The sequence below is a fragment of the Gorilla gorilla genome, chromosome 23, assembly GCF_029281585.2.
Source record: "Gorilla gorilla gorilla isolate KB3781 chromosome 23, NHGRI_mGorGor1-v2.1_pri, whole genome shotgun sequence".
NCBI classification, from domain to species: Eukaryota; Metazoa; Chordata; class Mammalia; order Primates; family Hominidae; genus Gorilla; species Gorilla gorilla.
In genome coordinates, this window is record NC_086018.1 from 19724580 (window position 1) to 19795925 (window position 71346).

Genomic DNA, 71346 nt, shown 5'->3' on the forward strand with positions numbered 1-71346 from the left:
CCCCGTCTCTACTAAAAATACAAAAAGAAAAAAAAAAAAAATTAGCCAGGCGTGGTGGCGGGCGCCTGTAGTCCCAGCTACTCAGGAGGCTGAGGCAGGAGAATGGCATGAACCTGGGAGGCGGAGCTTGCAGTGAGCTGAGATCGCACCATTGCACTCTAGCCTGGGCGACTGAGTGAGACTCCGTCTCAAAAAAAAAAAAAGGAAATGTTTTCTGAATTGCTGGATGTTAAATCTATCACTGAGGTGATTCCTGAAACAGTCCCCTTCTATGTCATTGCCTTGAACAACCCCTTCATGCCACTCAAGTCAGCACAACTTTTTCAGCATCTGTGGTGGCGCCATAGTGCTGTATGCAGGTCATTTAGCTTTTTCTAGAATGTACTCTTGGGGCACTGGCACCTTAAAAAGTTACAAAATTTTTAAACAGTTACAAACGAACATATTTGCTCCTCTCATAGATCAAGACTCCTTATGGGAGTGAGATACTGGCTAGGCATCTAGTAGACCACGTCATCATCACAGGATATAGGATTCAGGGCACAGATGTGTATACAGAGGAATAGTGTCCTGGTGAGCTGCAGAGATCAGCTGGGCTCTCTGGTCTCTGAGCCATGGGGAGGTGAGTGTCCTGCTATCAGCAGGCTGCACTGTGGGACTTGCCTGTGGTGTCTGCACAGCTGCTCTTTAAGAACCATTCATTCCAAGGAGCCTAGGTCTAGGGGCTGGGCCTTGTGCTCATTGATGGGGACTCGGCAGCTGTCTTCTCTGGTCTGGCAGAGTCTGCTGAACAGGGACCTGTGTATGGTCTCAGCAGGTGATATCTCCTAGGGCCCTTCCAAGGAGGGAAAGCAAATCATCTTCCTGAGTCTGCAGTGTGAGCGGAGCTCCAGCCCCAGGGCTCAGGAAGGGACTGGGCAGTCCCTGAATAGAAACACATTTGCATGAGCAGCCCCTCCTCTGCTGGGGGTTGGGAAGAAAAGGAGGCCTGGGGCAGCTCAGGCTCACTGTGGTGGTCAGGGGCTGTGTCCACCATGGCCAGAACTTCTCTCCTCCTCATGATCCTATTTCACTGCTGGCCTGAACTTCTCTTCTCCTTATGCTCCTCTCTCACTGCACAGGTAAGGACAGGCCTCAGAGATCAGGACTCAGTTTTCAGTCTGCATCAGTCCCTCAGGCTCAGGAACCCATGACAAATTTCATCCTCATCTTAACCCTGTCTCTTATTTGTGTCTGTGTTTACAAATTCCCTCTCCCAGCTAGTGCTGACTCAGCTGTGTCCTCCCCCCTACTTCCTGCATCTCTGGGAGCATCTTCCAGACTCACCTGTACCCTGAGCAGTGGCTGCAGTGTTGACATTTATCTCATATCCCGCTGTCAGCAAAAGCCAGTGAGCCCTTCCCAGTATCTCCTGATCTACCTCTCAAAAGTCAAGTAAAACTAGGGCTCTGGAGTCTCCAGCTGCTTCTCTAAATCCAAAGATGCCTTGGCCAGTGCAGGCAATTTGCTCATCTCTGGGGTCCAGCCAGAGGACAAGACTATCTATTCTATCTATTACTGTCAGACCTGGGATATTGATACTTCAGTTACACAGGCAGATGAGAAAGTGAGACGAAACTCAGCTTGCTAAGAATGGAACTATGGCTCTTTTTCCAATTGTCAAATAATTTTCACATACACAAACTATTTTGGAAGTAGCTACTGATTCACAATGGTTCTCTCAATGTCCCATTCAATGTTTCTGAGTCCTCAGGCAAACTAACAACAAAACAACGATAAAACATATGATAACACTGACTCCCTGCTGAGCCACATGTAATAAAACCAGAGGAGCTGGTTTAATAAAACCTGAGGAGCTGACTTTTCTTTTAAAAGAAAAGATGACCGTCTTTTGGAGTCTTTTTCTTGGTCAAAATTTCCTAGACCATCCCAGCAGGTGGACAATCCCCTACAGAAGACATGATCCTGGGAGGAATCCCAGGTACAGAGCTGGCCTGCTTCACTTGTGGGTACCTGCCCCTTCAGTTGTGAAATCAGGGAGGGGAGAGTAAGCATAGGGGGTAGGTGAGGATCAGGAAAGGGGCAAGGCCACTACATTTCATTAACCACCTTTGGACTCCAGTGCAAGATAGAGGCTGATGATCCCATCACACAGGTGACTACGACCTCCTTGTCATCAACAGCTCCTGCCCATGGGGAAGCGAAATGAAAATCTATCCCCATCCCTCTCTTCTTACATATCCCTGTCCTGCCCCTGCCAGTGACCAACACCAACTCTGGTTGAATTTTGTTTTGTCACTTGTGCTATTAAAGAAAATAACTCCTTCTCTTACTGGTCTCCTAGTTCAGACAGAATCAGTTTGTTTCCAGAAATAGAAAAAGCTGCTCCCACATGTGAGTGTAAAGTAAGGATGACAAAAAGAAAAAATTCAGGCTATGTGGCCCAGAGACCCAAGTGCCCTCTGATTGGCCTCATAGATGTCCCCTCCTCCTGGCCCAGGTTTGCTTGTCATTCCTTAAGCTCTGGAACCTTGGACTACATGGGTTCTGTCTTCATAGATACAGAAGAAAACCCTCCCCAAGAAGGAGATGGTTCCCAGAACCAGCACATGCTCACTTTTCTCTGTTTAATTCCACACATCTGACTTATTTTTGCTTCCATGAGCCTTTGTTGAAGATATCACTGAATACCTCTCATTTCTGTTAGGTCTACAGCCTATGGACCTATCTCCATTATATTTGTGCTTATTTTTCTAACCTTTATGACTGATTATCATTTAAGGTTAATATGAGATATGCATCTGTATTAAAGATATATAAATATGTCATCAATGGTCAATATTATTAAAGTTATAAGTAGTAATGCAAAATTGTAGCTATTACATCATTTCACTTGTTCACTAACATTAATATGTGAAGTGAGAAGATCACTTTATTAATCACACACTCTTGGTCATGTGTGCGGATGAGTAAGCTCAGGGGGGATGCTGCCGTGGTCCATGGGAAGCCTCAAGAACAGCAGACCTGGCACATCAGGCACAACATGGGACACAGGGAGTGAGACACGTCAGCAGAAAGCAGAATAGACTGAGGCATCAGAAACAACCCATTGCCAAACTCTCCACTGCCTTCCTGCATGGGTCAGACCAGAGCTGCTCAAACATAACGTGCACACAGATCATCTGGGCTCCTGGAAAATGTGGACTCAGGGGTCTAGGATGAGGACTGAGATTCTACACTTCTGAAGATCCCTTTTCCTACAAATCCACATATGTGTTTCTGTATCACAAAATTAGTAAGAATGGGGGAAAATAAGAAGGAAAGCCATTTGTAGACAGGAAGCAAAGAAACATCTTTTGCAGAGAGAACTACAGAATTTTCATGAAGAAAGACTTCCAGTTGAGGCAGGCAGACAACCAGAGAGGACAGCCGAGAAGACTGAGAAGGCTCCTCTTTCTTCAAGAAACAAACAAATGAAAGCAAAAAGACACCAAGCCTCCCCCTTACCTGCCCTGCCCTCTGGCTCCTGTCCAATCTCCCCACCAGCTTCTCCTTCAGCCTCTTCTAAATTGTGGACCCTCCTCACCTTCCCTTCAGGAGATGCCCTGAGTCCACTGCTTCTCTTTCCCAACCCCACTAGCACCTTCTGCTACTTCCTGGGTTTCTCCTCAGCTACCAGAGAACGCAGTGAACCATCCAATCCAAATAAATTATCCTGTTAAACATTGACCACTCCGTCTCCTTTGTGCGGATCTGAGGAATCAAGCAGGGAGAAAGAACCTGGCTTTGTGAGCTGCCTGAGAAATGAGTTCATGGCTGTAAGTGTCCCTTTTCTCAGCTAACATGTTTTATTTCATGCACAGGGTGTATACAGAGACAATCTTCCCCTGAGGACTCCATAAAAGATGGGGAGAATTGTGTGTCCAGTTCCCACTGAGGAGACACACACAGAAAACTAAAGGCTGAGGTGAGGTAGGAGGCTGCCCTGGGGAGGGGCCTTGCCCTGCCCTTGGTCAGGGAGTGAGCAGTGTTCAAGACCCTGGTGGGGACAGGAGGCTCTGTCAGGACCCCGGCATCTGGTCAGAGACACGGTGGACCTGGACTTGAGCAGCAGGGGATACTGTGGTCCTGCTGCTGAGCCCTCTGTGGGGCTGTCAGCTGGGAGACCAGAACCCTGTGTGGTCTGTGCTCAGGGATCACTGGGCCAAGTAGCCGGATCCCCTGTGGGCTCCTGGGGAGCCTCAGGCCAGGCCCAAGTTAGGCCGACCCCTCCCAGAAATGACACAGCCATTGCCTCTGCACACAGCCCCAGGGGGGGTACGGTTGGGCAGAAGAGAGACAAGTTTGCATGAAGGGCCCCTCTCTCTCTTCTGGGACTACCGGATGGATAAGAGGGACCTGCATCATGTCAGCCTCAGCAGAGCTCTTGGGTGTTTGCACCATGGCCTGGACCCCACTCCTCCTCCTCCTCACCCTCCTCCTCCACCACTGCAGAGGTCAGGACGGCCCTCAGCACCCTGATCCTGCAGCTCACTCACACTGCCTCACAAACTCATACCAGGAATGTCCTTCCCTCTTATCCTTACTTCAGGCCATAATGGGCGTCTATGTTTTCAGGGTCCCTCTCCCAGCCTGTGCTGACTCAATCACCCACTGCATCTGCCTCCCTGGGGGAGCCTCGGTCAAGCTTACCTCCACTCTGAGCAGCAAATACAGCACCTACATTATTGAGTGGCATCAGCAGTAGCCAGGGAAGGTCCCTTGGTACTTGATGTATGTTACCAGTGATGGAAGCCACAAAAAGGGGATCCCCATAACTGGGGATCCCCAGTTACAGTTCTCAGGATCCAGCTATGGGGCTGATCGGTAGCTCACCATCTCCAACATCCAGTTTGAGGATGAAGCTGATTATATCTGTGGTGCAGATCATAGCATTGGTGTGACATATGGGTAAGGCAAAGTGACCCCAGTGAATGAGGAAGCAGGACAAAAACTGTTTTCTCTGCTCCACTATGAAGGCTGCCATGTGGCCCTGAGAAACAGTGCCTGTTTTCCTTACTACTCAAGAAAGATAGATAGATAGATAGGCAGATAGGCAGATAGCTAGATAGCAAGCTAGCTAGACAGATAGATAGGCAGATAGCTAGCTAGCTAGCTAGCTAGATGCTAGATAGACAGGCAGATAGCTAGATAGCTAGATAGATTTTTTGCTTTGGGTTCCTTAGGAACGAGTTTGCTAGGCCAAGCTCCTAAGGAGTACACAAGTCTGTATTAATGTGGCCAATATTAAGGCAGATCCTGTCACCCCCTGCATGTCGATACATTGTCACCACATGGGAACTGCAAGGACATTTTTCCCTGTGGATTTAAACACTGGAACTCTGCTGCATGGCACACCCCTGCCACATCAAGTTTCATTTTAACAATCACCCATAAGATATAACTTCTTAAGAAAATTTTGAATTCTAACAACATGCTAGAAATCACACTGTTTATACACAGCGATGGAAATAATGAAAATTTATAGATAGTGAAATAAAAAGATTTAAAATTTTTGGTGGTTTATAAAGGTTTTCTCAGTTGTTCAGTGCGTGGGTTTTGGGATTAGGAGAAAATGAGGAGAAACTGCCTCCACCACATTGAAGATGACAACTGATTTGCAATAATCTAACAAAGAAAAAGGATATAAATAATCATTAATGTCATCCTGACAGCCCTGATCCTAAATGTCAGAATTTTATTTCTTAACTTTTTTCTCCAAAAAAAAAAATGTAGCTTCAGAAAACTTCTGGAATGGTGGCATGAGGCCATCAGAAAACCTGATTCACCATACAAGCAATGAGAACAGCGGTAAAAATGATATAAATCTGCTTTTCAGAACTCTGTACGTTACCAAAAGCTTACAAAATTCTGGGAATCATAAAAAATAGTAATAACAGCCAGACATGGTGGCTCATGCCTATAATCCCAACACATTGGGAGCTGAAGCAGAGCGATTGCTTTATCACTCCTGGGATTTTGTGATCAGACTGGGCAACAGAGTGAGGCCTCTTCTCTAAAAAACATTTTAAAAAAGTAGCTATATGTGGTGGTGTGTGGGTGTAGTTGCAGCTACTGGGGAGGCTGAAGGTGGAGGATCACTTGAGTCTGGGAGGTGGAGGCTGCAGTGGGCTGTGATTGTGCCACTCTACTTCAGCCTGAGTCATAAAGCAATACCCTGTCTGAATCAATCAACCAATCAATTAAAATAATGTGGAATCTCTGTAAGAATCTGAAGCTTTGTGGTGATTTTATTTCTTTTGCTCTCTCCCAAGTTCCACAGTAGCCTTAAAAACCAACAGCCTCAAATCCCCTGGATCTAGGGAAACTAGAAAAATAGCATTCACTGAAGCAGCCAAATACCAGATCTGGAATTTTCTCAAAAGCCCCATTCCCGTGTGACTGTCATTATTTGAGCTTTCCAAAGCTCAGAAAAACTTCACGCTCTGTACTTTTCTAAACGTGAATTGTCTCAGAGCTCGCTTGGTTTAAACAGCTTCATCCTCAATACATTTATCAAAACAATCAGTGAGATCTGTTAACATTGCAAGGTCCTGAGTCAGTGATACAAGATGGGGTCAATAAAAGGCTGACCAAAAATCTCGAGTGAAAAAAACTGGGTGTCAGAATCTGTAGAAGATTTTGATGAGCTCTGCCATATTCCTGGAAAGACAGAAGATCACTCTCATGCTCAGAGTTATGTGCATGGCCAGGTAAAAATTAGGAAAGTCCTTAATTTTCGACACTGGCTGAAATCAACAAGGAAGGCCAAAATAGAGTTGTAAAGTGGCGGGGTTTTGCAGTCATGACCCAACCCCTGCACAGAGCATTCGGCAAATGCTGAGGAATGTGTTGTTCAAGGCGTTTAAGAACATGTCTGTCCAATAATAAGCTAATGACTGATGCAATTGAGCAGAGACTGCAGTGGCTGCACAAGCAAAGAATACAGACTTAGAGAATTATTCCAGTACCGTGAAACAATAAATCATCATCAACAATAACAACTACAACAAAACCAGAAGCAATTATGACAAATATTTTAAGGAAAGAATCTGATTTCCAGAATCGTCACATTGTGTGACTGAGAAGCTCCATTTGGCAAAGTGAAATTTTGAGGCAGGGACCCAGCAAAGTACTGTCCATACACAGGGATAAAAAGGAAAGCAAAGCAAAACAAAACATAAAAACAAACGAACATTAAAAATAAGTTGACAAAATGATGTCCAGAGATGCATTTGGTGGTTACTACATAAAAACTTCAAATTAGCTATTGTAAATGTGGTCAAAGAAATAAATAAAACAACATTAACAATTGTTAAGGAAAGTACGGGAAGAATGCCTCATTACAGAGAGAACATTGGCGGGGTGCAGTGCCTCACACCTGCAATCACAGAACTTTGTGAGGCCAAGGCAGACAGATCTCTTGAGCCCAGGAGTTTGAGGCTAGTCTGGGTAACATGGCCAAACCATGTCTCTACAGGAAATACAAAAAAGCTAGCTGGGCATGGTGGTGCATGCCAGTAGTACCAGCTACTCAGGAGGCTGAGGTGGGAGGTTTTCTTGAGCTTGGGAGGCAGAAGTTGCAAGAGCAAAGATCATGTCAATGCAGTCCATCCTGGGGGACAGAGCAAGAGTCTGTCTCTAATAATAATATAATAATAATAACAATAGAGAATACTAATAAAGAGGTATAGAAGAAAGGATCATTGAATTAAAGACAGATAAATTGATAATTATTCTGTTCCAAGAATAGAAAAAAATGACAATGAAAACAGTCTGCACAACCTGAGAGACCCATGTGACACCAATCAAATGTTCCAATACACACATAATAAGTTTCAGTCCTTCCACCATGTGAGCTCGCAGTGAGAAGACGGCAGTCTATGAACCAGTAAGCACATCCTCACCAAACACCGAAGTATCTGCTTGTACTTTGATTTTGGACCTTCCAGCTTCCAGAACTAAACTCTGACCTATTTTTTGTTGGACATTTGCATAGTGTGGGCCTCAGAAGGAGGCTGGCTGGAATTTGACATCACAGCCACTAGTAGTCTGTGGGTTGTAACCCCACAGCATAACATGGGGCTTCAGCTGAGCATAGTGACAGAGGATGGAGTCCACATCCACCCTCTAGCTGCAGACCTGGTGGGCAGAGACAGCACTTAGGCTATGCAGCCATTCATGGTGGCTTTCTTCAAAGTCATTGTGGTCCATGTGTGCATCACCAGGTCAGCCTCTGGCCGGCGTTGACAGCAGAGTTGTACTCACTTTACCCAGTCCCACTACGTGGCTCAAGTCTCCAGTACTTCAGATTACATCAGCAGTGAATTAAAAACAGCCTGCGGGAAGCATGAGCTATATGTGAGCTTCCAAGACCTGGATGGCAGGACTGGTTCATCGCACCCAAGGGCTATGCTGCTAATTACTGTGATGTAGAATGCTCCTTCCCAATCAATGGACATGTGAATGCAATCAACCACGTGATCATTCAGACCTTGGTTCACCTTATAGATCCTGAATATGTCCCAAAGCTGTGCTGTGTGCCAACTAAACTAAATGCCATTTTGGTTCTTTACCTCAATGACAATTCCAAAATCACCTTGAAAAAATACAGAATATGGTTGTAAGAGCTTGTGGATATTGCTAACTTGAAACCAGATGCTGGGGACACACATTCTGCCTTGGATTCCTTGGTCATATCTGCCTTAAAAAACATACAGAAGCACAGTGGAGGTGGAGGGATAAGACTTTGAAACCATCTCATGCTGATGCCTTACTGCCCGAGAAAGATTTTAATGGACCTTGCTAATAATTTGCTCACTTGGTAAGTAACATGAGTAGTTGGTCTGTACTAAGCTGAGTTTGGTTGTCTGTAGTATAATGTCTGGTAACTACAGAAACTTAAAAGGTACCCCCCAAGCCCACCAAATTTAATTTTAGCTGTAGTTCAAGCTATTTGGGGTATTAGTGAGTAAATAGTGAAAATAATCTCAATGGAGTTAAATGTATTCTTGGGTAAAGTATCAGCTGGTTTATTAGTGTCTATCAAAGGTACATTTTACAGATAGTGAAAGTTGGGGAAGTAGGAATAACTCCTCTATTCACAGATTTCATTCCCAGGAAGGCAAATTTTATACTGGATCCACAGTCCAGGCCATAGCCGGGGCTCAATGGGGATGCCTCTGTCTCAGTCTTTGCTATTATGCGTTTGTGCTGGAGTTCTGTTGGTGTGAAAATATACTTATTTCAGTCAAAACAAACCATATCATTTTCACATCTCAGTCCTCCATTTGCTGTATTCTTTGCTAGTACCCAAAGTAGACTGATTAAACTTTGAAGTGAGGCTTAGAGGAGTGGAAAGCATTTGTGACAGGCCCCATGGTAACTGTGTAACATGTGAAAGCAATGCTGCACCTCTTCTTTATTGGAATGACTTTTTGACCAGCACATTAACTTGAGGACTGCCAACTCTAATATCTATTTCAGGAAAGCGGTGCTTTGTCTTTTTACTACAGAGCATACCACGTGATTGGGTTAGAACCAACAAAGGAAATAAAATGGGAAAGGGTGCCCCACCTTTAAGAATGGCTTTAGGGGGATGAGTGTGCCATTTATGAATGGAAATTATGATTTTCTCTTGTAGAAAGGAAGGCTCAGATTAAATTTTAGAATATTTTTAAAATATCCTTTTCACAAACATGTACTGGGAAAGCAATTTCATACTAAACTGATTAAATGAGTTTTATAATCTATAACTGCAGTAATGGTTTTTTTGTAAATATGAAGTATAATTTATTTTATATCTGTTTTGCTGTAACATTGAAGGAAATACCAGACATTTTCTTAAAGTGTTTATTTAGAAAGTACCAGGAGGTGGTTCCAAGATGGCCAAATAGGAACAGCTCCAGTCTACAGCTCCCAGCGTGAGTGACGCAGAAGACGGGTGATTTCTGCATTTCCAACTGAGGTACCAGGTTCATCTCACTGGGGCTTGTCGGACAGTGGGTGCAGGACAGTGGGTGCAGTGCACTGAGTGTGAGCGGAAGCAGGGTGAGGCATCGCCTCACCTGGGAAGTGCAAGGGGTCAGGGAATTCCCTTTCCTAGCCAAGGGAAGTGGTGACAGATGGCACCTGGAAAATTGGGTCACTCCCACCCTAATACTGCACTTTTCCAATGGTCTTAGCAAACGGCACACCAGGAGATTATATCCCCCACATGGCTCAGAGGGTCCCACGCCTATGGAGCCTCACTCATTGCTAGCACAGCAGTCTGAGATCAAACTACAAGGTGGCAGTGAGGCTGGGGGAGGGGCATCCACCATTGCTGAGGCTTGAGTAGGTAAACAGAGTGGCCAGGAAGCTCGAACTGGGTGGAGCCCACCACAGCTCAAGAAGGCCTGCCTGCCTCTGTAGACTCCACCTCTGGGGGCAGGGCATAGCCAAACAAAAGGCAGCAGAAACCTCTGCAGACTTAAATGTCCGTGTCTGACAGCTTTGAGGAGAGTAGTGATTCTCCCAGCATGCAGCTTGAGATCTGAGAATGGACAGACTGCCTCCTCAAGTGGGTCCCTAACCCCTGAGTAGCCTAACTGGGAGGCATCCCCCAGTAGGGGCAGACTGACACCTCACATGGCCAGATACCCCTCTGAGATGAAACTTCCAGAGGAATGATCAGACAGCAACATTTGCTGTTCAGCAATATTCGCTGTTCTGCAGCCTCTGCTGCTGATACCCAGGCAAACAGAGTCCGGAGTGGACCTCCAGCAAACTCCAACAGACCTGCAGCTGAAGGTCCTGACTGTTAGAAGGAAAACTAACAAACAGAAAGGACATCCACACCAAAAACCCATCTGTATGTCACCATCATCAAAGACCAAAGGTAGATAAAACCACAAAGATGGGGAAAAAACAGGGCAGGAAAATTGAAAATTCTAAAAATCAGAGTGCCTCTCCTCCTCCAAAGGAATGCAGCTCCTCACTAGCAATGGAACTAAGCTGGACAGAGAATGACTTTGAGGAGTTGAGAGAAGAAGGCTTCAGACGATCAAACTTCTCTGAGCTAAAGGAGGAAGTTCGAACCCATCACAAAGAAGTTAAAAAATCTTGAAAAAATATTAGACAAATGGCTAACTAGAATAACCAATGTAGAGAAGTCCTTAAAGGACCTGAAGGAGCTGAAAACTATGGCACGAGAACTACGTGATGAATGCACAAGCTTCTGTAGCCGATTCGATCGGCTGAAGAAAGGGTATCAGTGATTGAAGATCAAATGAATGAAATGAAGAGAGAAGAGAAGTTTAGAGAAAAAATAATAAAAAGAAATGAACAAAGCCTCCAAGAAATATGGAACTATGTGAAAAGAGCAAATCTACATCTGATTGGTGTACCTGAAAGTGACAGGGAGAATGGAACCAAGTTGGAAAACACTCTGCATGATATTATCCAGGAGAACTTCCCCAACCTAGCAAGGCAGGCCAACATTCAAATTCAGGAAATACAGAGAATGCCACAAAGATACTCCTCGAGAAGAGCAACTCCAAGACACATAATTTTCAAATTCACCAGAGTTGAAATGAAGGAAAAAATGTTAAGGGCAGCCAGAGAGAAAGGTTGGGTTACCCACAAAGGGGAGCCCATCAGACTAACAGCTGATAGCTCAGCAGAAACTCTGCAAGCCAGAAGAGAGTGGGGGCCAAAATTCAATATTCTTAAAGAAAAGAATTTTCAACCCAGAATTTCATATCCAGCCAAACTAAGCTTCATAAGTGAAGGAGAAATAAAATCCTTTACAGACAAACAAATGCTGAGAGATTTTGTAAGCACCAGGCCTGCCCTAGAAGAGCTCCTGAAGGAAGCACTAAACATAGAAAGGAACAACCGGTACCAGCCACTGCAAAAACATGCCAAATTGTAAAGACCATCGAGGCTAGGAAGAAACTACATCAACTAACGAGCAAAATAACAAGCTAACATCATGACAGGATCACATTCACACATAAGAATATTAACCTTAAATGTAAATGGGCTAAATTCTCCAATTAAAAGACACAGACTGGCAAATTGGATAAAGAGTCAAGACCCATCAGTGTGCTATATTCAGGAAACCCATCTCACGTGCAGAGACATACATAGGCTCAAAATAAAGGGATGGAGGAAGATCTACCAAGCAAATGGAAAGCAAAAAAAGGCAGGGGTTGCAATCCTAGTCTTTGATAAAACAGTCTTTAAACCAACAAAGATCAAAAGAGACAAGGCCGTTACATAATGGTAAAGGGAGCAATTCAACAAGAAGAGCTAACTATCCTAAATATATATGCACCCAATACAGAAGCACCCAGATTCATAAAGCAAGTTCTGAGTGACCTACTAAGAGACTTAGACTCCCACACAATAATAATGGAAGGCTTTAACACCCCACTGTCAACATTAGACAGATCAACAAGACAGAAAGTTAGCAAGGATATCCAGGAATTGAACTCAGCTCTGCACCAAGCAGACCTAATAGACATCTACAGAACTCTCCAACCTAAATCAACAGAATATACGTTATCAGCACCACATCACACTTATTCTCAAATTGACCACATAGTTGGAAGTAGAGCACTCCTCAGCAAATGTAAAAGAACAGAAATTATAACAAACTGTCTCTCAGACCACAGTGCAATCAAACTAGAACTCAGGATTAAGAAACTCACTCAAAACTGCTCAACTACATGGAAACTGAACAACCTGCTCCTGAATGACTACTGGGTACATAAAGAAATGAAGGTAGAAATAAAGATGTTCTTTGAAACCAATGAGAACAAAGACACAACATACCAAAATCTCTGGGACACATTTAAAGCAGTGTGTAGAGGGAAATTTATAGCACTAAATGCCCACAAGAGAAAGCAGGAAAGATCTAAAATTAATACCCTTATATCACAATTAAAAGAACTAGAGAAGCAAGAGCAAACACATTCAAAAGCTAGCAGAAGGCAAGAAGTGACTAAGATCAGAGCAGAACTGAAGGAGATAGAGACATAAAAAACCCTTCGAAAAATCAATGAATCCAGGAGCCGGTTTTTTGAAATGATCAACAAAATTGATAGACTGCTAGCAAGACTAATAAAGAAGACAAGAGAGAAGAATCAAATAGACACAATAAAAAATGATAAAGGGGAGATCACCACTGATCCCACAGAAATACAGACTACCGTCAGAGAATACTATAAACACCTCTATGCAAATAAACTAGAAAATCTGGAAGAAATGGATAAATTCCTCGACACATACACCCTCCCAAGACTAAACCAGGAAGAAGTTGAATCTCTGAATAGACCAATAACAGGCTCTGAAATTGAGACAATAATTAATAGCTTACCAACCAAAAAAAGTCCGGGACCAGATGGATTCACAGCCAAATTCTACCAGAGGTAGAAGGAGGAGCTGGTACCATTCCTTCTGAAACTATTCCAATCAATAGAAAAAGAGGGAATCCTCCCTAACTCATTTTATGAGGCCAGCATCATCCTTATACCAAAGCCTGGCAGAGACACAACATAAAAAGAGAATTTTAGACCAATATCCCTGATGAACATCTATGCAAAAATCCTCAATAAAATACTGGCAAACTGAATCCAGCAGCACATCAAAAAGCTTACCCACCATGATCAAGTGGGCTTCATCCCTGGGACGCAAGGCTGGTTCAACATATGCAAATCAATAAACGTAATCCAGCATATAAACAGAACCAAAGACAAAAACCACATGATTATCTCAATAGATGCAGAAAAGGCCTTTGACAAAATTCAACAGCCCTTCATGCTAAAAACTCTCAATAAATTAGGTATTGATGGGACGTATCTCAAAATAATAAGAGCTATTTATGACAAACCCACAGCCAAAGTATCATACTGAATAGGCAAAAACTGGAAGCATTCCCTTTGAAAACTGGCACAAGACAGGGATGCCCTCTCTCACCACCCCTGTTTAACATAGTGTTGGAAGTTCTGGCCAGGGCAATCAGGCAGGAGAAAGAAATAAAGAGTATTCAATTAGGAAAAGAAGAAGTCACATTGTCCCTGTTTGCAGATGACATGATTGTATATTTAGAAAACCCCATCATCTCAGCCCAGAATCTCCTTAAGGTGATAAACAACTTCAGCAAAGTCTCAGGATACAAAATCAATGTTCAAAAATCACAGGCATTCCTATACACCAATAACAGACAAACAGAGAGCCAAATCATGAGTGAACTCCCATTCACAATTGCTTCAAAGAGAATAAAATACCTAGGAATCCAACTTACAAGGGATGTGAAGGACCTCTTCAAGGAGAACTACAAACCACTGCTCAACAAAATAAAAGAGGATACAAACAAATGGGAGAACATTCCATGCGCATGGATAGGAAGAATCAATATCGTGAAAATGGCCATACTCCCCAAGGTAATTTATAGATTCAATGCCATCTCCATCAAGCTACCAATGGCTTTCTTCACAGAATTGGAAAAAACTGCTTTAAAGTTTATATGGAACCAAAAAAGAGCCTGCATTGCCAAGTCAATCCTAAGCCAAAAGAACAAAGCTAGAGGCATCATGCTACCTGACTTCAAATTATACTACAAGGCTATAGTAACCAAAACAGCATGGTACTGGTACCAAAACAGCATGGTACTGGTACCAAAACAGAGATATAAACCAATGGAACAGAACAGAGCCCTCAGAAATAATACCACGCATCTACAACTATCTGACCTTTGACAAACCTGACAAAAACAAGAAATGGGGAAAGGATTCCATATTTAACAAATGGTGCTGGGAAAACTGGCTAGCCACATGTAGAAAGCTGAAACTGGATCCCTTCTTTACACCTTATACAAAAATTAATTCAAGATGGATTAATGACTTAAACATTAGACCTAAAACCATAAAAACTCTACAAGAAAACCTAGGCAATACCATTCAGGACATAGGCATGGGCAAGGACTTCATGTCTAAAACACCAAAAGCAATGGCAACAAAAGCCAAAATTGACAAATGGGATCTAATTAAACTAAAGAGCTTCTGCACAGCAAAAGAAACTACCATCAGAGTGAACAGGCAACCTACAGAATGGGAGAAAATGTTTGCAATCTATTCATCTGTCAAAGGGCTAATATCCAGAATCTACAAAGAACTCAAACAAATTTACAAGAAAAAAACAACCCCATCAACAAGTGGGCGAAGGATATGAACAGACACTTCTCAAAAGAAGACATTTGTATAGCCAAAAAACACATGAAAAAATGCTCATCATCACTGGCCATCAGAGAAATGCAAATCAAAACCACAATGAGATACCATCTCACACCAGTTAGAATGGCGATCATTAAAAAGTCAGGAAACAACAGGTGCTGGAGAGGATGTGGAGAAATAGGAACACTTTTACACTGTTGGTGGGACTGTAAACTAGTTCAAGCATTGTGGAAGACAGTGTGGCAATTCCTCAGGGATCTAGAACTAGAAATACCATTTGACTCAGCCATCCCATTACTAGGTATACACTCAAAGGATTATAAATCATGCTTCTATAAAGACACATGCACACGTATGTTTATTGTGGCACTATTCACAATAGCAAAGACTTGGAACCAACCCAAATGTCCATCAATGATAGACTGGATTAAGAAAATGTGGCACATATATACCACGGAATACTATGCAGCCATAAAAAAGGATGAGTTCATGTCCTTTGCAGGGACATGGATGAAGCTGGAAACCATCATTCTGAGCAAACTATCGCAAGGACAGAAAACCAAACACCACATGTTATCACTCATAGGTGGGAATTGAACAATGAGAACACTTGGACACAGGGTGGGGAACATCACACACTAGGGCCTGTCATGGGGTGGGGGTGGGGGGAGGGATAGCATTAGGAGATATATCTAATGTAAATGACCAGTTAATGGGTGCAGCACACCAACATGGCACATGTATACGTATGTAACAAACCTGCACATTGTGCACATGTACCCTGGAACTTAAAGTATAATAATAATAATAAAAAGAGTCAGCCCCCTAGCCTGGCAGTGCTGCTCTACAGGCACCCTCAGCCCCGATCCCTCCACTGCACCTAGGGGACACAGTTTACAGGACTGAGTCAGTGGGACACCTTGTTCCTTTACACTCCCAGTTATGGGCTCAGATTCTGCACTTGTCTCACTGCTGGAGGGAGGAGCCTGCATCAGTCACCCTCAAAGAAGACATGAAGTTATTTCACCTGTAAAGGCAAGGAACTGTTCGCAGCACTGGGGGCAGGCTTGGGGAAGACGAGGTTTGTGAGGATGTTGAGAATTCATGCAGCTCATCCTTTAGCCCTATAGCTTTAGAGAGAAGTGTATAATGGGGGTCACTAGGTATGTGAGTAACTGGTTTGGTGAAAGATGCCACTTCAGATCAAAAGTGCATTTCCCCTTCCCCAAGGTGTCAGCAACACTGAAACATATTTGACTAACTTTATAGAGGAAGATTAAGATAGAGGATGAGAGAGACATAAGGCCTCAGGAATATCTTAGCCGATAGAAAGCCTGCTGGAAGATGCATTTCCAATATGATTAGACTGATTGAAAACCTTGAAACTAAACACTTCCAAAGGAGACTGGGACCCATTTCTCCTGAGAATGACAACACAAAAAATAGTAGAGGAAACCAACAAACCAAAAGCAGACACTTTCAGATCTATTGAAAATCCTCAAGATAGTCTCATAATATAATATTCAAAATATCTAGGATACAATTCAAAGAAACACTTGTTATATCAAGAAGTAGAAAAATTCACCATTTGAATGAGAAAAGGCAATCCAGACATCAACGCTGAGATGATTTAGGGTTGAAATTACCTGACAGATATATTGAAATCAGCCACCATAAAATCCTGTTGATGAGCAATTTCAGGCATTCTTGAAACAAATGAAAAAGGATAAATTCTCAGAAAAAATAGAAGTCATAAAATCAAACTAAATATAAATACAAATAAAATAAATGAAAAATTTAAAAATACCTCTCTGGAGAGACTCAAGAACAAGTAACTATGAAACTAAAATCCACGCATTAGAGAAGACACTTAACACTGTTAACTAGAGAAGCACAAACCATAGTTATCACAGCCCAGCAGGGCGAGCAATCAGTCTGCTCAGAAGTGAGAGGCCTGAAAAAAAACTCCTGGTGTCCCTGATGGTGAAATCTGGCCCCTGATCCCAGGGTTCCTCCCTCTTCGTGCTCGGAGGGCTAGACCTAGCAGTGAAGGGTTCCCAACCTCACCCTATGTGGCCCCTCCAGAAGGCAGAGCCCATTCTCGCTGATATTCCCGATCTCCAATAACACAAAGTGAAAGAGAATGTCTTAACCAGAGTACTGAGTCTTGGCCTATCTGAACATATTTCAAAGTTTAAGTGTACAGTGAGCATAGGATGCTGAGCAGAGGCCCCCTGGACAGTGGCTGGAGTTGGGAGCAGTGCAGGATGGAAGGACAGGTCAGGGGCCCTGAGCACCTGCACCTGCACCTGCACCTGCAACTGCCCAGGGTGGACATGACTCCCGCATCCACCAGAGGGCGCTGTGGTCTAAGCAACTAATCAGAGCTCCCCAGATCCTCTGCTGTTTTCCCTCCACCTGCTGGTGTTTCTGTGCCCTCCAGATGGTGTTGCTCCTCCCCCTTCTATGACCACTTTTCAGCCATAACCTTGTCTGAGGTCAAAGGAGGGGGTTGTGCAACCTCCAGAAAGGGAGAAATTTGCATGGAGCCCTACCACTCTGAGGATACGCGTGACAGATAAGAAGGGCTGGTGGGATCAGTCCTGGTGGTAGCTCAGGAAGCAGAGCCTGGAGCATCTCCACTATGGCCTGGGCTCCACTACTTCTCACCCTCCTCGCTCACTGCACAGGTGGCTGCCTGCAAGGAATTCAGGGAGCGTTCCTGGATGTCACCTGGGCTGATGATCTGTTCCTCCTGCCTGGGAACCAGTCTTCATCTCTCCCCACTGATCTCTGTGTTGCTCTCTTCTTGCAGGTTCTTGGGCCAATTTTATGCTGACTCAGCCCCACTCTGTGTCGGAGTCTCCGGGGCAGACGGTAACCATCTCCTGCACCCGCAGCAGTGGCAGCATTGCCAGCAACTATGTGCAGTGGTATCAGCAGCGCCCGGGCAGTGCCCCCACCACTGTGATCTATGAGGATAACCAAAGACCCTCTGGGGTCCCTGATCGGTTCTCTGGCTCCATCGACAGCTCCTCCAACTCTGCCTCCCTCACCATCTCTGGACTGAAGACTGAGGACGAGGCTGACTACTACTGTCAGTCTTATGATAGCAGCAATCACACAGTGCTCCAGACCCATGGGGAAGTGAGACAGAAACTCCCCAGAGCATCTCTACCTGGGCCAGTCTCAGCCTGTCTCCACCGGAGAGGGTAGCTCTCCCATCTCTCCTGTCTAAGTGCTTGAGGTGAACTTTGCTTATGACTTCCTCTTTTCCTTTTCAAAATACCAATCTGTTTTTCCACACCTTGATGGCTGATTTTCTGATATGTGCACGATCAATTGTGGGATAAATGTAGTTTATAATCGGGTCTCTGAGCCACACCATGATTGATGTTCTGGTTGGGGCTGCCTTGCACAGTATAAGATATTGACTTGCATCTCTGGCCTCTACCCTTAGATACTATTAACACCCTCCCCTCATTTGTGACAACAAGACTGTCTTGAGACACTGCCACATGTCCCATGCTTGGGGACAAAATCAGCCCAGGTTGAGATACTCAGTTAAAGAGCATGTCTTCAGCTACTAAGAAGCTTGGCTTTGAAATGTGTTTATGCCATTCTGCTGAGCATGAGGCTGGTTTTCTAATTTTTGTTTCTGGTTCCCATCTATGAGACAAAACAATAACACCGAACTTCAATGTTTTCATGGTTGAATGGTTTTTCCAAGCAACAAGAAGTGAGAGATTGTGCTACTTAGAGGTGTAGAAGCCCTAACCAGATCCTGTAACACAGAGTTTAGCTCTGACTAGGACAGCACACAATGCCTTCCATCAATCTCCAACCCACAGCCCGCAGGCTGCATGCAGCCCAGAAAGGCTTTGAATGTGGCCCAACACAAATTTGTAAACTTTCATAAAACATTATGATTTTTCTGCAATTTTCTGTAGCTCACCAGCTATTGATACTAACAGTTAGTATCAGTTTTATGTGTGATCCGAGACAATTCTTCTTCCATTGTGGCCCAGGGAAATCAAAAGATGGGACACCCCTGCTTTGCACTTTTGTACAATGCACATGGAAATATAATAGAGCCTTCTTCCATCTAAGGTCATGTGACTCAGCCATTGAAAGGTGGAAGTGCTGAAATGAGCTCCATATGAACGGACCTTGAAAAATTATGCTCAGTGAAAGGAACAAATGCAAATATCTAGAAATGAAATGTCTAGAAATGACTGTATTTATAACAAATGTCCATGATAGGTAAATTCATGGAGGCTGAAAAGATCGAGATTATCCTCAAACCTTGTGATAATTTAGGTGAAAAGGATGATTTCAGAATTGGATAGAAAGTGATCTACTTCAAAAATAAGCTGGAAATGCCTCCATGAACAGAGGCGATGCTTTGCGGAATCCTAGGTAGAGAAGTGTATCAGGTGCAGATGAGGTCTTTAAGAATACTTCTTGTTTTGTTTTGTAAAATTAAATATGAATAAGAACACTGTGGGCCAGGCGCGGTGGCTCACGCCTGTAATCCCAGCACTTTGGGAGGCTGAGGCCGGTGGATCACGAGATCAGGAGATTGAGACCATCCTGGCTAACACAGTGAAATCCTGTCTCTACTAAAAATACAAAAAAATTAGCCAGGCGTGGTGGCGGGCACCTGTAGTCCCAGCTACTCGGGAGGCTGAGGCAGGAGAATGGCGTGAACCTGGGAGGCGGAGCTTGCAGTGAGCCGAGTTTGCGCCACTGCACTCCAGAGCCTGGCTGACAGAGCGAGACTCCGTCTCAAAAAACAAAACAAAACAAAAAAACACTGTGCTTGCTTGCTTACCTCCTCCTCAGGTCGTTTCCTGCAGTCTCTAAGAACAGTCCGCCTGGCTTCCCCATCTCCTCCCTGAGCGCCAGCATCTGGGGCGTGAACAGCACAATCAAGGCCACACCTGTGAGACCCTCAGTGAGTCAGCAGGGCTGTGTCCTGGTGATGTCAAGGGACACGGGGTCAGCAGGGGACCTGTGAGGCTGTCTCAGGGGGTGAGCATGTCTGGCCCTGCCAGCTGGGAAGCCCCTCAGGAGGTTGAGGGGAGCTGAGCACACAGTGAGCTCACTGAGCTGAGATGGGAAGTGACTGCAGCTGTCAGGACCTTCAGGGACACTCAGGCAGTCTAGGATCAGGCTCTCTCACCCTGTGGGGCCTGGTTCAGGTCAACTCCTCATCCTCCTCTTCTTCCTCCAGACAAGAGAGACATTGCCTATGGCTGAGGGGTCCTGGAGGTGATCCGGGTGCAGGGACATATTTGAATGTAGGAAATTCTCTCCCAGTGAGACCTGTAGAGACTAAAAGAGCGTTAGGAACATTCACTGTTACTGCTGGAGTCTTAGGGTGCAGATCTCTTGAGCACCTGCACCATGGCTTGGCCCCTCTGCTTTTTGTCCTCTTCCCTCCCTGCCCAGCTGAGGCACATCCTGCTCTGGGGAGAAGGGTCTATGCGGTCCTCAGCCCACCTCTGCTCCACTCCCTTTCTCACAGGGCTCATTGTTTTCTCTTTCTCTCCACCCTCCTGGGTCTGTGGTCCACATGGCACTGACAGCCTCTTTCACTGACCAAGCCTCTGGGACTGACAATTACAATCACCCACCCTGGAAACAGCCATAATACTGTCAATCAAGGCACAGCTTGGATTCAGGAGCACATGGGACATGTCCCCAAACCTCAGACCCAGAGGGGGTAACAACCATCTCTCAGGGACCTCAGGGAATTTCCCAGCCCCATGTTAGGCAGTTTGGCCTCCCTGGCCATCTCTGGGCTCCAGGCTGGGGATGGTGCTGATTTTCACTATGTAGCACAGAATGGCAGCCTCGCTGATTATTCTCTGATTATCTGGATGCTCTGTGACTCCTCCTGTGCATCTCTGGGATCATCATTCAGACTCACCTGCACCCTGAGCAGTAACACCAATGTTGTTTGCTATGACATTTACTGGAAACATGACAAGGCAGGGAGCCTTCCCTCCCTGGTATCTACTGAGATTCTACTGAGATTCAAGCAGAACCAGGGCTCAGGGTCCCCAGCCTCTTCTCTGTGTGAGTGGATGCCGTCGCCAGTGCTGAGGCTTTGCATATCTTTGGTCTCAAGCTTGAGGATGAGGCTACTCATGGCACAGTAGTGCCTCTCACAGCGCCATGGATGGGATGTTCTCTCTAAAATAGAAGTCTTTTTTTTTTTAGTTTGGCCCCTTTGATAAGTAGATTCTATAATAATTAGACAAAAAAAGTAATGTCTTTTTTGGAGGGTAGAAACACTGGTGAAAGAGAAACCGGGAAGGACTTGGCATGGGGGGTGGGTGGGCTTCAGACCATGGCTCTGACCCCCATGAAAGGAGAGAGGGAAGGGGGATTAGTAGGAATTGCCCCAGCCCACAGGCAGGTCAGACGTCAGACAAAGCCTCAGCCGACTGAGTGGGTTCTTTCCCAGGGGTGCCCACTAGAAGTGCCCTGCTTCCTGCAGGAAGACCTGGCTGGAGGGACCCTGGGGTCCTCATTGCCTGGAGCCAGCCCAGGGGCAGGGGACATGTTAGTCACTTGTGGTCCTCCTGCAGGTTCTCCCAAAGAGGCATCTGAGTGGGACACTTCCATGGCCGCCACCAGCACTGCTGCTGCATTCCCCCTCAGGACAGGGGCAGCGCCCTCCTTCCCCGGCTCATCTACCTGAGCCCCATGTGAAGTCAAAGCTTAGGTGTCTCAGGGCTTTCCCCCAACAGGCCCTGCAGCCACTGAGACCCTTATATACCCTGAGCTGCATGCTGTGGAGAGAGGGTCTGTGGAAGACCTTGGCTCTTAGCCATCGACTCCTCTGGGGAACACCATGAAATCCTCAGACTGGGGATGTCCTCTGGAGCCATCTTTATCCTCTTCTTCTTCCCAGTATCTCCTGCTCCATGATCTGGGTCCTGTCCCTGGCCCTGTTGCATCTCCAGTGTCTGATCCATGCCAGCCCTTCCTTAAATATGTGTTGAATCCATTTCCCATTTGCCCAAGAAATGAGTGCTGACAACGAGCTGCACTTTTTTTTTTCTAAATGGGAAATGGGTCAATAAATGAATGAATGAATGAATGAATGAATAACAACGCAACCTGAGTCTCCTGTCACATGGTTATTTTAAGACCTGCATTTTTCTTTACCCAGGAGGAAAATGAGTCCCTGCAGCTGTTATTGCCTCTGAATTGAGCTAACTTGTTTCTACACTGTCATGCCATGGTCACAGTGGGACAGATGTACACCAAGCCTACCATAGCTTTCAGCCCTGCCCTTCCACCTGCCCTGCCTGTGGCAGTGATGGCATCAGGGCTTCCCTCAGAGTCGGCCTCTACCCGCCACACACTCTGGGCCATCTCCTGCTCTCCGACAGCCTGGGGTTCAGTGATCCCTGTCCATGTGTCCTACCTCAGAGACACCTGCCACTCCTCCCCTTCCCTAATTTCTCTGCCATCCTGTTTCTCCAGCCTCCCAGGAATGTCCCCTGCCCAATCTCCTGTCTCAGGTTCTAGAACTTGTCCTGGAACTTCCCCAGAACTGAGTCTCTAATAGGAGAGCTGATGACAGGCACAGCCGCGGTCAAGCCCTCTAGCCAGCAGATGGAGGAGAATCAGCATGAGGGCCCTGTGCATCCTTCCTGCTGCACACCTGGGCCCATACCCCCTCCAGCCTCCATATGCTCCTGCAGCCCCCACCTCAGTGTCTGCCTCAGTGTCTCCTCCCAGCACCTTCCTCAGGAAGGGCCTGAGATCTAGCATGGTGTGTTTCCCCTCGGTGAACTCCTAGTCACAGCAGCATCCCGAGTAAGAGCCTCCTGGTGAAGAGATTGTCTTGGTGCTCCACCCTGGCATTGTGTCCTCAGCTCCAGGGCAGGTCACACACTTTCCTGGACCAAGATTACATGCAGGCCACCCCTGCTGGCCCCCTGCCCCACAGAGGGAGGCCCGGGGTCAGAGGTGGCACCAGGACCACAGCTGCATTGCTCCCTGTAGGAATTCTTCCTGCATGTTTGAAAGACAAGAGTTACACAAACAAAGCAGAGGGAGGATTCTGGATCATTGCAAAAGGAGAAATTTGCCTGCAGACCAGCAGGGGGCGCGGTGAGACCTTCTCTGTGTATTTCTGCAGGACAGGTGCTCACCGCTGGGGAGCCCTCAACTGACAGAGGCCCAGGGCTGCTCCTTCACTTCCTCCTGGGACTCTGCAGCCTTGTCCCATCTGTGCCTGGCAGAGTCCTCTACACATGACCCTGTGTGTGGTCCCAGCAGCTGCTGCTTTCTCTGGTCCCACCCGTGGGGCAAACTCTTGCTTCATGCCAGCCTCCCTGTCCAAGGGCCTGGTCCCTGCGAGTGCAGCTGGGGGAGAGGCAATACGGGGACACATTTGCATGGTCAGCCCCTCATCTGTGAGCCCAGTGACGCTGGGATAAGAGAGGCCTGGGGCAGCCCACCCCTAGGTCTGTGGCCTCAGAGGCAGCTGTGTCCACTATGGCCCTGACTCCTCTCCTCCTCCTGCTGCTCTCTCACTGCACACGTAGGGACAGGGCTCAGAGCCCAGGGTGGTCCCCAGCCTGATCTGTCCCTCATGGCTCAGATCCCTCAGCAGCTGCGCCCTGACCCTGCTCCTCACTGTGCTGTGTCTGTGTCTGCAGGTTCCCTCTCCCGGCCCGTGCTGACTCAGCCGCCCTCCCTGTCTGCATCCCCGGGAGCAACAGCCAGACTCCCCTGTACCCTGAGCAGTGACCTCAGTGTTGGTGGTAAAAACATGTTCTGGTACCAGCAGAAGCCAGGGAGCTCTCCCAGGTTATTCCTGTATTACTACTCAGACTCAGACAAGCAGCTGGGACCTGGGGTCCCCAGTCGAGTCTCTGGCTCCAAGGAGACCTCAAGTAACACAGCGTTTTTGCTCATCTCTGGGCTCCAGCCTGAGGACGAGGCCAATTATTACTGCCAGGTGTACGAAAGTAGTGCTAATCACAGTGAGACAGATGAGGAAGTCGGACAAAAACCAAGGTTTTAAGCTTGTCATTTTTACTGAACTGGTTAAGAACTTCAGTGGTTAATAAAATCACATTAAATACTGCATTGTTGTTAAAAATGGTGGCACATTATAACTCTCTCCCATTTTTTTCACATAATGCCCATAGTGACTCTAAGCAGCTAAAATGAAAACACAAAAACTTATACCAATACTAAGAAATACTAACATTACTAACCAATTTCCACTAGTAAAAGAGTTGTGAAACAGCTGAAATACATCCAGATGGCATAATACATAATACCACTGTATACAAGAGTTGTATAAAATTATGTATCATGTATATGTATAATATATGAAATAAAATGTCAGCAGACATTACCGTCTTCCCACCAGTAGCCAGCAATTCTGCCCTGCCTCTAGAATAAATGGTTACCACGGGTTGAATAGGCGAACAGCCCTGGCAGCTCTGCAGGATGACTCTCACTGTTTGTTATTGTTTTATTTTTAAGATTGCTTTTCTTTCCTTTTTTTTTTGAGACAGAGTCTTGCTGTCAGCCAGGCTGGAGTGCAGTGGAGTGAGCTCGGCTCACTGCAACCTAAGGCTCCCTGGTTCAAACGATTCTCCTGCCTCGGCCTCCTGAGTAGCTGGGATTACAAGCGTGCGCCACCATGCCCGGCTAAATTTTTTGTATTTTTTAGTAGAGACGGGGTTTCACCATGTTGGTCAGGCTGGTCTGGAACTCCTGACTTCGGGATCCGCCCTCCTCGGCCTCCCAAAGTGCTGGGATTACAGGCGTGAACCACCGCGCCCCACCTCTTTTTTTTTTTTTTTTTTTTAGTTTGGTTTTGTTAGTTTAGTTTTGTTTTATCTCTTTAACTTGACAGTCAAAGATGATCCATGTGGATCTCTGCATGGGTCTGGGAGCTGCAAGGCTCCTGGTGCATGGCCCGGTCCCGCCTGCCTTGGCAGGGCTCCTCCACCCGGCTCCTGGAGGAGCTGCTGCGCCTGACTACCCTGAGTGGAGCCCGCGGCTTAGCGGCAGCTCGGGAGGGGCCTGATAGAAACTTCCCCCTGAGCAAGCAGCGCCAAACCCAGGCCGCCACCCAGGATGGAGGCTGCATCACCCCCGGGGAGCCCGGATCCTCGCCAGGGTCCACCAGGAGAGGAGCACATGGCGGAGATGAGCCTGCGGGGCTGGGAGAGAGAGAAGACATGGCGAAGCTGCAGGTGAAGACGCTGCACTAAGGCCCCACCCAGAGGCTGAGGTTCCCCGACCAGACCAGCAGCAGCGAGGCTGCCCAGAGGGGCGCTAGCAAGGTGGTTCTCTCCAGGTCGGATCACAGGAGAAGCTAGCCTTGCACCTGGCCCAGGCAAGAAGCAGGACATGGGCTTACGCAGAAGAATCAGCACCGATTCCACATCATTCCCCATGGCAACGGCCTCTACGGTGCTGTCAGCAAGACCCCGTGCTAGACCCGAGCCTGCACCAGGAGCTGCGGAGCAGAGGGTGCGCCCCATCCGGATCGTCTCCACCACTTTAGCTCCCTGGGTGAGGGCGACACGGGGAAGCTTATTATCGCGGCTGCCCAAAATGGGGCGTGGCTGGGTACCCTGTGTACATAGGGTAGATGCTGAATGTGAATAGCACTGAACTACTAGAGGGAGGCTGGAGAGGCCCACAGTGTCTATCTACCATGATTCATTATTTGGGCCCAGAGGATTGCCTAAGGCCTAGTATTTGGCCCAGTTGGCTCAGTAACGGGCACTAGGATGCAGTATTTGATCACTCCTATCCTAACCAAGTACGACAACTGGTGCAAACAGACTCAAAAGCAAAGGCAACGCAATGAATAACTTGCTCACTCTGGGGCCACATATTCTGAATAAAATGCCTACCCTTGAAATGTCTGAAAACCTTACACCCTGGGAAAATTGCATACAGAACTTGTGCTTGGAGAATGACATGAACTCTAATCAGGGTAATAACACTTGTAAAGTTCCTAACAGCTTTTCTTTCCTTTTTTTTTTTTTTTTTTTGAGATGGAGTTTCGCAGTGTTGCCCAGGCTGGAGTGCAGTGGCGCGACCTTGGCTCACTGCAAGCTCCGCCTCCTGGGTTCACGCCATTCCCCTGCCTCAGCCTCCCGAGTAGCTGGGACCACGGGCGCCCACCACCACGCCCGGCTAATTTTTTGTATTTTTAGTAGAGACGAGGTTTCACGGTGTTAGCCAGGATGGTCTCGATCTCCTGACCTCGTGATCCATCCGCCTCGGCCTCCTACAGCGCTGGGATTACAGGCGTGAGCCACCGCAGCTGGCACTTCCTAATAGCTTTTCTGTGAGTGTAACGCCATAATCATCTTTTAAAATGTTTTCTCGGAACTAAAAGTTGCTGGGCGTCTAAATGATGTTTCATGATAGTTTTGGGTGATTTTACTGCATCTGTAATTTTCTGTTTAAGTGAGCACTGCTTAATTTGAAAGCTAATTTCTCACAGTGTAAATCTGTTCATTCCTGGTAGCCTATTTTCTGCAAAAGTGTATTTTTACACAACATTAAAAAATGGTGTACCTTCATCTATGACAGTACATTACTTTTGACAAGCAGCTTTCAGGCAGAAATTAAGAGAAGTGTTTTATATAAAATTTATTATTTTGAACAGAGTTTGTGATTTGGTAGTTACGCTGTTGAAATTTGAATTTTACAATTCTTAGAAACTTATATTGATGCATTCTTGTTACCAAATGATTGGCCCATTACATTTTGATACAAATAGATTTGTTGTTTTGGAACCATTATTTGTTTAGAAATGGTCAATCTTTTAGAGAGAAATACTTAACAGAGGATTGTGGGAAGTTTTTTTCTTTCTTCTTCTTTAACGGATTGTACCAGGTCTTACTTGAATGAAAGTCTGATGCTTGCTGATGGCAGAGTGACTAATCTGCACTAGATTGATGTTTAGAGCAGAATGTCGGGTGATCTCAATTGTTTTTATTTATGTTTGTGATTTTGTTTTAAGGTAATCTTAACATGGTATAAGACTCTGTGACAAGCTAAACCTACTGCAATATAGCATGTTGGAGTCCCCTAAGAGATTTAAAAGCTAATGGCATAAATGCCTGGAGCCAACCTCGGCAGTTATTTCATAGCAGAAGATACCGTCTTAATACTCCTTTTAAATTCTTTTAAAAGGCAAAATAGGATCATCCTATTTTATAATGTACAAATGTCTGCAGAGATTGTATGGTTTGTTGTGTTAATGTTTCCCACCTAAAATCTATCATATTGCCACTTTGCCTAATTGTAGTCACATTTATTAAGTAATGCAGTTTGTACTTTTTATTTTGTAACATTCTGTGATTTTTGTACAACATTGTATTTGTACAATACAGCAATTCCCAGTTGATTGAATGAATAAATAAAATGTAAAATCATACTTTATAAAAAGATCTATGTGGCTGATAGAATTCTGACATTCCCCTCCAAATGGAAAGTGATGTGTTTCTTTAAAGTAAAGGTAGAGGAGTCTTAAATATAGGTGTTCCTGCCCCTATTGAGAGGTTTTCAAAACATGCTCTTAATTTAACGTTTAAACATACTAGAGTCTTAGAATGTGAGAATAATGAAATTGGTTTGTTTTAATTTTGTGATAATATTAAATCTACTGGAAAGAATATTCTCCTTTGAAAAGATTCTCAGCTCAGTGATCATAGAACCTGTACTTGCGTTTAATTCAATGAGGAAAGACATAGAAATGCCACATTAATATCCTCATTTAGGTGGTTTCTCCCTTCACTGATCAGCCTATGAATGTGTCAATGCAGTACTCCCCAGTTTAGGCTTAGGTACTTATTGAAAGGATGCTGCCTGAGCATTTTTAATAATTGCTATTTCAAGATCACATTTTGGCCGTGAGGCAGGCTGCCACTCACTTTAGGCTCTGCCTAGGCAGGAATGGGTCCTGGAAGACACATGTTCTCTCTCTCTCTCTTTCACACACACACACACACACACACACACACACACACACACACCCCTCTCTTCTCTCTGGGTACACATTATTCTGGACATCTTCAGTTTCCAGGATTCTCTATGTCTCCAGCTAGAAGTCAGGGCTTAGCCTGTGGTGATTCAGCCACCCTCAGGTTGAATCTCCATGAAGTCACAGGAACCACCAGTGGCATGGAGGGTAAGGGATCCTGCTATCAGGTTCAGCCAGGAAATGCTCTGGACACCTGCTGGTGGAAAAGTTTAATGCTGGGCAATCACAGGTCAGGTCCCCTCTTCCAGTCGGCAGTTCAGCCTCCCTGACTTTCTCTGGGTTCCAGTCAGTGCATGAGGATGATGGTGACATTTATTCAGGGGCAGCACAGCAGCCTCAGTCACCACCAACAGTCACTGTCATATGAGAAAATTAGATAGAAATTGGCCTCCCAACTCTTCTGTCAGATCCATCTTTGCCCTTTTTCTGCCTGCTTGAGTGAATACGACCAAGACCAGCTCAGGTTTTTGCTGATGCTATCACACGTGCTCCTAAAACCAGAGGGCTTAATGGTATTTTCTGTTTATCTTTACGGATTCAATGAAAAGACACCTTTTCTTACTGGTCTCCCAATGAAAACATAATCACTATGTCCACAGTAACAAAGATAGCCCTCGTTGTTGTCTGCTGGGATGAGAAGAGCAGCAGAAGTTTGGCAGGTATGGCCCTCATGGGCTTCACATGTCCCTACATCTGGCCCTGGCTTTGCTGATCACCCTTTGGGCTCTGAACCCACAGGGAAGTTAGGTTTCTCTTTGTTTTGAGATTGCCTCTGGAAGAGCTGCTCTGTTCCCAGGTGCAGGGCAGCCCCTCCTCAGTAACGACCCAGCTCTCAGAGCCATGAAGGCCTCAAGCCTCCAGGTTGACTCCACATTTCTAGTGCTTGTCTCTGGTTCTTTGGTTGGAAAGATGTTGGATGAATAGAAGTTCTCTGAGACCTAGGCTTCGTGAATCCAACCCCCATTAAATCCAGGGATCTTTTTAACGAATAAAATGAATCAGGGCCCAGTGAGGGTGGGGAAATGGGACGTGAGGGTTCCTCAGGCCAGTAGTATGGGGAGAACATCCAAAAAGAAAGGAGGGGTTCCACTTTTGAGAATTGTCTTTTTATATCCATCCACATATTGACGAAAATTATAAAATTAGACTAAAATACCTTAAATATATAACATGGTCAAAAGAAAAGAGGTATTACCAGGATAATATTAAATAGCAAAAGAAGTCAGAGGCAAAACAGAGCAAGAGACACTTTTTTTCTGACAGCATCATTCTTATGGGCTATAATGCCAAGGCTTGTGCAGTAGGAGCTGAAGGAATCTCACAGGCGACCCTCACGACAATAACGACAATAACAAAATAAGTCAACCTCTAAAAGAAGCCCACGTAGAATTATCCCCAGGTATGAACCACCTGGAGGCTCAGCAGAACATTAAGCCTTAGACTGGGTTCAAGATGACCACAGACTGGTGATGACCACAGGCCCCTGGGAGCAACACACTCACACGCCTGGTGATGCTGATATCTGGTAAATCATCACTGTGCATCCTGAAACACATTCTGTGATTAGCTCTTTGCAGACCATGACTAACGTGAAAGAAATAATGTCTCAGCTGTAAACACTGCAGAGAGGACCCACTCATTCTACTCCCTTAGGTCATGAGTTGAAAGATCCATTTGCAATGGTCAGGATGTCCTTCCAGAAGAGCTGGGTCTGTGTCTGAGGGGCCACCCGACTTGGGAATCGGAGCCCAGCAGGGGGTGCTGTTGGACTGTTCCTGAGAGGGCAGGGCTCTGGGCCAGGCCACATAGGAAAATACTGGTTCTCATACACTTGAGCAAGCAGTGTCCTCACTGAAGTATGACTTCCTGCACCTGCACCACCAAGCAGGAGCCACTTCCTGCACCTCAGGAGCCACTGAGCACTAGACTCACACGCCAATGCTTCCTATTTTATCCTCCACCCTCATGGAGTCCTTGTCCAAGCCTGCCCTTCAAGCAGAGACAAGTCACACAGCAGGAACAAATTTGCTCAAAGGAACTTGAACTACAATGTTTCCTGGGCACAGAATGAGAAACACTTGGAACTGGGGAAGTTCCCATCCTAACAACTTAGACTCAGCAAGAAGAACCCTGGAGCTTCTCCAGCATGGCCAGAATCTCAGTCCACTTCAAAATCCTCAGTCTTTAGATCAGGAGTTCTTTTAGGGATGAGGTCAAGGTTTCTGGGTGCACATTACCACTGCCTTTCAGTCCTATCGTCTGGGCATGAGGAGCTTGTTATCTCGTTCTATCCACTATTTCTAAACCTCCTTGTAGAGGGCTGGGTTAGAGAGTGCTAACTGCCATTTATACAGTCTGGACCTTTGTATAAAATTATAAACATACACACATACACACACACACAAACACAAACACACATACTTATTTTGATGTTCCAGCAAAAGAGTAAAACTAAACTCAACAGAAACAGAAACAGATTTGAATAATACAAGACAGTCTCATTAATGAACATAGAAGCAAAACTTTCTCAGAATATTAGCAATTAGAGTCCATTTTATATCAATGAAGGATTATCTTGAGCATCTGGGAGGATGTGGGTTGAGACATTTGCACAGTCATTGGAAGATAGTGAACATGATTTTTGAAAAAACAGCATGTTTAGAGATATCAACCAGAGGTCAGATGCTTCAATCAGAGAAAGATCCTCTGAGTTCTCAGGGCTGCTTCCCTGAAAAGCTACGGGAGAAGGAAATGGAGTGACTGGACACAATGCCAGGGGATTCATTGACCCTTTGGCCTCCCACGGGCAGCATGCATCAGCATGGTCTTACAAGGATGAAAAAGGGCATCCCTCAAGAAAGACTGACCATTTCCCCAGAAATTAATAAAGAAATATCATGGCCGGGCGTGGTGGCTCACGCCTGTAATCCCAGCACTTTGGGAGGTGGGCGGATCAGGAGGTCAGGAGATCGAGACCATCTTGGCTAACACAGTGAAACCCCATCTCTACTAAAAATACAAAAAATTAGCTGGGTGTGGTGGCAGGCGCCTGCAATCCCAGCTACTCAGGAGGCTGAGGCAGGAGAACGGTGTGAACCTGGGAGGCGGAGCTTGCAGTGAGCCTAGATAGCACCACTGCAGTCCAGCCTGGGCGAAAGAGCGAGACTGTCTCAAAAAAAAAAAAAAAAAAAAAAAAAAAAATCACAGTATTTTCACCAGTGCATTTCTGTTCGAGCGAATATGTTGGGTGAAGAAATATATAATATATACTTTTCTAAATGAAATTTTTATCTCACAAAATTGTAGAATTAAATTTTTGTTTTGGATAAGAAATCAAGAAACAATCACACACATTCTTATGATCTCATGAAAACCAGGTATAGGAAAGGAAGTGACGACCCCAAAGTTCATCTAAAAAGTGAAGGTTTTGATTCAAAGATAAGAGGGTTGTCATGTTCAAGACAAAGTCACTACCATTCGTGGTATTTAAAGCTGTTGGTACAAGTGCCTATCATTGCCGATTCCCTCCAAATTTCTTGTGTATGGTTGCATCTTAAACATGAGCACACACAAAAAGAGAAACAGCAAAACTAGAAAACAGATTTACCTTTTTGAGTTTCCAACTGGAGGAGAAAATGAACAAAGAGTAAGAATATCACATGATAATGGGAGGAGGAGTGTTAGGAAGGTGATGAGGAGCAGTTCAGCCTTCCCAGCTTGGGGACGGTCTTAGTGGAGCAGAGAAACCTCCTTCCTGCTGCTACCTGACTCTCTACAGTAGATGAAGAATAAATAACTAAACATAAAAAACCCTTAGGAAAAAGATTGTCATGATGTCAGTGCTATTAATAGTTCAGTTAATAATTCTGTAAGAATATGCAAAAACTTACTGGCTTTTTAAAAATTTCTATTTATTTATTTTTTTTGAGACGGAGTCTCGCCCTGTCGCCCAGGTTGGAGTGCAGTGGCGCGATCTCGGCTCACTGCAAGTTCCGCCTCCAGGGTTCAGGCCAACTTACTGGCTTTTATATTTGGAATCACAACCTGAAAGGCTGCAGAACATGAAAGGAAGAAAACTCAGATTGCAGTGTTCATTCTCTTTTATGTTTTGAGTTTCCTGCAAGAGCTGTATCTGTTATTATGCAAAAACAAACAGATAAGGAAACAAGAATTATCCAGCCTCAAGAGTGGAATAAAACATGCACTTTTTTTGCTCGTAGGCATAGGTGAGTAATTCAGACACGGCTGCTGTGGGTGACTCATTTCCCCTTATGATGGAGCCTCAGCAAAAAAGTTTCACAGATTGGGGCTGATTTGGTATGAAGGGGTTGGAATCGACTGAAGGTGACCTCATTGAGAGTCTGCAGTGAAGCCGGCCTTGGCTGAATGACCTACCTGAGGCCTCCCATGTGGCCTGGGTTTCCAGGAAGCTGGGCAGTCCCAGAGAATTCAGAGCTCTGACTTGGTTTATAAAGTGTCACTTCCACAGAAACTGTCAGTGCCAAGAGATCACTAGTGCCAGGTCTGGTTAACAGGGAGGAGCCTGATCTCACCCCTCAACGGAAGGTGACGGGAAAACAAAGGAAAAGCTGTCTTCACATCAACATGGGCAGATACCACTTTAAAGCATATTCCGTAGCAGGGTTCCCACTCCAGAAGCTATGGTACAGGAAGTGTCTCCTATGGCATGGGCCAAGGGAGGGTAAAGGTGAGTTTAACATCTGTCTCGGTCACCATGAGGTTTTTCTGACAACTAAATACAAATATGTAAGGTGTCTCACAGCACAATCATGTGACAATAAATGCAGTGCCTGCCTTCAATGTTGCTCTATCAAGGAGGCTTTCCCTCCACTCCAGGTGTGAGCACGTGGCTTGCATGCCCCTCCAGCTCCCTGCACTGTGGTCATACTGCTGCTGCCTCATTCTCAGCCTGAGCATCCCTACACAGGCACAAACTCTATGGCTCAGGCTGGTCATCACTCTGGGTCCACAGTAGCTGGTCAGAGAGAAACTGTCTTCAGCCCTGCCCAGCAGGAGAAAAGAGCATTCCAGACTGATCAGCTGGGTTCCTGCCATCCAGGCAGTAGTCCTTGTCTGTCTGGAGGCTCAAAACGTGACTGTGATTCCTTTGAGGACTCCTCCCATACCCAGGCTATGGGCTTCGCTGCCCTCCTCAGGACCCATGCAGCCTGTTCTATATCTGCCTCAGGTGCAGGCAAACCTGCTTGCCACAAGCTCCCTGCTCATAGGACGCCGGAGTTCTCCCAAGGGCTGCTCTTCCTGGAGAAGAAGGAGAACCAGGCAGTAAGGTCTACCTGAGCATCATGGGAAGGAAGAGATCCGATTCTGACTCCGGTGGGCACACACCCTTGGTGCTTTGTGTCTCCTGCTATTCCAGCCACGGGAGCGGGGGAAATGTGTGAGTTGTGGTCCTAGCCGGGAATAATCCATAAAAGGTGAAGGTGAGAGAAGGACACTATGCATAGTGTCACCTTGTTATCCTCGTTGTTTCAGCGGCCTGAGTCCCGTGTTTCCTGAAAGATCTGTGGCTCGAGGTGGCACGCCCTATCAGGGGACAGGAATCAAAGAGGAGAATCTCTGATGGAAAGATTCACAAAGGAAGAGGGAGATAAAAATTGGGCAACATGCTCAGGGTGAGAACGATGGCTTTTTGTCCTTGTGATAGTTTGCTGAGAACGATGGTTTTCAGCTTCATCCATGTCCCTACAAAGGACATGAACTCATAATTTTTTATGGGCAAGGACAAAAAACCAAACACCGCATGTTCTCACTCATAGGTGGGAATCGAACAATGAGAACACACGGACACAGGAAGGGGAACATCACACACCAGGGCCTGTTGTGGGGTGGGGGGAGGGGGAGGGATAGCATTAGGAGATACACCTAATGTAAATGATGAGTTAATGGGTGCAGCACACCAACATGGCACATGTATACATATGTAACAAACCTGCACGTTGTGCACATGTACACTAAAACTTAAAGTAAAATAAAAAAAAAAGACGGCTTTGTGTCAAGGGCTATTTATTTAGTGTCTCTCGTTCCCATTATTAAGTAATTTAACAACAAAAATTGCCTTTTCTATGAATTTTCAGGAAATTCTAACCATCATTCCTTTATTAAATATCTAGATATGTACATCTACACATATGCATATACATGTGCATATATAGACATATATTATGTATATTTGTGTGTATGCATGTGTGTATATATTTATATATATATATACATGCATGTGTGTATACACACACAAGGACAAATTAAGAAATATGGGAATATAGGATACTTCTTTAATTTCTTAATAATGTCCGTTTATATCTAAAAAAAGATACCCCTAAGGTTGAACCACTAGAATCATTTTATTTTTAATGTGGAACAATAGAATGCTTATGGCCCATAAAGATATTGGATAACATATTTTTCTAGCAATATGAGAAATAAGCAAAAGTGTAAAACATTTAAATACAATAATTTAATTCAAAAAATACGAAATAATTTGTATTTTTTGGTTGCTATGTTTATCTACCAAGAAGGCATTATATTATTCTGATGTTCTTACACATTGTTGAATTAAAGCTTGTTAAATACAAATGTTATCATATGTGCAAGTAGCATATCAACATTTCTTTTTCTCTCATATATTTTCAGAAATCACTTTAAAATGTAGCAGTTCATAATGTTGACAAAATATCAAAATCTATAAACTCTGGGTTTAAAAAACAATGAAATACACAGTACACATAAAAAATAGTGTCAAAGCTCACTACTATAAGAGACAATGATCAATATTGAAATTTTCTCTTACATGAAGACACTCAAAACATTTTAGCAGTGACTAGTGAGGTTGTATCCATTCTATTATGTTTATATTTATGTTTAAAATATTGTCCTTGAGAAGGAGTGTAGGTAGGTATAAGCAGAGGTGGCTGTGCGGATCCAAGATTCTAGCCTGCCCCCTCGATACAGCCCATTACCCTAGTCCCATCCAATCTCACACATGGCCCATCATCATCTTCTGACTTGAGCCAGGAGAGAGACGGTGGGTAGAGAGGGAGGAAAGGAGTTAGTTCAGAGCATAGGAGACGTGGTCAGAGAGTTGGCAGAGGGAGGGAGGGAGGCAGATACTGTGGGTTCACGTGGTGCTTTGACAACTGTGGATTTACTTCTGAATGAAGTATGAAGTCATTGAGAGTGTGGAACAGTAAAATGATATTGCAAAATAAAATAAACTAAGATTCCAGTGAGCATGCTGGGAATCACAAACCCTCACAGCTGGGTGAATAAACAAGTGCTGCCATCTGGAGAAAAGTTCCTCAGCACACAAGAAGTGTGTTTGCCACTGTCAAGCAGAAGTCCACCTATACAGAGACACAAGGAAATGTTTATAAAGAGATCCTTATTGGGAGCAAAGTATTGGAAGCAACATAGGTGTTCAACACAAGTGGAATTTATAACACAAGTAGAAGATAAAATGCTAGCCAGTTGGAAGTAATACAACTTCTTATGCGACGCGAATAAAAATATAATTATCAGTTGAAAAACAATAACAACAAACTCCCACCAAATTAAACAAAATCAAAAGCTCTCAAGAAAAAAACAATGTGCCACTTATTTTAAAGCAGAAACATGCATAACGAATTCTTTAAGCTTATATAACGGGCTTTTTGGAAAGTAGACTGGAGGCACATTATTTCACATAAATGGGTGTCTTAGGAAGAGATGGAGACACGTATAATGGCTAAAAAATGAAATATATCCATAGAGAGGGTTTTAGTGTCTAGTGATAAAAGTACTAACAATATTATGTAATTAAATTCCAAAAAATTAATACAGAAAAATATTCTTGATTTGGGGGTGGTAACAGACGATTAAGTAAAGCGAGTCTACATGAGCTGCTGATGCAGTGGATGACAAGCTCTCTGCAGCTCATTGTTAGTGAGAAGGGCATTGCTTTGCCAGAAACCCCTTTTATTTAGATTTCTCATGGTCCCTGGGTCCCTCTCCAACACCATGAGCAGCTTCAGAAGAGGATCAGGATAATCAGTGACTCTCTGGTTACCATGGCCCAGTTGTGTCCGAGAGGTAAGAAAGGTTCGGGATCTTGGACAGAGTGGGACAGTGGGAGAAATTCCTGAGATGGCCCCAACCAGCCTGGAAACCACTCAGAACCTGCAGGGAAGTTTAGCCATGAGGGTGCTCTTGAGACTCGGTTTGGGCTGCAACACAGACCTGTGGGGACAGGGGTCACCATGAGCCAGGCCACCTCCACCCCTGGGTCAGCTCATCTCCTCCCTCTCTGCTTCGGATCTGTGAGTAACCAGCACATGGAGGCCCGGGAAAAGTCAGAGAGCAAGATCTTATTTAAATGCTGTGACTCCACCCCCATGAAGGCTTTGGGAGCTATAAAAAAGAGACTTAGGGGAGCCCAGTCTCCAAGCAGAGCTTCAGCAAGCATAGTGGGAATCTGCACCATGCCCTGGGCTCTGCTCCTCCTGACCCTCCTCACTCACTCTGCAGGTGAGAGTGGACCTTACCGAGGGATCCACACCCACCTCTGCTCCAGCTCCTCCACTCCCTGGCTCAGTGGACTCTGATCCTGCTCTCACATTCCTTTCTGTCCCCTCTACAGTGTCAATGGTCCAGGCAGGGCTGACTCAGCCACCCTCGGTGTCCAAGGGCTTGAGACAGACCGCCACACTCACCTGCACCGGGAACAGCAACAATGTTGGCAACCAAGGAGCAGCTTGGCTGCAGCAGCACCAGGGCCACCCTCCCAAACTCCTATCCTACAGGAATAACAACCGGCCCTCAGGGATCTCAGAGAGATTCTCTGCATCCAGGTCAGGAAACACAGCCTCCCTGACCATTATTGGACTCCAGCCTGAGGACGAGCCTGACTATTACTGCTCAGCATGGGACAGCAGCCTCAGTGCTCACACAGTGCCTCAGGCCAGTGGGGAAGTGAGATAAAAACTCAAGAGCTCCCTTGGCCTCACTGAACATGTGGGGACCTCACAGAGCACTGTTTAAACTGGACCCCCCCAAAAGACAAGGGATGCATTCACAATAGTGTACACTATTTAGGACTGTTAAAAATAGGAACATGAAGTGAAATTAGCAAGCCTGCCTTATTAACAAATGTGTGTAGGGAACATCATTGTTGATATATTAGTAGTTACATATATATAATACTAGTGCATGAACATACATATGCACTAGCAATTAGTAAAAAAGAAACACTAGGTTTAACTAAGGAAATATTTATTATTCCAGAGTTTTCTTATCCATTCCATTTGAAGATGCTGGGATCAAGCCACCGAGGGTGCTGCTCTCTGGCCTTGAGAATCCACTCAGCAGGGCCACCAGCAGCCCCTCCCTTCTGTGGCCTGCTCACGCCCTGTCTTCTCATTAGAATCCCCTTCCCCTCTGTCACAGGGATCCCTGGACTCCTCCAGATCCAAACATGTCCAATACATTTGGTTGAGGCCTCCTGGGCCCCACATTACTGTGTAATCTCAACACCCACACACTCAAAACAGTGTTCCCATGCGTGTTCTTCTTTCGACTCATCACTGTCCTCTAACAGCCATGGGCAGTGTGTGGAGAGAGCAGGTGAAGTTGGAGCTTTGGGGTACAGTTGACAGAGATGTTGACATTTTGAGAAAAAGAAAACACCTATATAGCTGTTTTCAGGATAATTTTCCATCAAGATAAAAATCCACGCATGAGAGCATCACTCTTCCAGTGATGAATGCATGGAGGATCCTTCTCACTCTATTGTTGGGTAGTAACACCTGGGAAACTTACTGTGTAATTTAGTGTGCAGACAGCTGGTAAACCACTCAGCTGACTCTAGGGAAGTTGACCAAACAGTGTCCCCACTGATGTGTGACTTTTCTCCACCCATGAGGCCCCACTACCCTGTCACCTCCTGAGTCTGCCTTTCCCATTGCGTTGCTTTAGATTTGAGGCACCTCTCTCTTACCTCTTTAAAGTCTTTGCCCAAGTCTGGTTCAGGAAGTGCTGATACACGGTGAGAACCCAGGGTGCATATGGATGGAGTGATTCTGTTCCTAGGAGAGCCTGGCCAGGGGATACAACACAGCTTGTGGCCATCCTCCCCGCAGTGGAGCTTCTGGAGACAGAGCTCTGAGGTGTCCCCACCACACCCTGGGGCCTTTCTCCCTCAGTTCTTTATAAAAGGGATATTTGTCATGGGCTTAGGGGAAGAGGCCGCTGAGGTCACACAAGACCTGCCTTCTTGCTCTGGCTCACAAGGTACAAGTGAGCTGTGGCCCTGGACTCTGTGTCAGTGCTGTGGTCACTTGGTCAGAACTAAGGGAAGCTCGAGAAATGTGGGTAGCTTTGATGCAGTCTGGCACCAGCAGCTCCATCCTGAAGCACTCTGAAGGTGCTGATGGCTGTTCACTGTGCTGCACCCTGAGCAGGAGGATGATCATCATCGCAGACCTAGGGTAACAGCCTCAGAGCTGAAATATTCCTCCTGGCCCTGAGAAAAGTGGGCTAAGGTTCTCCCTTCTGCGTGTGTTACCCAGTGGTTTGCCCCCCTTTCATCACCTGTGACCAACATGGGCTCATTGGGGATATTTGTGCTGTCATTTCTGGCACAAGAACCCAAAGATCTAAGACCATAAAATGCATTTGGTCTTTCATACTGTCTATTCCCATCAGGGCAGACATCTACCCATTAATACATTTTATTTAATTTTCTAGTCTAATATTTTCAGAGCAATGATGAGTAATGAGTGAGGTAAGGGGTACCTTTGCATTTTTTTGATCTCAGGGAAAATGTCCTCCATGCAGTAAGATGCTGACTCCGGACCAAGACAGGTGTGTGTGTGTGTGTGTGTGTGCGCGCGTGCACATGCACACGTGCACACGCATGTGTGTTACCATATCATAAACAAATTTATCTGTTTCTGTATTCTTACCTGATTTTTATTAGGGATAGATGTTAAAATTTGCCAAACACATTAAAAATCTATTGATACAATATGATCTTTGGTTGTGATATAATAATATGGTATTATACCAAAACTTTTATTAATGTTGAACCCAACCATTATTTTAAGTATAAATCCCACTTGACAATGGTGTATAAATGTGTAAATCTGGTGTTGAAATCAGTTCGTTCCTCAAATTTCCTGGCTCAAGTGATCCTCCCACCTCAGCTCCTTGAGTAGCCGGGATTACAAGTGGGTGTCACCATGCCTGGCTAATTAAAAACAAATTTTATTTGTCTCAACATATTGCCCAGTCTGGTCTCGAACTCCTGGGCACAAGCGATCCTCCTGCCTCAGCCTCCCAGAATGAGTTAACATTTTATTTTAAAATTTTGCATTAATATGTTTATTTTATTTTTTATTTTTAAAATTTTAACTTTTATTTTAAATTCAGGTGGCACACGTGCAGGTTTGTTACAAGGGTATATTGTGTGATGTTGAAGTATATAATTTTATCTTTTTAAATTGCTCTTAATACATATTTTTAATTTAAATTTCAACTTTTATTTTAAATATAGCAGGTACACGCGCAGGTTTGTTACATGGGTGTATTGCACCCGGGTAGTGAGCATTGTACCCAACAGGTAGTTTTTCACACCATTCCCTCCTCTCCCTCCCCCTCCTAGCAGTGCCCAGTGTCTATTGTTCTCATGTTTATGCCATGCGTGCTCAATGTTTATCTCCCACTTAAAAATGAGAACACGTGGTATTTGGCTTTCTGTCCCTGTGTTAGTTGCCTAGGATTATGTCCCCCTGCTGCATCCATGTTGCTTCAGAGGACATTATTTTATTCCTTTTTATGGATGCATAGTATTCCATGGGGTATATAAACTATATTTTCTTTATCCAACCCACCACTGACGGGCACCTAGGTTGATCCCATGTCTTTGGTATTGTGAATAGTGTGGTGGTGAATATACAAGTGCATGTGGCCTTTGGGTAGAATGATCTATTTGTCTTTGGATAGATACCCTGTAACGGGTTTGCTGGGTCAAATGGTGGCTCTGTTTTAAGTTCTTTGAGAAGTCTTCAAACTGCTTTCCACAATGGCTGAAAAACGGTGTATACGTGTTTTCTTTACTCTACAGCCTCACCATCAGCTGTTGTTTTTTTACTCTAATTATAGCCATTCTGACTGGTGTGACATGGCGTCTCATTGTGGTTTTGATTTGCATATCTTGATGATTAGTGATGATGAGCATTTCTCCACAGTTTTGTTGGCCACTAATTTAGTGCAGTTTTAAGTTCATAGCAAAATACCGAAGAAGGTAGAAAGATATTCCCTATCCTCCCTGGCTCCACACATGTCCAGCCTTCCCCCTTATCAACGGGTCCCATCAGAAATGTACATGTCCTGTAACTGATGAACCACATTGACAGGTCATTATCACTACAAGTCAGTATTTTCCTTAAGGAATTTTTCTCGCTGATGCACATCCTATGGCTATGGGTTTGTGCAAATATATAATGACATATATCCACCATTACAGTATCATGCAGTGTATTTTCACTTCTCTACAAATCTTCTGGCTTTACTGATTCATCTCTCTCTCTCCCCTAACGTTTGGAAGTCGATGACTTTTCTACTTTTTTCCTTTGTTTGACTGTAATATACTTGAAATTATTTCCCCCCTTTTTGGACTGTAATATACTTGGAATCACATATCATGTCATTTGCAGGTCAGCTCCTTTTACTTACTAATAAGCATTTAAGTTTCTTCCATGTCTTTTCGTGGTTTGATAGTGTGTTGTCCATAAACATGTAGAATATATTAATATAAAGTACTTTGGAGCTGATCACATCACTGGCCATTCAGGTTTTTCAATTACTGTTTGTTGAATGACAGTGACCAGTCAGATGACAGGAAGTCTTAGACCCCCTGAGAACACAGAAGATGGACTGAGGATGTCAGGGTCACCGAGGACTGCACTGGGTGCTCTCATGGAGGGCTCAGTAGGGGTGTCCTCTAGTTCCAGTGAGCCTGGACTGTGATGGGCACTCAGAGAAGGGTCCTCTCTAGCCTAGCAGAGCCCCTGCTCACAGGCCTACCAGCTGTCCCAGCAGCTTTCCCTCCCAGGTCCTTCCGTGAGGCAGACAGAGTCTCACTGCCTGTTGGCCCTTCCTACCCACAAGACCCTCAACAAAAGATCCTTATTCAGTGCTCAGGGAGAGGTGGGGCAGATAGCAGCTGGGGCCACACCTGCATGACCAGCTCCTCCTGGCTGAGGCCTACAGCAGGTAATAAACTCAGTCCATCCCACTGGACCAAAGGGGGCTGTGTCCACCATGGCCTGGACCCCTCTCGTGCTTGTCCTCACTCCCTGCACATGTAGGGAAAAGGCCTAGAGACCTGGGGCAGTTCCCAGCTTGTGTCAGCCCCTCTGGCTCAGACTTGCCAACAGCTTAACCCTGGCACCTGCTCCAACAATGTAAATGTTTGCATTTCCAGGTTCCCTCTTCCAGGCTGGGCTGACCCAGGTGTCCTCACTCCCAGCGTCTTCATGCAGATCAAACACTCACCTGCACTCAGAGCATATCGGCTTTCATATCGGTGGCAAAAATACCTTCTTTTCCCTACAGAATCCAGGGAGCCCTCCAACTATGTTCTGAGATTATGCTCAGGCTAAAATGAGTACCAGGCCTCTGGGGTCCCCAGACAATTCTCTGGGTTGAGAGGCTCCTCCAGAATCTCAAGTTATTTGGTCCTCTCTGGCCTTCACCTTGAGGATGGAGCAGATCATCTTTCTCAGATGGGCTGACAGGGCATGGCTTACACTGTGCTCTAGGCCAATGGGAAAACCCCCTCTGCTTGTGCTGCCTGGGCTCCCACTAGGCCCCTGCTGTTTGTGACAACAGCCAGCACTGGTGGTGACAGCTTCAGCCATGTATGCCCTACGGTGAGAGTCTGCAGCAGCCCTTCCACGCAACTATCACTTGCAGAATGTCTGCATCATTGCTAATAGCACATTCTGAGCCTCCTCACGTTTCTGTGGGCAACAATTTCCTTCCCAAGACGTGCACATGACACAGGAGATTTATTTACCAAATAAGTTTATTAGGAATCCAATTATAATTAGAAGATATTCATCAGTGATCGGGGGAAATATCTGGTATAATTAAAATAGAATTTGATGAAAGTATAAATAAAGAACTAAATTATGAAGGTGTGGGCAGAGAGTCTGGACACCCTAAGGGAGATGGAAAACCATTCATCCTTGCCAGGAATGAATGTCTCTGGGATGCTTCTCTAACAGGAGGAACCTGGAGACCAGGAACCTGGAGAACTAGCAGCTGGGTGACTGGAAAGGAAACCATCTAGGGTGGGGTTGGGTCTGCAAGGCAGGAGGTGTCTGGGCAGAGAAAGCAGGGCTGGGGCGGAGGGTCCTGCCTCATCCCATTCTCCTGCTCACTCCTTCCTAGATCCCTGTCAGGGCAGTAACCATGAGCAAGGCTTGAGGCTACTTCTTATAAACAGTGGCCCTGGGCACATTCCTTAGCTCACCTGAGCCTCAGTTTCTTGATGAGAAAAAATCGGGACAATAGCAACCAACCTATCTCAGAGGGCTGCTGTGAGACCCTGAGCCACTGTTTCTCAAACTGCCCCTGAGATCACCTACAACAGAATGGCTATAGGGTGAAGTTTGAGAACTGCAGTACAGGTGAGGTGGTGCGTGGGGCAGGCCCTCCCACACTGTAAAGTGCAGTGTGGTGCGGAAAAAGCTGATATTCCCTCAGGCATCCTCAGAGGGGGCCCAATTAGACTCTTGAGCACTGATTCCATTCAAGGTCTGCAGCTTAGAGAGGATGGCAAAGTGAGGCACCACCAGGAGCTTGTCCCTATGGGCTCCAGGCCAAGGACGTGCCTGGAGATGACTCCTGCCTTGTGGCGCTGTCACTGCCTCACTGTCCACATTCCATCACGCCTCAGATCCTGGCTTCCACCCTGGTGAAAGGAATCTTTCAATATCACCCACCCAGCCACAGACTCTGCTTCTCTGGCAAGGCTGCACCCCTGGCTAGGTGGGCAGGGCCAGGGGCTCCTTGAGACAGTCTGCAGCCACTGACCTCTCCAGCCTCCAGGGCAGAGGTACAGTCCCATGGAGCGTGGCTGATCTGAAGGCAGTTCTGGCCTAAAAGGGGTCTTGTCCCTTCCTTGTCCTCATTGCTCCCAAGGCCAGGTTGGCAGCAGTAGCAGCGGGGTTGGATGCTATTGGATGGGAGAAGGTGAATGGACTCGGAGTGCAGAATCAAGCTGCGGAAGCCAAGGGCCTTGAAGGAGGGTCACACACAAGGGACAATTGCAGAGGAAAATAAAGGAACACTTTGTGATTATCCCTGCCTGTGGCTGAAAGCGCAGTGCAGAAGCATAGTAAGGAAGGACTTGGTGGTCTGGGTTTAAGACCTAGGAACCGTCTCTGCTCCTCCAAGCCTGAGTTAGCCCTATAACCTAAGGGTCCTGGAGGTCTTGAAACCTTCTGCGGAGAAGGCTCCAGGTCCACTGGGCCCTGTGGGTGGAAGAGCAGAGTCACAGCCCTGCACTGGGGACCTAACAGGTGTGGCCTTGCTAGGGCCCCAGAATGGGACCAGAGTGGGTGGGAGGGGGCAGAAGCTCTGAGAGCATCCCCTCCTTCCTGAAGCCTGTACTTCTGAGACACATCCCAGGACCCTCTATGTGGTTCCCCACGTCTCTGTGTATTTTCATTCGGCTTCGAGTAGCTCTCCAAACTGTGTTCCAGGGAACCCCCGTGTTAACCTGTGAGGGCCTCCAGGAAGGGGGTCCAGGTGGGGTATGCTTGGTGGGCTCTGGGTTTCCTTACAGGAGCTCTCATATAAGTCCTGGTGCGGCCTGGGAATCTACTACTGAGTTGGGGCGGGGGCGGGTCTGAGTCCGAAACATTCCCGACCTGCCCCTCAAAGAAAGGTCCCACTGAACAGTCTGGAAAGCTGTTTTGCTGAGCTCCTGTCATCACTCAATGAGGCATGGGCGGAGTGTGGAGGGAGTTTCCAACACACAGTGGATCCCGCACAGGTGTCTCTCCTCGGGTGGCTGGGGAGGGGAGCACAAGAAGGCACTGAGGTCAGAGGGCAGCTGCCACCAGCACCTGGCACCACATGGCAGTCTGGCCTACAGGGTATTTTCTAAACCTGGCATGTGAATGGGTTCCATGGGGGCACCCAGCTGCCTCTAAGACCATAAGGGCTTGTTGTGAGAAGAAGAATTGCAGCAGGCCCTGGGAAGCTGCCAGATGCACACGGGCACCATGTACAGGGCTTCTCAGAGATGGGAGCAGGGAGCAGGGGACGGAGAAGCGTGGGGTCAAGAGGGTGGCCCTGAGCAGGGGGCTGCAGCAAAGACCAAGGGGATTCATAAGCCAGATCCGGGGAGGGGGTCTCCCAGCCCCACCTGCTCCACTAGACTCCTCTCCTGCCGGAGCCACAGCTGTCAAGGCCGCCTTCCTTAAGGCATCAGGGCCACTGCTTGTGCACACAGCTACCATCAGCAGCACGGATTGAGATGGGGTGTGAGTGCAAACTGGGTCTATTCCCCAGGGCTTCAGGGTTGGGGCATCCCTGCCCGTACTGCCAGGGTGTAGGGATAGCAGGGAGCACTCTGGGCACATGTATGCAGGCTGAAGGGAGACGTGTTGGGTTTCGGAGAGGGAAAGAGGGCCCCACAGGTGCCTAGGGACACGGTAACTCTCTGACATCGCTGCACCAGCAAAGGGGCCCCAGCTCTGGATAAGATAAAATGCATTTTAATAGTTTGAAGTGCCATGAGGTGTCTGCATGGCACTGCAGCCTGGGTGAGGGAGGACAGGGCCATCATACAAAGTAGGCGGCCAGGGCTGACATCTTGTCCTTGGGCCATCTGGGGTTGGGCTTCCCAGGGGGCCTCCTGGCCCGGCCCCGCCCTCGACCCTGCCTTCTCCCTGGTCCACCGCGGTGCATGGGGTGGCAGGAGGCCGCATGCTTCAGCTCCACCAGCTCCTGGAAGACGGGGTCACAAAAGACGCAGCCCATGTGCTGCGTCTCATCGCCCGGGAGTGGGGACTTGGCCTTGTTGAAGTCCACATCAAGCAAGGCGGCCTCACAGACACTGCAGGCGTCGGCGGACACTCGCACGCGGTGGGCGTTCTCGAAGCAGTGCGCTACCACGTTGCACTTGTTGCAGGCCACCTTCCACTCGGGGCCCGAGGTGGGGTCCAGCACCAGCACCCCGCTCTCACATTCCACGCACTGGCCGATGCCCAGCATGCTCATCGAGTGCTGGCAGGAGGGGTGCATACACTCGTTGCAGCCCATGCCTGGTGGGAGAAGGGAGCCCTGTAAAGGCACGCCCACTGTGCCCACCTGCCCTCTGCTGCCTGCTCCCAATGCCTCAAGCTCCTGGATCCCTCGTCCCAGCAGAAGGAACTCTTCTTGGCCTTGCTCTTGGGGACAGCCTTGCTCATGTTTCGGCTCCTGGCTGCCATTACCCCCGTTTTCTGCTTACCTGAAACCTCCTCAACTTTCAAGGCCCCTCGCTGGCGCCATCCCAGTGGGTTTCAGCTGACTCCATCCCCCCTTTGCTTTGCTGCCAGCTTGTTACTGGTAATGCCACATGACCCTCATGTCACTGGGCCACATGGGACCACCCTGTCAGCTACTCTGGCGGCAGCAGGAGGGCAGGGATGGGGTCTCACTCCCCCGGCAGCCTGGGTGCAGACTGAGGCCTGAGGGGGCTTTCTGCAGAGCACACGGTGAATGTGGGCAGACGCCTCACTCCCGCTGATTCCTGGTCTGGCTCGGTGCTCTGTCCTGCCTGCCTGGACATGCGCTCCCTCCTCCAGTAATGAGGACGAGGATGAGGATGGAGGACAGTGGTGGACGCTGACTGGGGGTGCCCGCTCACCGGGTGGGTCCCCCGACTGCTGCATCCTCTTGCTCACTCAGCTCCAGAGGGAGCACTGCACACCTGTGCCCAGGTCCCGAGGGTGGACTAGGGTTGCCTGCTCGATTCTGACACAGAGAGAGGGTGGCACCACTGGCTGAGGCCTAAGCAGTGCCCCAGCTACATCCAGGGTCTCTCGTCTCAGTGCCAATGAGTGCAGGAAAGGCCAGGGTGAGGGGTCCCCTCAGAGTCCAGCCTGGTGCGAGGCAGGGGTTGGCACTGAACAGAGACTGCAGCTACCTGTGGACAGGAGGGAGCGGCTGCACTCACCTTGATGCTACTGTTCAACAATGGATTGCTGTTGGGCCTAACCAACTTTAAGACTTGGTGGGCTTGACACAACTTACCTTGTGATAGGCAGATGTGAATGTGTGGTCAACAGGTATCTCATGGTCCTCCGCCAGGGCCAACAGCACTGCAGAAGTTGTTTTACAAAACACATGTAATTCATTACTGCAGACTGCACTTAGCCCTGCTAAGTGCAGGGCTGAAGGGCCTGTGCTGTGATTCTCCCACTGGAGCTCACTGCAAATTCCACATGGCATCTTTTCTTACCACCGACCCCTCCAGTCCCCTAAATTCTGCCGAATCTTATGGCCCAAGCAGCAGGGCTGTTTTCACTGCAGCCTCGTCAGGCAGCAGATGACTTTTCTACGCCAGGCTGCATTCAAAGGTGGCAGCCTTCTGTAGACCAACGACATAGGCCAGAAGTGGAACATGCTGTTCCCAAAATCTGAAGAGTTCTGCCAGGCATTATGTTTGGACGATCTGACCCATCCTGCCTTGACCACTTAGGCACTCAAAACTGTACTCACGTGACAGTTCCCTGAATCTTCATACAGATTATCTCCTACCCTTTATAGTGCATGTTTCTTATGAAGGCCTCCAACATGCTAGCCATTTCCTACTAAACTAACTCAACTAGCATGATGTCAACAACACAGTCAATCAATGGGATATTTTGTGGGGTGCCCAGATGGCAGAATGCTCCCACATCAATAAAACTCACCCTTATCTAATCTTCATGTTCTGGTCCCCCTCTATTACGCACCCTCATGATCCAGTCCCATGCCTAGTCCCTTGACTCCTGCTGGTACCTGCTGGTTAGGTCTTACGGCTCCTCTGGGGTGTAGTCCCTTTTCTTCCCCTTTTAAAAAATGTTTTGAGACAGGGTCTCTTCCGTCCCCTAGACTGGAGTGCAGTGTCATGATCATGGCTCACTGCAGCTTTGACCTCCTGGGGTCAAGTGATCCTCATGTCTCAGTCTCCTGAGTAGCTGGGACTACATGTGTGAGCCACCAAGCCTGGCTAATTAAAAAAAAATTTTTTTTTTTTGTAGAAGTGAATGTTCCGCTATGTTGCCTAGGTTGGTCTCAAACTGCTAGGCTCAAGTGATCTTCCTGCCCCAAACTCTTAGGCTCAAGTGATCCTCCTGATTTTCCTTATCCCCTTGAGCCTCCTGAAGTGCTGGGGTTACAGATGTGAGGCACCTCACCCAGCCTTTTCTCCCTTCTCAAAATGAGCACATCTCCTGCTGTGCTGTGCTGGGACTTAACCTTAGTTCTAGGCCAAGAGGGAAATTGGGCAAGATGGTGAAGAAGGCATATTTTGTCTTAGTGAGAGAAGCCTCTGCAAACAAAGGAGTTTAGCTCTGAATCGGCTGAGTTTAGTCCACTTCTGCAGGCTCAGGGGATTAAGGAAAATCAGTGACTTAAGATTTTAGAGGCCTCAATCCAAATAACTCTATCAATATATATGGGGGTGTTGGCCGGGCACGTTGGCTCACGCCTGTAATCTCAGCACTTTGGGAGGCCAAGGTGGGTAAATCACTTGAGGTCAGGAGTTTGAGACCAGCCTGGTCAACATAAAGAAACCCCGTCTCTACTAAAAATACAAAAAAACAAAAAACAAAAAAAAAAAACCCTGGCGAGGCATGGTGGCACACGCCTGTAGTCCCAGCTACTTGGGAGGCTGAGACTCAAGAATCTCTTGAACCTGGGAGGAGGCAGAGGCTGCAGTGAGCCGAGATCGTGCCACTGTGCTCCAGCCTGGGCAACAGAGCAAGACTCTGTCTCAAAAACACCAAAAAAAAAAAAAAAGAAAAGAAAAAACCCTGACTTTTCTCCAGCAGTCTGGATCAATCACCCCAAACAGTCCAGTGACCCCTGATGGCTGAGCAGCAGCACTAGAACCCCAAATTTCTAGGGGCAGACCCAGCTTCCAGTTTATTAAGTTCCATGCACTTAATTCTTGTTCTGCTTGATTTTGGGTCAGCAGTTACATGAACTCATATGTTTCTCAACCAGTGTTCTGGAGAGCTGGCTCAGTGCAGGGCTGTGGTTTCAAAGTTATTCAAGCAATGCCACCAAAAGCCTGTACCCCAGAATACCTGCCATAGGCCGTCCTGTCTATCCCTGAGACAGTCCCTTCTTGTTGAAGATGAAGCACTTTGGCCCGTAGCTGGTTGCCAGAGCTTTCAGAAAAGCATCGGAGTAAAACAACCATCTCTGATGACAAAAGACTTAAAATGGCTGTGAAGAGCTCTATTAATTCCTCAAATATTCATTGCTCTATTTTTTATCTCCTTTTATAACTCCTACTGCCAGGCTATTGGCCTTTCTACTTCTATCCTCTCCCCGACATTCCCATCTTAGTAAATGACTCCACAAGTACTTCAGCTCCCATTCAAGGACCTTGGATTACACTTGTGTCCTCTCTCTTACTCAACAGCCCATCCTATGCCAAGTCTCACCAATTCTTCTCTCTCTCTACACACACACATATACAAACTTACTTATAAACAATTATTTCAAAAAATCTCTCTTCTGAGGTTCCAGCTTTCTTCTTCTTCTTTTTTTTTTTTTGAGACTGAGTCTCGCTTTGTCACCCAGGCTGGAATGCAGTGACACAATCTTGGCTCACTGCAATCTCCGCCTCCTGGTTTCAAGTGATTCTCATGCCTCAGCCTCCTGAGGAGCTGGGACTACAGGCATGCATCACCACGCCCAGCTAATTTTTTTGTGTTTTTAGTAGAGACAGGATTTCACTATGTTGGCCTGGCTGGTCTCAAACTCCTGACCTCAGATAATCTGCCCACCTTGGCCTCCAAAGAGCTAGTATTACACGATGAGCCACTGTCCCCAGCCTCTCTCTCTTTTTTTTTTTTTTTGAGACAGGGTCTTATTCTGTCGCCCAGGCTAGAGTGCAGTGGTATGATCTTGGCTTACTGCAGCCATGATCTCCCAGGCTCAGGCCATCCCACCTCAGCCTCCTGACTAGCCGGGACCACAGGCATGCCCCACCATGCCCAGCTAATCTGTGTATTTTTTTTGTAGATACAGGGTTTCACTATGTTGCCCAGGCTGGTGTCAGGCTCCTAGGCTCCAGTGATACTCCCACCTCGGCCTCCCAAAGTACTGGGATTATAGGGGTGAGCCACCACACCCAGTCACAGCTTTCTTTTTAGAGTTCACCACAGTTTGAGTGATTATTTGGAATTTTTAAGTGGCAAAAATTACAACAATATATTTGTAAATGAAAGAGAATTGTGAAATGTATTTGAAATTTTAACTTTAAGATTTTCTTTAAAATACCCATAGTGAATGAAGAGTATCAAAGTAACTATTGTTTAAAAAATGGGGCTTCATTTGGGTTAAAACACAAGAATGATGAACATGATCACAATTCTTCAAAGTGCTTGCTTGGAATGATACAGAGAGGATTAGGAAATACAAATAGTTTTTTTTTTGTTTTGTTTTGTTTTGTTTTGTTTTTAGAGATAGGGTCTCACTATGTTGCTCAGGCTGGTTTCAAACTCCTGAGCTAAAGCAATCCTCCTGTCTTGGCCTCCCCAAGTGCTAGGATTACAGGCGTTGAGTCACCACTACTGGCCAAGATGCTGATCTTTTTTTTTTTTGTTGCCCAGGCTGGAGTGCAGTGGCCTGATCTCAGCTCACCACAACCTCTGCCTCCCAGATTCAAGCAATTCTCCTGCCTCAGCCTCCTAAGTAGCTGGGATCACAGGCATGCGCCACCACGCCCGGCTACTTTTTGTATATTTAGTAGAGAGGGGTTTCTCCATGTTGGTCAGGTTGGTCTTGAACTCCTGACCTCAGGTGATCCACCCGCCTCAGCCTCCCAAAGTGCTGGGATTACAGGCATGAGCCACCGCGCCCAGCGATGCTAATCTTATGAAAGACAACCAACAACAAATTCTGAATACTAAAGTGTGCGAAATGTATTTAATTCTTTTCATAGCACAGATGAGTTAACCCACGATGTGTTGTCCCAGGCACTATGGAGTCATCTTGAATTTCATGTTCTAAACAAACACCCTTGGCCTGGAGGAATGCACCTGCATATCACGACAGGACCTAGTGTCTCAGATTTAGTCCGGCAGCTTTGAATTTTGAAATCCTCTTTGGAGCTTCTTCTGACATAGCATCTTTTCTCTCTGGGAAGGTAGGTGACACCTGAAGAACAGAGGCATGGTGTGGCGTCAGAGATGGAGGTAAGAATTATTTTTCTACCACAATCCCAGGAAAAGCCTCTCCTGTTCCTGGTGAGGGTGAGAGCTCTGGCTGAGGATGTCCTCTTTCTTCTTTCTTCTCCAAAGAGGATTTTTCAGTCTCTCTGCAAATGGCTGCTTCACAGCCAGGGTTCATCGAAACCCCTGGATCGTCATGGCCAGTGGTTTGCGTCTCTCCAGCGCCACTCCATACGAGGGTCTTTCTGCATCCTGCTCTCATGGTGGACTTCTGAGGGCCATGCTCCTCATTTGCAGGGCTCACAAATATTCTGTAAATATCCACCAGTGTTCTGATAACGGGGTGACCCAGGACAAACTGACCATCTCCAGGGTTCAGGTCCCAGGCATGTCTAGCTCCCTCTTTCCTTTCACTGAAAACTAATGTCCTGTTTTTTTTCTGTATCTATATGGACTTTTCTGGGTTCAGTGGTGTGGGACAAATAGATTGTTGGTGAAGACTCATCTTCATCTCCTGAACTGCCATCATTGCAGTGTTCAGAGTGGGGATGGTGCTTGGAATCATTCCCTTGACCTTGCCTTCGACCTTGCGTTAGTTTTGACTTTAAAATGTCCTTATGAAAATTCCCCCAAGTACGGAAGCCCATAGTCTCATCAGAGATCCCACCTTTTCCCTGTTCCCCTCCATTTTTTTTTTCTTTTTTGAAATGGAGTCTCACTCTGTTGCCCAGGCTGGAGTGCAGTGGCGTGATCTCGGCTCACTGCAACTTCCACCTCCCAGGTTCAAGCGATTCTCCTGCCTCAGCCTCCCAAGTAGCTGGGACTACAGGTGCCCGCCACCATGCCTGTCCAATTTTTTTTATTTTTAGTAGAGACGGGGTTTCACCATATTGGCCAGGCTGGCCTCGAAATTCTGATGTTGTGATCCATCTGCCTTGGCCTCCCAAAGTGTTGGGATTACAGGCGTGAGGCACTGCACCCAGCCCCTTCCCCTCTGTTTGTGAACTCCACCCCAGGATCATGGTTGAGTTCACCCAGCAGGTTTTCTTGCCTCTCCAGTTCTTCCAGTCGAGCCTACAGTTCCTCATTTGTAAGTAAAGCATCCTTGGACTTGAGATCATTTTCAAAACCTGAGGTTTTGGATTTTGAATCATGTTTATGTGCAATCCAGGGTTTTCTCTTTAATTCAGACTTGTTTTGAACATGTTTTCTTAGGTCAACAAGATCTCCATCCCCATCACCCCATCCCTGCAGATCTGCTGTGAATGCAACTTTAGATTCAAAGTTTCTCCTGGGTTTTGTAAAGTCATATAGTGCTTTCCTCACACACTCCTTCCTATGCTCCACTAACCCCACTGCTTGCTTTGCAGAGCACTGGCAAAACCAGTTGTCCCCGAGGAGAAGAGTGATTTTGCTGGTATCCACAAGCCTTCCTGGTATGAAGGCAAGAGGCCCAGTTGGCACCATGAGCTCATAAGACAGCCTATTGGGCAAGGTTTGGAGTCACTCTTGGAGGGTATTACAGTCCCCCTTTACCTTTTGCCAGTGTGCAATTTCATCTTGGCACCTAGAGATCATCTTTTCCTGTCCTCCTTGGAGCCTCACAACCTGTTGAGGATGCAGCTGTTTGAAGGCGGCTGAGGAGGCTGCACGGTGGGGCACACGGTGGGGCTCCAGGGCTCCTGGTTCTGCGTGTGCGCTGTGGTCGGCACTGTTCAGGCTGCTGCCCCCAGTCATGGAGACTGCAGTGCCCAACTTCCTCCAGCTGAGTCCTCATGAGATCCTTCCTGCAATCAGTGCTCCCAGCTCCTCAGTCCCTTCAAAAGATAAATCATTCCAGAGATGGATGGTGGTGATGTAGCATGACAATGTGGCTACTTTCAATGCTACCGAACTGCATACCGAAAAATGGTTAAAATGCTGAATTTTATGTTATGTATATTTTACCACATTAAAAAAAATATTAGCTGGGCACAGTGGCTCACACTTGTAGTCCCAGCACTTTGGGAGGCTGAGGCAGGAGGATTGCTTTTAGTCCAGGCATTTGAGATCAGCCTGGGCAACACAGTGAGACCCCATCTCTACAAAAAAACTCACAAAATTAGCTGGCCAAGTTGATTGTGTGCCTGTAATCTCAGCATCTCTGGAGGTGGAGGTGGGGGGATCGCTTGAGCCCAGGAGTTTAAGGCCTCAGTGTACTGTGATCACACCACTGCACTCCAGCCTGGGTGGCAGAGCGAGACCCAGTCTCCAAAATAATAATAGTAATAAATAATAAATAAATAAGTGATAATAAATAAAAATATCCACTTGGGATAATTATCACAAGAACTTTGCTGTGATGGTTGTGATTTTTTGGAACAAATTCTCATGGTTCTAACTAAACCAAATCAAATACAACATTGATTTGAACGCCCATGCTCACAGCAGCCTTATTCACAAAAACCACAAGGTAGAAGCAACCCAAATGTCCATCGACAGATGAATGGATCAACAAGATGTGGTCTCTCCACACAAGTCAGCCTTAAAAAGGAAGGAAATTCCAACACATGCTACAACATGGAGGAACCTTGAAGACTTTATATATACTAAGGGTACCCACCCCCTACCTCACTGTATTCATATGTTGAAATCCCAACCCCCAAGCTGATGGTATTAGGATATGGGATTATTAGATTCAAAGTTTGGGACATAATTAGGTCATGAGGGTGGAGCTCCCATGATGGGAGTTGTGTCCTTATAAAAGGGATTCCAGAGGCCCCTCTTACCCCTTCTGCCATGTAACAATACAACAGGAAGTCAGAAGTCTGTGAATGAAAGAGGGCCCTCACCAGAACCCAACCATGCTGGCCCTTCATCTTGGACTTCCAGCCTCCAGAACCATGAGGTATCAATGTCTGTTGTTTATAAACCACCCAGACCATGGTACTCTGTTATGGTAGCCCAACCTCGCTAAGACACTAATCAAAACAAACCGGTCCACAAAACGACAAACACTGTATGATTCCACTTACATGAGGTACCTAGAGTAGTCAGATTCCTAGAGACAGAGTAGAATGGTGGTTGCCAGGGGCTGAGGGGAGAGGGAAATGGAGAGTTGTTTAATGGCATGGAGTTTTAGTTTTGCCAAATAAAAAGTTCTGGATTAGTTGGACAACAATGTGAATGTACTTAACGCTTCTGAGCTGTACGCTTAAAAACGGTTGCCTGGGCATGGTGGCTCATGCCTGTAATCCTAGCACTTTGGGAGGCCAGGGCAGAGGACTGCTTGAACCGAGGAGTTCAAGACCAGCCTGGGCAACATAGCAAGACTCTGTCTCTACAAAACATTTTTTAAAAAATTCACCAGGTGTGGTGGTGCACACCTGTAGTCCCAGCTACTTGGGAGTCTCAGGTGGGAGGATTGCTTGAGTCTGGATGTTCGAGGCTGCAGTGAGCTGTGATCACACCACTGCACTCCAGCCTGGGCAACACATAGTGAAGCCGTATCTTTAAAAAAAACAATGGTGAGACTGGGTGCGTTGGCTCACACCTATAATCCCAGCACCGTGGGAGGCTGAGGTGGGTGGATTGTTTGATCCCAGGAGTTTGAGACCAGCCTGGGCAATGTAGCAAGACCCTGTCTCCACAAAAAGTTAGCTGGGCATGATGGTGCATGTCTGTGGTCCCAGCTACTTGGGAGGCTGAGGTGAAAGGATTACTTGAGCCTAAAAGATTGAGGCTGCAGTGAGCTGTGATTATGCCACTATACTCCAGCCTGGGTGGCAGAGTGAGACCTTGTCTCAAAAAAAAAAAAAAAAAAAAAAAAGGATAAGGTGGTAAGTTTTATGTTATGTGTATTTTATATTTTTTTTATTTTTTAAAGAAACAGGGCCTTGCTTTGTTGCCCAGGCTAGAGTGCAATGGCTATTCACATGTGTGATCATAGTGTACTACAGCTTCCAACTCCTCAGCTGGAGTTGAGGTGATTCTGCCTCAGCCTCCCGAGTAGCTGAGACCACAGGTGTGCACAGCTTTGCCTGGCTCCATTTTACTACACTACAGTGTCTCTCTTTTTACATGGTTGTTGCAGTAAAAGAAAATTCAGTGTATATAGAAACATCACAAGCAATTGTTTTAAGATTATATGTAAAGTGGAATTAAGTTGTAGACTTATTGTCAATAGGTTTTCTAACATAAGAACTTTGGGTGGGGCACTTGAGAACTGATTCAGATGGAAGATGGTTCTAGGCTGGTGGAACAGTGTTGAGAATTCCTGAATGTGTAGTATTCCTAGACCTCTGTCCACCAAATTAAAGCAGGTCCCCCTATCACCATGATCCTACAGGGGGCATCCCCCTTAGTAACCCATGGAATCTGGCCCGGCCTCTTTCTCTAGCCTAAATTGAGACATTCTCCTCCTTGTTTCTCTAGGCCTCAGCCACACTGGCCTTCTTCTATTTCCAAACACACACCAAGCTCTCTCCTGAAACACAGCCTTCCCACACACCGCATCTCTGCCTAGTTCATACACTGCCGGCAAATTGTGTATTGGGGCTGGGCCCTTTCCACTGTTCAGCTGTCATACTATTTTTTACCTTTGTCAGGGGTCCTTTGAAAACTACTTATTCCAGACCAGGTGCCTGGACATTCTCTCTTATGACACTTATTAAAACATGTTGTTGGCTGGGTGCGGTGGCTCACGCCTGTAATCCCGGCACTTTGGGAGGCCGAGGCAGGTGGATTTCCTGAGCTCAGGAGTTTGAAACCAGCTGGGCAACATGGTGAAACCCCGTCTCTATTAAAATACAAAAAATCAGCAGGGCATGGAAGTGTGTGCCTGTAGTCCCAGCTACTCGGGAGGCTGAGGCAGGAGAATTGCTTGAACCTGGGAGGTGGAGGTTGCAGTGAGCTGAGATTGCGCCACTGCACTGAAGCCTGGGAGACTCTGTCTCCAAAAAAAACAAAAACCAAACCAAACCAAAACAAAACAATAACAAAAACATGTTGTTGTCATTATTTTCCCGCTAGACTCCCACAAGATTCCCCACTAGACTCTAAGCTTTATGGGAGGAGGGGCTATGCATATTCAGTGTCTGCTCTTACCAGAGAGTCTCACAGAGCAGCCTAACAGGTTAGACCAAAGAACAGGTCATATAAAAACCCAAGTTCCAATTTCTCCTGAGATGTTTTTCTCCTAAAAACCAAGTTAAGAACTCTAGGCCTGTACTGGGAAGCTGCCTCCCCATTCAGACAGGGTCTCCCCATTACCACAATCCCTTCTAGTCCTCTCTTCTACTTGCCTCCCTAGGTGATCATTGCAGGCATCTGAGTTTGTAAACCCGAGTTTACAAAAGGGGATTAGAGAAATGCCCACATCAAATGATCTCATTCACCCATTTCTCAGATTCTAGGTCCTGATGGTTGGCACATGTTGCGATGAGTTGGATGGGGGGAGTCCAGTCAGGACCTCAGGGTGGCCACAGACTTCTTCAATTTCCACCCTCTAAGGTTTGGTCCTCAGATTGGAATGATGTTTCCTCAATTCTCTGCAGACAGGAAGTGTTGAGATCTGACTCTTAGTAGTAATTTAAATGAGAGAAAAAGAGGAGGAGGGAGGTATTTTTATATCCTATTTGAATCTAAATACCAGAAAATGTAGGGGGTGGGAGCTTACACCTGTAATCCTGACACTTTGGGAGGCCAAGACGGGAGAATCTCTTGAGCCCAGGAGTTTGAGAATAGCCTGGGCAACGTGGCATGACCCTATCTCTACAAAAAATACAAAAATTAGTTGGACATGGTGGCATGTGGCTGTAGTCCCAGCTATTTGGGAGGCTGACATGGGAGGATTGTTTTAGCCTAGGAGGTCAAGGCTGCAGTTAACTGTGATTGTACCACTGCACTCCAGCCTGGGCGACAGAGCAAGACTGTCTCAAAACAAACAAACAAACAAACAGAAAAACAAACAACCCGGGAAAATGGTACTTTGGGAACAAGCACCTTGGTCAACCCAATTCCTTATTGAAGGAAATAACGTATACAGTGGTCCATTTCTTTTTTTTTTTTTTTTTTTTGAGACGGAGTCTTTCCCTGTCGCCAGGCTAGAGTGCTGTGGCGTGATCTCGGCTCACTGCAACCTCCGACTCCCTGGTTCAAGCGATTCTCCTGCCTCAGCCTCCCAAGTAGCTGGGATTACAGGCACGCACCACCATGCCCAGATCATTTTTGTATTTTTAGTAGAGATGGGGTTTCACAATGCTGGCCAGGATGGTCTCAAACTCCTGACCTCGTGATTCACCTGCCTCGACCTCCCAAAGTGCGTGCTGGGATTACAGGTGTGAGCCACTGCACCCAGCCTACAGTGGTCCGTTTCTAAGACAAAATGCTTTGAATTGGCTTAGGTCAGCAACCTACAGAAGAAACATGATACACTAGGTCCCTGCTTGGATAGCCAGCCAATGCCTGCTTGTCAGCCTCCCCCTTCCCCACCTTCGCCCCTTAGTTGCCTTCACCTGAACCAAAGTAGTTTAGTCTAAGATGAAAGTTTACTAGCCTGCAAAATAGCTTGTTTTGTCTGTTCTTAGCCTGCCCAGCTACTTAGGTCATAAGTCTAACACTTGAAGAGCCCCTAAGCTAACTAAGATTACAATGCATTGTGGGCTGCAACAAAATGCAGCAAAACGACCCTAAAATAAACAAAAAACAAAAAACTCCTGGCGCTCCCACCCAACAATCAACAGGCGAGAAGATTATGACCCCGTAGTACTCAGCCTATGAGGAACTGGGGGAGGGACCTGCGTACTAGGGGATAAATTGCTTGTTGAAAGTGTGCTGGGTGTGCCTGACACCTGATCTTGCAAGACTGTCATTAAAAGTCTCACTTTCACTGTTCTCCGGGTCTCCGAGTCCATTCTTTGGGTTGGGATGGGCGAGACTGTTTCTCACATTATGAAAAGCTGAAGGTTAAGTGAACTTGGGGAATACTGCCTCCTGCTGGCCGGATGTCATGGAAGCCTGGCCCATCAGCAGAGAATAAGCTGGAGTTCTGGACGGTCTGATTTCCAAGGAATCACCCCCTTGGAAGCTCCTCTAATACACCCTGATGAGATTAACCTGATTAGGTCTATTGTTTGATAAAAAGAGGAGGAAGTTTAATCACTTCCGCATTCTTTGCCCACGACTAACCCTGATTGGATTTGGGGCTATGGTTCAAATGTATGACCGATTGATTTTTTTCACTTCTTCTGTTGGACTTTTGAACAAAAGTTCTCTGAAAAGGAATTTAGAGGAAAGAGACTTATTCCAGTGAACAGTTACAGTTTGCAAACCCAAGAGACACAACTTTTGGTACAAAAGGAAGTTACATTCCAGAGAACAAGGGGAGGCTTTGTCTTTTCTAGAGAAAATTCCCGCTCAGACTCCCACTCAGGTCTGCTTATGCAAATGAAAGATTCAAACTTTTTAGTTCTGATTACTTGACTCTAGCTGGGTTCTGATTAGTCAAAGCAGGTCACAGTCTACTGGTGGTGTAAACAGGAACAGGCAGCTATGTAAGTCCCAAAGTTTTTCCAGAAACGCAAAGTATGTGTGTGACCTCTGGTCAGCAAATAGCCACTTGTCTCAAATTTAAATTTAGGCCCAGGATTCATCTTGAGGAATCGGCTCTTTCAGGGTTCAGAGACCAATCAAAATGTCTATCAGAATGGTTGTGTTAAAAAGCAAATAATGGGCAGGGCATGGTGGCTCAAGCCTGTAATCCCAGTACTTTGGGAGGCTGAGGCAGGTGGATCACCTGAGCTCAGGAGTTCGAGACCAGCCTCGCCAACATGATGAAACCCTGTCTCTACTAAAAATACAAAAAAAATTAGCTGGGTGTGGTGGCATGCGCCTGTAATCCCAGCTACTTGGGAAGCTGAGGCAGAAGAATTGCTTGAACCCCGGGGGTGGAGGTTGCAGTGAGCCAAGATCATGCCACTGCACTCCAGCCTGGGTGATAAGAGCAAGACTCTGTCTAAAAAAAAAAAAAACAGCAAATAACATTGTCCTGTGCCATGAGCCACATACTCAAATATTTACACAGGTCCAGGGGAAGTAAAGAGTAAATATGGCCACCAGGCGCGGTGGCTCATGCCTGTAATCCCAGCACTTTGGCAGCTGAGGCGGGTGGATCACGAGGTCAGGAGATCGAGACCATCCTGGCTAACATGGTGAAACCCCGTCTCTACTAAAAAATACAAAAAATTAGCCAGGCGTGGTGGCGGGCACCTGTAGTCCCAGCTACTTGGGAAGCTGAGGCAGGAGAATGGTGTGAACCTGGGAGGCGGAGCTTGCAGTGAGCCAAGATAGCGCCACTGCACTCTAGCCTGGGCGACAGGGTGAGACTGTCTCAAAAAAAAAAAAAAAGAGTAAATATGGCCTGATGTGAAAAAAAATTATAACCACCAGAATTTCCTAAAATGTATTTTATTGATCTATAGTGTTATTGCACAACATCCACAAATATCTATGATGACAATTGTTTAAAATTCAAGTTAAAATACAAAATTTAAAAAAGTTTACCTACTTTTACTTTGTTAATTTATGACTCTTTGGGTTTGAAATGAGATTTGATATCATTGTATTTATAGATATTCCTTGACTTCTTGTGTTATGTACCAATAAGCACATTGTTAAGTTGAAAACATCATAAATCAAAAATGTGTAGCTGGGCCAGGAGCTATGGCTCATGCCTATAATTCCAACACTTTGGGATGCCGAGGCAGGAGGATCACTTGAGCTCAAGAGTTCAAGACCAGCCTGGGCGACAAAGAAAGACCCCCATCTCCACAAAAAATTAAAAAATTAGCCAGTTGTGGTGCTGCATGCCTGGGGTCCCAGCTACTTGGGAGGCTGAGGCAGGAGGATCATTTGAACCCAGGATGTCGAGGCTGAAGTGAGCTATGACGGTGTCACTATGCTCCAGTCTGGGTAACATAATGAGACCTTATTTTTAAAAGAACACACAATGTGTAGCTGAGTAGGGCTGCGGCTCACTGCCACTGCCAGTGTTTGAAGAACGGTTCCCACTGAATGCATCTCAATTTTGCACTGTAATCAAGTAGAAAAACTGTAAGTCCAATCATTGTAAGTCTGGGACCATCTTGTCCATAGTCTTATGACAGAATACTGTTTAAAAGTGTAGATCTATCCGAATGTTGATGAATTTATTGTGAAATGCTTCCCCTTGTGTTGCTTCTATGTGATCTATGTGCAGCAGTGGACATTTTTTTTTTTAAGTGAAAAACAAATCATGCCCCTCCCTTCATTCTCTCGCCTGTGATGTTTCCCTTAGAGAACATTCCTCCCTTCCGTTTCAGTCCCCACCTCAGAGATGGGGCAACTCCTCCCATTTTATCACACTTCTTTCACTCTGAGGCTCTAGGCAATCAGTTCTCTGTCACTCCCACCCATGTGAAGGTTCTTTTTTTTTTTTTTGAGTTGGAGTCTCGCTCTGTCGCCTAGGCTGGAGTGCAGTGGCGTGATCTTGGCTCACTGCAAGCTCCGCCTCCCGGGTTCACGCCATTCTCCTGCCTCAGCCTCCGGAGTAGCTGGGACTACAGGCGCCCGCCACCACACCTGGCTAATTTTTTTGTATTTTTAGTTGAGATGGGGTTTCACCGTGTTAGCCAGGATGGTCTCGATCTCCTGACCTCGTGATCCACCTGCCTCTGCCTCCCAAAGTGCTGGGATTATAGGCGTGAGCCATCGCGCCTGGCCCCATATGAAGGTTTTTGATGATGCTTGCTAGAATGGACCAGATAATTTTCGTGTGGATAGAAGGTAGATTTTTAGTAGCTCTTGTTAGAGGTCATGTAGGAGATTGTCTCAGCTTGAGCTGCTATTGCAAATACCGATACTGCAGACTGGGTGGCTTGAAAACACCAGAAATGCATCCCTCAGAGTTCTGGAGGCTGGATGTCCAAGATAGGACAGGTCTGAGATCAGGGTGCCAGCATGCTTCAGTTCTGGTAGGAATCCTCTTCCAGGCTACAGACTGCCAACTTCTTGTGTCTTCGTGTGGCAGAAAAAGGGCTAAAAAGATCTCTGGGATTTTTTTTTTTAATTTTTTTGAGACAGAGTCTCACTCTGTTGCCCAGGCTGGAGTGTAGTGGTGTGAGTGGCATGATCTTGGTTTACTGCAGTCTCCGCCTCCTGGGTTCAGGCAATTTTTGTGTCTCAGCCTCTCGAGTAGCTGGGACTACAGGTGTGTGTGACCATGCCCGACTAATTTTTGCATTTTTAGTAGAGACCGGGTTTCACCATGTTTGCCAGGCTGGTCTTGAACTCTTGGCCTGAAGTCATGTGCCTGCCTTGGCCTCCCAAAGTGCTGGGGTTACAGGCACGAGCCACCGCGCCCAGCAGGGCCTCTTTTGTAAAGGCACTAATCCCATTGGTGAGGTTCTGCCCTCATGACCTAATTACCTCCTAAAGGTCCCATGTCTGAGCACCATCACACTGGCATTTAGGATTTCAGCTTATGAATTTTGGGAGGACACAAACATTCAGTTCATAGCAGCATAGTGTTGTCACCCACTTTTTTTTTTTTGGTAGGAACAGTGTGTCGAACTCTGGTCTCAAGTGATCCTGCTGCGTCAGCCTCCCAAAGCTTTGGGATTACAGGCACGCACTGCCAAGGCCAGCCACATCCATATTCTTAATCTCCACCATGGCCTCATGAGCCTGGTCCCCTGTCAGTGGGCTAGGGCCTCGACATGGGTAATACGCATATTAGCTGAGGTTCAGGAACCCAACTGACTTGTGTAAGAATTTCCAGCTGGCCCCGCAGAGCAAGAGGCTAAAGAGTGGGGAGCAATGCTAGTGTTGCCACTGCTACAGCTCTCGGGCAGTATTCACTACCCTCATCCTGTATGTGTGCCCAGGTGCTGGGTGAGCATTTCACTCCACATGAGAGGCATCATGCATTCCTTCATTCGTTTGTTCATGCCGTTATACTATAGTGAACAATAAACTCTTGAGGAATGTCGGGTTTAGGGGAGCCAGTCCCCTGTTCAGTTGAAAATCTGCCTGGCTATGTATAAATTTTGACTCCCCCAAAACTTAACTACTAATAGCCTGCTGTTGACTCGAAGCCTTACTGATGATATCAACAGTCAGTTAACACATACTTTGAATTTTATACGTATTATGTACTGTATGCATTTTTTTTTCTTTGAGATGGAGTCTCACTTTGTGGCCCAGGCTGGAGTGCAGTGGCACCATCTCTGCTCACTGCAACCTCCCAGGTTTAAGTGATTCTCCTGCCTCAGCCTCCCAAGTAGCTGGGATTACAGGCATGTGCCACCAAGCCTGGTTAATTTTTGTATTTTTAGTAGAGATGGGGTTTCACCATGTTGGCCAGGCTAGTCTCAAACTCCTGACCTCAAGTGATCCACCTGCTTCGGCCTCCCAAAGTGTTGGGATTACAGGCGTGAGCCACTGCACCCTTCCTGTACTGTATTCTTATAATAAAGTAAGCTAGAGAAAAGAAAACGTTGTTAAGATAATCTTAACGAAGATAAAATCTATTTACTATTCATTAGGTAGAAACAGATGGATTATCCTACAGGAGGAGGAGGAAGAGGTGGGGGTTGGTTTTACAGTCTCAGGGGCGAAAGAGGCATAAGAAAATCTGCAAATAAGTGGACCCACGAAGTTCAAATTCCTGTTGTTCACAGTTAGTGGTACACAGGAGACACTAGGTAAGCTAAAGGTTGGGCTGGGCATGGTGGCTCACACCTGTAATCTCAGCACTGTGGGAGGCCAAGACAGGAGGACTGCTTGAGGCCAGGAGTTTGAGACCAGCCTGGCCAACATGGTGAAATGCTGTCTCTACTAAAATACAAAAAATAGCTGGGCATGGTGGCATGTGCCTGTAATCCCAGCTACTTGGGAGGCTGAGGCACAAGAATCACTTGAACCTGGAAGGCAGAGGTTGCAGTGAGCCAAAATAATGCCACTTCACTCCAGCCTGGGTGACAGAGTGAGACTGTCTCAAAAAAAACAAACAAACCAAAAAGATTAGCTAAAGGTTGAACTTTCAGTGATGAACTAAACAGAAACAATCTCATAGAGATTGTGGACAGGAGAAGAAACAAGCACAGGTGCAGTTAAAACCCGTGATAAATGCCCTGGCAAAAACAAGTGTTAGGCCAGGCGTGATGGCTTATGTCTGTAATCCCAACACTTTGGGAGGCCAAGACAGGAGGACTGCTTGAGGCCAGGGGTTTCAAGCCTGCAGTGAGCTGTGATTACACCACTGCTCTCCTGCCTGGGCAGTAGAGACCCTGCTTAAGAAAAAAAAAAGAAAGGCTGGGGGCGGTGGTTCATGCCTGTAATCCCAGCACTTTGGGAGGCCGAGGTGGGTGGATCACGAGGTCAGGAGATCGAGACGATCCTGGCTAACACAGTGAAACCCCGTCTCTACTAAAAATACAAAAAAAATTAGCCGGGCATGGTGGCGGGCACCTGTAGTCCCAGCTACTCGGGAGGCTGAAGCAGGAGAATGGCGTGAACTTGGGAGGTGGAGCTTGCAGTGAGCCAAGATTGCGCCACTGCACTCCAGCCTGGACGACAGAGCAAGACTCTGTCTCAAAAAACAAACAAACAAACAAAAAAACAAAAAAAAACCTAAGCCAAAACCAAAACGCAGCATAGTCCATGAGAGAGGAAGAGCAGGGCAGGCCTACTCACCTGGGGCTGTCGGGGGAGGCTGCCCAGGAAGGGACTCTGAAGTGAGCACCTGGAGGAAGGAGGTTAGTTCTGAGGGATTGGAATTCATCCTGGCATTGGGATCACGGGCAAAGGTCCTGTGGTGACAAGGAGCCTGGTGCGAGCCTGGCTTAGCACCATGTGAGAGCAGAGGGGTGGAAAGGCACTAGGTAAGCATGCCTTCGGATGTGAAATGAGGGAGACGGGGACTGGGGGACCCTGACATGAGGGAGGAGGAAAGGAGATGGGAAGAATGGGTGACCAGAGGGACCACTAGACCACCGAGGGCGAGGGCTTGCTAATATCAGAGCCACGTGCAGAAGAATGAGGTGCAATCTTGGATAGACCTCCAGTGCAGGTGGTCCAGCCATCAATGACCATGACCACATGCATGATTGCAGGTGGAACCAGAAGAACCATCCAGGCAACCCACAGAACTGGGGAACTAATCAAGTCTTGTTTCAAATGACTACATTACGGGTGGTTTGCCATGTAGTAGTGGATCGCTGAAACAGTTTAAAATATCTATTCAGCCAGGCACGCGGTGGGTAGCTCACACCTGTAATCCCAGCATTTTAGGAAGCTAAGGCAGGGTCTCAGCTTCGAGAGGATCTCTCGAACGCAGGAATTTGAGACCAGCCTTGAGCAAAATGGCAAGACCCTGTCTCCACAAAAAGTAAAAAAATTAGCTGGGTGTGGTAGCATGTGCTTGTAGTCCCAGCTACTTGGGAGGCTGGGACAGGAGAATTGTTTGAGCCCAGGAGTTCGAGGCTGCAGTGAGCTGTGACTGCACCGCTACACTCCAGCCTGGACAACAGAGTGAAACCTTGTCTCTAAAAAAAAAAAAAAAAAAAAAAAAATCTACAAACCAGGCAGGAGCACTGAATGGCTCCTGTCTCCCCTGAGACCCTTGTAGACCTTGAGGTCTGTTACAGTGCTCACCAACCTTCTCTTGGTCTAGAATTATCTAAAAAGAGTTGAGTGCAGCCAGAAAGGCTGAATACACGGTGTTCTTCAATCCCATCAAACTGCTGTGCCCTGCAGATGATCCTTGAGTCCAGGTGTTGGTGGGTTGAGGACAAGGCTGAGGGAACAGAGGTGGGAACAGTGGCCCAGGGCCAGGAGAATGCAGAGTTCAGAGTGCATGACCTGCATCTAACTCTAGATGTTCCAGGGGTCTGAGACCATCTCCAGCAGGGTCTGGAAGGCCCAATCATTCCCCAGCACGCACAGTCACCACTGGATACTATTTTGCTCTGTGAGTGATGGGGCAGTGAAGCCTGTGAAACAAAGTTGGGACCAGAGTGTCTCTACGGTTGAGGGCTGGGCTTATTTGCTCTCTAAATATAATTGTAAGAGCAAGTAGAAACACCTATCCTGTCTGAGCTTAAAGGATCAAAAAGCTCTGACAGTGTCAGTGGTAGGGCTGGTTCAGGGGCTGCAGTAGTGCTGGTATCCACAGGTGGGACCTTCTCCTGCCCTGATTCCCAAGGACTGGTGCTCTGGGAGGGGTCTGGGAGGTATATTTCTCTTTCACAAATACATGCACAACACATGAATGAGCTACTGGATGAGGGAAGAAATGAATGAATGAGGGAAAAAAGCTTCCTTTCTCCTCTCCAGGAATTAGCAGTCACTGGTTAGTTCCCCACTGCCCACCAGCCTGTGCAGAGGAGGGAGGAGCAACAGGTCATAGATGTGGTTGCAGCCGTTACTGGACAGAGTGGTCAAGACATCCTGTGTCTGCAGAGGCCCTCCCCAGCCCTCACCTGGACAGTGGAGCTGTTGGCCACAGAGGCAGTGGGAAGAAGGGTGGGGCTCCCAGAGTCGACCCAGTGGGCTGAAACTGGTGCAGTCTGCACCTCACCAGGCAGAGAATGGATGTGGGGCAGCTTGACACCGAGCAGGGGCTCATCTGAGCCTCAGGGGTGGTTGCTCTATCAAAGTGTTTGCAAGTAAACAGTCCCAGTGCACACCCAGCTGCTCAGTGCCACCTCGTGCACCCAGAGCCACTTCAGCCTTGATCACAGGCCTGCACAGGTTCCAGGGGAGGAGACACTCCAGCTTTTTGAGGGAGGGTGAGCATGGGATCAGAGACTTTAAGTCCAAATTTCCCCTTATTTTTTTTTTAAATCTTGCAGGTAGTATGCAAACATACATTTAATGTATTATTTTTATTCTCATTTATATTTTTGAGGCAGGGTCTCCCTCTGTTGCCCAGGCTGGAGGGCAGTGGTGAGATTTTGGCTTGCTGCAGCCTCAACCTCCCAAGCTCAAGTGATTTTCCCACCTCAGCCTCCCAAGTAGTTGGGACTGCAGGTGCCTGGCCGCCATGACCAGCTAATTTTTAAATTTTTTTTTGTAGAGATGGGGTTTTGCCATGTTGCTCAGGCTAGACTCGAACTCCTGAGCTCAAGTGATCCTCCCACCTTGGCCTTCCAAAGTGCTGGGATTATAGGTGTGAGACACTGCATCCGGCTCCCAAATTTCCCCTTTTTATAAGGACACCAGTTGTACTGACCGGGGCCCCACCTCTATGACCTCATCTAACCTTCATTAACTCCTTAAAGGCCCTATCTCCAAATACAGGCACACTGGGGGTTAGAGCTTCAACCTACAGATTTGAGGGATGCAATTCAGTCTATCACAGCGCCAAGCTGCGCCTGCTCGGTGAGCCAGAACAGGGGTGGGAAAGGCACCAGGCCCTGGTGCTTCTTTCCCATGCCTGAGTCACTCTACTTGGTTCTAGGAAAGAGAGGAGCATGGGCTGAAGGCAGTGCTGCAACATGGAAGGGGCAGAACATCCCAACCCGCTCTGGGCCCCCAATGTCTTCTGCTGTACAAAGCAGGTGTTTTCACCCCCCGAGGATGTGTCCTCCCTTCCTGGCTCACCAAGCATTTAAATGTGGACAGAAAATTTATTTATCTGGGGTGCGGTTTCCTCAGGGGGAAGTTGAGGTCACGACCCCTGAGGTACCTTAACCCAAAGGCCTCCAGGGCACTGGCCCCAGAGTCTCCAGCAGGTGCTTCCTCCCTGAATGCTTCCATATGGCAAGATCAGAGCCACAAATGCTGCCCCCACGCTGTTCCGGTAACCGACGCTGCAGACCCAAGAAAGTCTGGGATGGTAGTGGCCAGGAGCAGGGTGTGCCACGGCCCCACCTCTCAGAGCAGGGAGGAGGATGCTGGGCCAGCCCTTGGTGACCCCAGGCACCGTGGCCACAGGAGTCAGAGCTCTGCGCGTCTGCACCATGTCCTGGGCTCCTGTCCTGCTCATGCTGTTTGTCTACTGCACAGGTGAGGGAACCCCCAGAGCCCAAAGACTCCTGCCCCTTCCTTCATCCTGCCCTGCCCCCATGGCCCACATGCATCTGTGTCACCAGGTTGTGGTCCTCAGCCGGTGCTGCATCAGCCACCGGCCATGTCCTCGGCCCTTGGAACCACAATCCGCCTCACCTGCACTCTGAGGAACGACCATGACATCGGTGTGTACAGCGTCTACTGGTACCAGCAGAGGCCGGGCCACCCTCCCAGGTTCCTGCTGAGATATTTCTCACAGTCAGACAAGAGCCAGGGCCCCCAGGTCCCCCCTCGCTTCTCTGGATCCAAAGATGTGGCCAGGAACAGGGGGTATTTGAGCATCTCTGAGCTGCAGCCTGAGGACGAGGCTATGTATTACTGTGCTATGGGGGCCCGCAGCTCGGAGAAGGACAGGGAGAGGGAGTGGGAGGAAGAAATGGAACCCACTGCAGCCGGGACACGTGTCCCTTGAACTGAAGACAGCAGGGGCACGCATCCCCTTGGAGAGGCTGTCGTGGAAGAGGGTGGAGCCGCCGCCTGAAGCGCCGAGGAGGCTGAGCCACTCAGCATCTCCTGGTCCTGCAGTGTTGCTGTAAATCCCCATTGGAGACTGCATTAGGAAATTAAAGCTGCTTGTCACTTTTTGCTGAGTTTGGTCTGACTGTTGTGCGACTTCGTAGTACCAGCCTTGGGCAAAGGCCTGGGGCCCCGGGAGACTGGCAGATCACTGTGGTGAGCACTCACCTGAGTCCTTACTTTTGTGGGCCATGGGAGGCAAGGGGTTGACCGAAGCACCCTGGAGGGGCATCCCTGCCCAGGACAGGACCCTCTGGTGTCATCTGATTCTGCCCAGTGGTTACAGGGCAAACAAGCTTAGAAAGCACCTGGTCTGGGCCTCCGGGGAGAACAGGAGCCAGGTGATAGGCCTAGAGCGGGTTCTCCACCTTGGTCCTATCGACGTTTTGGGCTGGACAGTTCTTGGTTGTGGGGCTGTCCTGCGGATTGTTGAATGGTGAGTGGTTATCTGTGGCCTCTACCCACCAGATGCCCCTTCCCAGTTGTGACAAACAAAAATGTCTCCAGACATTGCCAAATGTCCCCAGGTGGTAAACTCACACTGATTGTGAACCACTGGTCTAGATGAGCAAGTAAATGCATTTACTTATTTGTACAAGAGAGTGGCAGGTGTCGGCAAACATGTTCTTTTTTTCCTTTTTTTAGGGATAAAGTCTTGCTCTGTGGTCCAGGCTGGAGTGCAGTGGTGCAATCATAGCTCACCGCAGCTTCAAACTCCCAGGCTCAAGTGATTGTCCTGTCTCAGCCTCCTGAGCAGCTGAGACTACAGGTGTGCATCACCATGCTTAGCTATTTATTTAGTTTTATTTTTGGAGAGATGAATGTCTCACTATGTTGCTCAAGCTGATCTCAAACTCCTGAGCTCAAGTGATCCCCCTGCTTGGGCCTCCTAAAGTGCTGGGATTAGAGGCGTGGGCCACTGCACCCAGCCCATTTTCTATAAAGAGCCAGGTGGTAAATATTTTTGGCTTTGTGGGCTATGTGATCTCTGTCACAACTGTTCAATTCTGTCCTAGTAGCAAGAAAGCAGCCACAGACAAACATGTCAACAAAGACGCATGGCTGTGTTCTTATAAAGCTGTATTTACAGAAACAGATGGGGCTGCACTGGGCTGGGTATGGCGCTCAGGCTGTAGTTTGCTGAGCCCTGCTCGGGAGCACTCCAGCTCCTGTCTCCAGGTTTTAAGCAAGCCATGCTTGGTGGGATAATCAGAGTCCCCCCTCAACTTATCTTGCCTGTGACCCCAGGCAGAAGCCTCTGGACCCATGGAGATACCTAGAGGCATGAAGGACGTGGTCTCACTGAGACTGTGTTGGACTGTCTGGGTGAAGTAGCAATGGGGAGCTCCCTGCAGCCCCGGCCCACAGCAAGGCCCCCTGAGCCCGCGGGTGGTGGGTCTGAGTGTGCCTTGCGGAGAGGGACTCTCAACACTGGGTGTCCACACAACCTGTAGACATGCCTCACTCAGAGAGGTGCCGGGCAAACCATCTCCCTTGTAACCCCAACTTGCCTGGGAACGTGCATTCACCCCAGCTAAAAAGATCCTGAGGCATCTCCCCAGAGAGGTGGACACATGTCAGTATCAGCGTTCCATGTGTGGTCATGAGTCCCTCTCTTGTTAAACAATGGTCTCCAGCACTTTGGGAGGCCGAGGCGGGTGGATCACCTGAGGTCAGGAGTTCGAGACCAGCCTACCCAACATGGCGAAATCTCATCTCTACTAAAAATACAAAAATTAGCTGGGTGTGTTGGCACATGCCCGTAATCCCAGCTACTTGGGAGGCTGAGGCAGGAGAATCGCTTGAACCCAGGAGGCAGAGGTTGCAGTGAGCCGAGATCATGCCACTGCACTCCAGCCTGGGTGACAGAGAGAGACTCCATCTCACAAAAAAAAAAAAAAAAAAAAAAGAAGAGACAGTGATCTCAGCTTATGCCATGCTCTATGCACTGGGTTCTTCCTGCATCAGGCTTTTACCCCTGGGCCAGGCCCACATTTTAAAACATTATTATTTACTTGTTTATTATTTTATTTTAGAGATAGGATCTTGCTATGCTGTCCAGGCTGGACTGCTGTGGCTATTCACAGGTTCAATTCATGATGCTCTACAGCCTTGAACTCCTGGGCTCCATTGATCCTCCTGTCTGAGCCTGCTGAGTGGCTGAACTACACGTGTGAGTCACTGCACCTGGCCATGGCCCACAGTTTTAAAGACCAGCTAGATGGTTCCAGAGGAACTCTGTCTTCTGCTTGTAACCCGTCCCTCTCTTGCTTCCATCCTTCATGATTCTGGGATTCCATGCTATGAGAAGAGATCTAGAAAGCCGGGAGCTGAGTTGGACTCCTGTATCATCCTCATGCCCCCACCCCACCAGCTCAATGGAAAATGAGACCTGGAACTCAGGCTTGAGGCCAGACTGAGTGTGAGTCTTAGCTCTGGAGGAGTCACTTAAAATCTAAGCCAACATTTCCAATGTTGCATGTAAAGGGGATAATCATAGAACTGATTAACTTATATAAAAAGTTTTTATCTGGCCAGGCGTGGTGGCTCATGCCTGTAATCCCAGCACTTTGGGAGGCCGAGGCGGGCAGATCACCTAAGGTCAGGAGTTTGAGACCATCCTGGGCAACATGGTGAAACCCCGTCTCTACCAAAAATACAAAAATTAGCTGGGCATGGTGGTGGGTGCCTCTGATCCCAGCTACTTGGGAGGCTAAGGCAGAAGAATTGCTTGAACCTGGGAGGCGGAGGTTGTAGTGAACCGAAATCGCACCACAGCACTCCAGCCTGGGTGACAGAGCAAGACTGTCTCTCAAAAACAAACAAACAAACAAACAAAAAGGTTTTATCCATCATGAGTGCTCAACAAAATAATAGTATCATGATTTCCCCATCAGTCACCTGCCTGGCCTTCCCTCTTGTCAAATCCTTTCCTTTAGTCTGAGTCATTTCTCACCTTGACCATTATCTGGTCTCCTTCCCATCCATCCTTCTGCTGCGTGCAGTCTATACCCACCACTCCTCATCTTTGTTGCTCCTAGATCCAGCCTTGCATGCATTCCTCCTCTCTAACCCTTTATTGTCTCCCACACTCTAAGGAACATATGCAAGCCACATCTGTAATTTCCAATTTTCTAGTGGCTACATTATTTTTAAACAGTAAAAACAAATAGGTGAAATGATTTTTTAATGATATATTCTATTTAACATAATAAATCCCCAATATTACCAATTCAACCTATAATCAATATAAAAATTAGTTACTAGATAGTTTAAACTTGTTTTTCTCTTGTATTCACACTTCAAAATCTGGTATGTATTTTATATTCATGTCTTGGATAATTTGCTCAAGTGGATAATTTGGTCAGCCAAGTGGTCAAGAGCTACATATGGCTTGTGAAGAGACCACTTGGGTTGAGGGGATGCAATTCAGCCTCCTTCCCATGACACAGCCTTTGAAGGCTGGCTCAGGCTTGGTCCCAAGTCCCATTTCTTGTGCACCCTCTCTCCCTGTTTCTGCCATGTTAAGCCAACTGCAACTGACCAAACACCCAAGTCTCTTGGTTGCTTCTAAACCTTTGCCCAAGCTGTTTACTGCCAGGACTTCCTGTCCCTTTGTTGTGGCTTCCACCTGGCTGCACTGACTCGGGGCTCCACAACTGTCTCAAATCTCACTCCTTGGGCAAGACTTCCCCGAGCTCTTCATGCAGTTATTAACTTCCTCCACTGTGCAAACAGCATGTTTTCCTAACTATATTTAGCTTCTACTGCACAGTTATAAATTTATTTAGCAAAGCTCCCTCCCCTACTAATCTGCAGATTCTCAGTGGGCAGGATCTGCTCAACCCATTGATGGGCCTGGTAAACACTTGGCAATTAGACAGTTGAATGAACAAATGAATGAATGTGTAACTGAATGAATTTTCGGGTTCCAAGGACCCTGCCATTCTGGGATCCCATT

General features: G+C 46.9%; 2 protein-coding genes, 1 pseudogene and 2 gene segments (V, D, J or C); 4 read left to right on the plus strand and 1 right to left on the minus strand.

The window, feature by feature from the left end:
• Positions 1–8022: 8022 nt before the first annotated feature.
• Positions 8023–8686, plus strand: LOC101147014 (bone morphogenetic protein 6-like; annotated as a pseudogene).
• An 8964-nt stretch (positions 8687–17650) lies between these two features.
• Positions 17651–20093, plus strand: LOC101142289 (immunoglobulin lambda variable 6-57-like). The segment is given in 2 exon segments: positions 17651–17947; positions 18073–20093. Coding segments are annotated over 2 exon segments (447 nt in total).
• A 3687-nt stretch (positions 20094–23780) lies between these two features.
• Positions 23781–24312, plus strand: LOC115931959 (probable non-functional immunoglobulin lambda variable 11-55). The segment is given in 2 exon segments: positions 23781–23826; positions 23945–24312. Coding segments are annotated over 2 exon segments (414 nt in total).
• A 20791-nt stretch (positions 24313–45103) lies between these two features.
• LOC115931973 (DNA topoisomerase 3-beta-1-like) lies at positions 45104–52517 on the minus strand. Its single transcript, XM_031005690.3, has 3 exons — positions 52317–52517; positions 52132–52213; positions 45104–45668 (listed from the first exon to the last, which is right to left on the minus strand). The coding sequence occupies exons 1-3, from the start codon at positions 52515–52517 to the stop codon at positions 45187–45189; spliced, it is 765 nt and encodes a 254-aa protein (XP_030861550.3). The 3' UTR covers positions 45104–45186.
• A 14215-nt stretch (positions 52518–66732) lies between these two features.
• On the plus strand, positions 66733–67459 carry LOC101142660 (immunoglobulin iota chain). Its single transcript, XM_004063111.5, has 2 exons — positions 66733–66806; positions 66893–67459. The coding sequence occupies exons 1-2, from the start codon at positions 66761–66763 to the stop codon at positions 67279–67281; spliced, it is 435 nt and encodes a 144-aa protein (XP_004063159.3). The 5' UTR covers positions 66733–66760; the 3' UTR covers positions 67282–67459.
• The last annotated feature ends 3887 nt before the right edge of the window (positions 67460–71346 follow it).

What these genes read in the sequence shown, in the direction of transcription:
- LOC101142660 (XM_004063111.5), top strand. Translation starts at nt 66,761, where the DNA reads ATGTCCTGGGCTCCTGTCCTGCTCATGCTGTTTGTCTACTGCACAG. An exon ending in GCTGTTTGTCTACTGCACAG is followed by an intron (nt 66,807 to 66,892) that starts GTGAGGGAACCC and finishes CTGTGTCACCAG; the next exon opens with GTTGTGGTCCTCAGCCGGTG.
- LOC115931973 (XM_031005690.3), bottom strand. Translation starts at nt 52,517, where the DNA reads ATGACTGGGGGCAGCAGCCTGAACAGTGCCGACCACAGCGCACACGCA. An exon ending in AAATTGCACACTGGCAAAAG is followed by an intron (nt 52,214 to 52,316) that starts GTAAAGGGGGAC and finishes CCTTCATACCAG; the next exon opens with GAAGGCTTGTGGATACCAGC. An exon ending in TCTGCAAAGCAAGCAGTGGG is followed by an intron (nt 45,669 to 52,131) that starts GTTAGTGGAGCA and finishes TTCTCCCACCAG; the next exon opens with GCATGGGCTGCAACGAGTGT.